At 45.7% G+C, this 71,257-nt stretch overlaps 1 protein-coding gene and 1 long non-coding RNA gene across 2 annotated transcripts; one reads left to right on the top strand and one right to left on the bottom strand.

Moving 5' to 3' along the window:
- Positions 1–21,366: 21,366 nt before the first annotated feature.
- LOC100515857 (C-C motif chemokine 3) lies at positions 21,367–57,078 on the top strand. The gene is made up of 4 exons (NM_001445153.1): positions 21,367–21,474; positions 26,159–26,260; positions 56,107–56,218; positions 56,570–57,078. Exons 1-4 carry the CDS (start codon positions 21,399–21,401, stop codon positions 56,658–56,660), a joined length of 381 nt encoding a protein of 126 aa, NP_001432082.1. The 5' UTR covers positions 21,367–21,398; the 3' UTR covers positions 56,661–57,078.
- On the bottom strand, positions 46,175–49,847 carry LOC110256046 (uncharacterized). The gene is made up of 2 exons (XR_014821383.1): positions 46,607–49,847; positions 46,175–46,416 (listed from the first exon to the last, which is right to left on the bottom strand). It is a non-coding gene; the product is annotated as an uncharacterized LOC110256046 (long non-coding RNA).
- Positions 57,079–71,257: the final 14,179 nt, after the last annotated feature.

Here is a 71,257-nt window from a genome sequence, read left to right as displayed (position 1 = left end):
GCCAGGAGGAGGGTGGTGTGAAGCTGAGTAGCATCCACTAGGAGACTCAGACCTGCTTTTGTGTCCCCACGGAAGGGAAGGAGGAGGAGGTGGCAAGACCCCAGAAGGGGTATGACCTGGCCTCTCCTCTGGATGCCTCTCTTAACTCTGTGTGTGTGTGTGTGTGTGTGTGTGTGTGTGTGTTTTGAGGGCCGCACCTGCTGCATGTGGAAGTTCCCAGGCTAGGGATCGAATCAGAGATGTAGCTGCTGGTCTGTGCCCCAGCGATGGCAACACGGGATCCGAGCCTCCTCTCAGAGCAGCACCAGATCCTTAATCCACTGAGCCAAGCCAGGGATTGAACCTGTGTCTTCATGGATACCAGTTGGGTTTGTTACTGCTGAGTCACGATGGGAACTCCTTCTCCTATTTTTAATTTATCTTTTTCTCACACCTTTCTTCCTCCTCCCCTCAGACCCTCTCCCAGCTGGGCTCTGCCCAGAGCGGGCCACAACAGCACAGGACATCCTTCTTGCAAAGGGAATGGGTCACCACCATTTCCCACTCCCCGAGGTCTCAGGAAGATGCTGTGATGGAAGGGGAGGTTTGTCTGTATGCAGCAGAGCAGAACCTTGACCATGGAGCAGAGAAACTAGATTTGCCCTTGTTTCTGCTTCTGAAGGCTGTGTGACCCCAGACTGGACAATTACCTTTTCTGGGCCTCTGCCTTGAAACTGCATATAATACTAGATAGGGTATTGTATGGGGATATTGGGATATGGGTTTATGTCTATTGACATACCTGATTGCTAAAATTCCCAAACTTTGTGCAATACAGGCGATACTATTATTTTTGTTGTTGTTGTTGTCGGTGGTGGTGGTGTTATTGTTGTTGTTTTTACCCTGCTACAGAGGAAGAACTTTGAGACTCAGGAATGATTCACAGAAGATCACAAGCTGGTCAGCGGCAGAGCTTCTAGACTGGAAGCTCCCTGAGAGCAGGGACTGTGTGTTTCTGTCACACTGTATCCAGCAGGGTGAGAGATTGGCGACACAGAGTAGGGTCTCAAGGTACCATCAAACACATGTATCAATAAATGAATGATTGGTGTTCCCATTGTGGCTCAGCAGGTTAAGAACCTGACTAGTGGAGTTCCCACCATGGGGCAGTGGTTAACGAATCCGACTAGGAACCACGAGGTTGCGGGTTCGATCCCTGGCCTTGTTCAGTGGGTTAAGGATCCGGCGTTGCCGTGAGCTGTGGTGTAGGTTGCAGACGCGGCTCGGATCCCACACTGCTATGGCTCTGGTGTAGGCCGGCGGCTACAGCTCTGATTAGACCCCTAGCCTGGGAACCTCCATATGCCACAGGAAGTGGCCCTAGAAAAGGCAAAAAAAACAAAAATAAAAAATAAAAATTAAAAAAAAAAATTAAGAACCTGACTAGTATTCATGAGGTTATGGGTTCAATCCCTGGCCTCAGTCAGTGGGTTAAGGATCTGGCATTGCCACAAGCTGTGGTGTAGGTGGAAGATGCGGCTCAAATCCCTAGTTGCTGTGTCTGTGGCATAGATTGGCAGCTGCAGCTCTGATTTGACCCCTGGCCTTGGAACTTCTATATGCTACAGATGCAGCCCTAAAAAGTGAAAAAATAGATAAATGGGTATTTGATCAATGAATGAGCTGGGTTGGAACCTAAGTTTGTCTGACTCTCAAGCCTGTGATTGTCCTACTGTGTCTTATCTGTATGATAATAATTACCTTAGCAACAGTTACCATTTTTTAGTCCCTTAGTCTGGGCAGGGCTGGGGCTTGGAAGTGGTGAATGAGGTACTGACCTTGGGTAGAAAATTGAAGGGGGCACTGAAAAAACTCAATAATCAACAGAAGTAACATTTTAATAGAAATATTAAAAAATAAATATTAATGCTAAACCCCATGATGAATGAAATATCAAAAATTTAAATAAAGACAGGATTAGTAACAGCGCAATGCCAAGTCATATTAGAACCTGAGGCAAAAGGAAAAATCAATGTGCGCTTCCTGTAAGAACATCTGCCTGTCCATCTGTCCATCTGTCCATCTATATGCTACGTATTTACCAAGTGCCTTCAATTTGCCAGGCCTTCTGCTTGGCACCAAAAATGCCATGAAGAGCCAAAAGATCGTGTCCTTGTTGTCCTGGAGACAAACATTAAATAAATAATCACAAAAGTAGATACTTATACATTGGAATAAACAATACAATGGAAAGGAATATATTGGGGGCTCAGAGAGTACCTGTTTGAAAACATTTGATTGATGTAAGGTAGATTGAATAGCAAGGAAAACAGGAATACGGGTAAGGTATAGCTTGTGCAAAGGTCCTGAGGCAGGAAATCCTAGCACATGTCAGGAGCTGAGTGTGGCTGGAACCCGGAAAGCAGGGGAAGGGAGTTCCTGAGAAGGCTGGAGAGCAGGCAGAGGTCAGAATGCACAGGCGACACAGGCTGTATTGTGGAGATGGGGTTTATCCTGAGGATCCTTTGGTGTGTTTTAAGCATGATCAATTTTACCTTCTGGTGAGCTCACTCTGAGTAGTTTGTGAAGAATGGATTCAGGGGGCCAAGGGTGGAGAAACCAGTTCGGAGGCTGCTGCTGTCCCTCAGGTGAAAACGATCAGGCTGCACTCAGCTCTGCTCAAGGGAAGGCGGAGCAGGGTCTCAGGGATGGCGGGGATTGGCTGGTTGAACAGCCAATCTGCTAAAGCGGGAGGTGGGGTCAGGGCTGGGGACCAGGTGCCGCTCTCTGCAGTGAGGAAGCCTGCAGGAGCCGCGGGCAGGTCCACGCTGTCAGGTAGGCAAGACCCACGTCTTGGTTCCTTCGGAACTGGCCACTCACATGCTGAATGGGCACAGCTACCCAGTGTGGCTTTGTGCTAACAGGGTAGGCTCATCCTCTCGGGGTTTGTCCAATGAGACACATTATTTTCAAGACCTAGCCTTGGCGTTCCAGTCGTGGCTCAGCGGTAACGAACCCGAACCTGACTAGTATCCATGAGGATGGGGGTTGGATCTCTGGCCTCGCTCAGTGGGTTAAGGATCCGGCGTTGCCGTGAGCTATGGTGTAGGTCGCAGATGCAGCTCGGATCCCGCATTGCTGTGGCTGTGGTGTAGGCCGGCAGCTGTAGCTCTGATTCGACCCCTAGCCTGGGAACCTCCATATGCCACAGGTGCGGCCCTATTAAAAAAAAAAAAAAAGACCTGGCCTCACTGAGTCTGAATGTCCTCATCCAGAAATGGGAATCTGCCCCATAGGGTTGTGGGGGGATCAGCTGACGCCCTGTCCTTCGAGTGCCTCACACAGTAGGTGCTCCATAAATCTCAGCCCCTTTTCTCCCTGCTGTGACCGGCTGTCTCCCCTCCCTGGTGGGCCAAGTGGCAGTGGGCTGTCTGTAGGATTATGTGTCTCGGGTTTTGTTAGCTCTCCTTACTGCCTTCCTCCCTTTGGCCCTGCACCATCAGACCTTTGCCTGTGCTGGAGTGTTTCCTGCCCTTCCTTCCATCCTTCCTGGAAGGCTTGGGTGGCCCCAAAGCCCAGAAGCCACCAGATAGTCCCACCTCATGGCTGATTCTTGACTTTTAGCTTTGGCCTTTTAAGGCTTGTTAATGTTCGTGCAAGTCCGTGTGCCCAATGCACAGTGAGGCAAAACAAACCAAAACATCGGGGTTTGGAGCAGAGAAAGGTTTATTGCATAGCCATGCAAGGCGACGGGTGGTTCGTGCCCCTCAAATATTCTGAACTCTCCAAATGAAAATTGCAAAGCATTTTAAAGGCAGAGTGAGGGAGGGGAGTGGTTGATTGTTGCAAACTTCTTAGTGGAGAAATCCTTCGTTCTTGTCTTTTTTTTTTTTTTTTTTTTTTTTTTTTTAATGGCCACACCTGCGGCATATGGAAGTTCCCAGGCTAGGGGTAGAATCTAAGCTACAGCTGCTGGCCTACACCAGAGCCACAGCAATGCCAGATTCAAACGCTGCGTCTGCGACTTACAACACATCTCACGGCAATGCCGGATCCTTAACCCACTGAGGGAGGCCAGGGATGGAACTTGCATCCTTATGGATACCCGTAGGGTTCGTTACCGCTCAGCCACAAGGGGAACTCCAGAAATCCTTTGTTCTTGTAACTGTCTACAGAGGTCAGATAAGGATATTCCTGTAAACCTCCAAAAAGATACATGTTATACTTCAGAGAGGAGCTAAAGCAGGGGATATGTGGAGAAGGCTCCAATGGGTCCTGCCCTGTTTCGTTCACCTGCCTTGGTTAGTCTCTCCCACTTTAGTATGAAGAGGCTCAGAGAGCTGATTTCACAATGGCGTCTGAGTGAGAAAAAAGTTAAAGGCACGGAGCAACTCAGTATTGGGGCTGTGGAGAGAGGCCCGTTAAGGTCTAAAGGGGGAAGCTGAGGGCAGCAGAGGCAGATGGCACATTTCCTGATTGTCCTTTTAGCCGACTGGGCAACCTCCCTCTGCTCCCCGAAATATATGTTTAAAAAGAAGTAAATCCCATTCATATGGGCCTGATGTCACCTTGGCGTAGAGTCACAAAGAAGGGTTCTTTGTGATTTGTTTTTTACCCGAGTTCACATTGATGGTTGTGGGGAGGGGAGGCGAGGAGGCTGTGGCCATGCCCAGGTTTGTTTCCCTCTCTCACGGGGAAGGCTGGAGATGCTTTTCTTTGCACCTAAAGTTGGAAGGGGAATTTCAGCCACATGACTCAGCAGCTTGGAGGAGGCTGTGGGTGGCTGTCTGGGAAAGGTGTTGCATTGAGGGGCTTGTTCAGGGCCAAGAGTGCGGGAGTGTTTTCTAGGGATCTGGGTGTGAGCCTGGAGCCTGAGGAAGAGTCAGTGTGGTGTCATCCCAGGTCCTTCCCAAGGCAGCCACCTGGAAGGGAGACGAGGCCTCTGCAAAGAGGAAGAGTTAACACTAACGCTCAGGGTTGAGAAAGGAAAGCCTGCAGCCTAAACAAACGCCTCACTTGTCAAGGGAGCTGCAGGTGAGAGGCCCGAGGTGGCAAGTGGGCCGGAGGTGGGTATTTTGAGAGAGAGGCTCAGCTTGAAATACCTGCCAAGATCACTGATGCTGGATTTCCAGGACAGATCAGTGGAGAGAACTTTCTAGTTCTTACCTTTTGTTTCTGTTGAGATAAAGTTCCCACATAAAATGTAAACCGTTTAAAGTGGACAGTTGAGTGGTTTTTATACACTCACAAGGCAGTGCAACTATCAACTGCTATTTTAATATCAGGACATTTTAAGATCAGTCCTGTTGGGAGGAAAACTTTTTCCTCTCCCAACTTAGTTCCTAGTAGTCAGGGCCTGCAGATTAATTGACAGCAGATAGTTTAGCAGGAGAAAAGTTTATTATGCACGTGGGACTGTCTCTAGGGAGAGAAGTTCCCTGGAAAGCTAGGGGTAGATGTTTACATGTACTAGCTTTATGGGGTATGGGGGTTTCAAAGGATGGAAGATTCTAATGAGGCTTGGGCTTTTTTTTTTTTTTTAATGATTTTTATTTTTTCCATTTTAGTTGGTTTACAGCATGCTGTCAACTTTATATGGTACAGCAAAGTGACCCAGGCACACGTATACATTCTTTTTCTCACATTCTCCTCCATCATGCTCCATCACAAGGGACTAGACAGAGTTTCCTGTGCCACACAGCAGGCTCTCATTGCTTACCCACTCCAAATGCAACAGTTTGCATCTAACCCCAGATTCCCGGTCCATCCCGTACCACCTCCCACCCTCCCCGCCGCCCTTGGCAACCACAAGTCTGTTCTCCAAGTCCATGTCCATGGGTTTCTTTTCTGTGGAAAGATTCATTTGTGCCATACGTTAGATTCCAGATATAGGTGATATCATATGGTATTTGTCTTTCTCTTTTGGACTTATTTCACGTAATGAGAGTCTCTAGTTCCATCTGTGTTGCTGCAAATGGCATTATCAGGTTGGTTTGTTTTGGCATGTGCTAGAGGTGGGGTTAGCGGCAGCTGATGGTGGTAAAGCTCAGCTTTCCTCTCTAAGGGGAATTCATATAAGGTTTCTTTCTTCATGTGTTGGAGCTCAGATGTTTTCACTTTGAAGTAATCTTTATACCGTTCTTTTATCCCCTAAAGAGATCCTAGCTTCCTCCCCCAGCCCCTGGCAACCTCTAAAGCCATATTCCTGCCCCGTGGAGGAGGTTCCTGCCTATTCTGGAGGTTCCACATAAACAGACTCATGCAAGGCCTCCTTGTTGCTGTCTTCCAACTTTCCAACCATGAAACGAGCTTAGAAATGCAAGGCCCTGTGAGGCACAGGCTCTCCACCTGTCAAAGGCCCCAGAGGAGGGAGCGATGGAGTGGGGGAGGGAAAGCTTGTCCTTGAGGCAAAATTAAAGTCAGACTTTCACATCAGTTTCTAAGTTGGATTGTAAATTTCCTTTCTTTATTTGTATTGATACTGTGTTTTGGGACTTAAGTGATGGACACAACCATGGGTATTACTGGAGAGCATCTAGGAAAATTGCGGACACTGCCTTGAGTTGTATCCAGAGGTGGAGGAAAAACTAGCCCTCAGAACTGAAGACCCGTCAGGAAATGGAAACTAAAGCTGCTCTATAAATTGATCCCAAATCTGTCCCCAGTGTCCCCGTTCATGGGCCTCTGGTGTCTGTCACCACAGGTCACCTGTCTCTCCTCCTGGGAGTGAGACCCATGCTGAATGTTTAACAGTGTCCTCAGGTGGCCTCCTCAAGGCCTGGGCAGGTACTGGACAGAAAAGCCCCTTCAAGGTCCCTGAGACCTGCTTTTTTTTTTTTTTTTTTTTTTTTTTTTTTGTCTTTTTAGGGCGGCATCCACGGCATATGGAGGTTCCCAAGCTAGGGGTCTGATTGGAGCTACAGCCGCCAGCCTACCCCGCAACCGTGGTAACTTGGGATCCGAGCCACGTCTGCGACCTAAACCACAGCTCACGGTGATGCCAGATCCTTAACCCACTGAGTGAGGCCAGGGATTGAACCCGTGTCCTTTTGGATACTAGTCAGGTTCGTTAACTACTGAACCACAACGGGAACTCCTGAGACACCCCCCCCCCCCTTTTCTTTGCCTAAAAAAGCATGGCAGCCCTTTTTTTTTTTTTTTTTTTTTTTTTTTGCCTGAAACAGCCCCAAGCAGACCTGTCAACTTCCTACCAACCTTTTCTTCCCTGCACTCCCTGCCCGAATATTTGCGAAACGCTTCCTGTCTTTGGGCCTCTGGAGGTTCAAAGAGGAACAGAGCAGAGTCCCTGACTCATCCAGCCGCATCCCTGCCCAGGATTTGGCCTTCTCTGACCCTTTAATAATCGAGTCTTTCCCGTTGAAAGGAACAAACCACTCTTAAGACGATGCATGCCTAGGGAGTTCTCTGATGGCCTGGCAGGATGAGGCTCCTGTGTTCTCACCCCTGTGGCTTTGGTTGCTGCTGTGTGCCATAGGTTTGATCCCTGGCCCAGGAATTCCTATATATTGCCTGCGTGGCAAAAAAGGAAAAAAAAAAAAAAAGAAAAAAGAAGCTGAAATAAACCTTGCAATGCTCATTTCAAAAAAAAGAAGTTCCTCGGAGTTCCCATCGTGGCGCAGTGGTTAATGAATCCGACTAGGAACTATGAGGTTGCGGGTTCGATCCCTGGCCTTGCTCAGTGGGTTGGGGACCTGGCGTTGCCATGAGCTGTGGTGTAGGTTGCAGACGCGGCTCGGATCCCGAGTTGCTGTGGCCCTGGCGTAGGTTGGTGGCTATAGCTCCGATTCGACCCCTAGCCTGGGAACCTCCATATGCCGCAGAAGCGGCCCTAGAAAAGGCAAAAAGACAAAAAAAAAAAAAAAAGAATCTCTAATATCCACTTTAAACCTAATAAAGGTGAAGTTTAAAAAAAAAAAAAAAAAAAAAAAAAAAGAAGTTCCTGTCATAGCACAGCAGAAATGAATCCGACTAGTATCCATGAAGATGTGGGTTTGATCCCTGGCCTTGCTCAGTGGGTTGGGGATCCCATGTTGCTGTGAGCTGTGGTATAGGTCACAGAGTTGGCTCGGATCCTGCATTGCTGTGGCTGTGATGTAGGCTGGCAGCTGCAGCTCCGACTCGACCCCTGGCCTGGGAACCTCCATGTGCCTTGGGTGTGGCCCTAAAAAGCAAAAGCAAAAAAAAAAAAAAAAAAAAAAGGAAAATGTGTGTTTAGATGTTTGCTGCTGCTTTGTGCAAAGCTTTTCAGTCAAGCCAAGCCTCAGCAGCTGGAGGGGGAAGAACGAGGTTGCGTTTTATGATCTGGGCCTTTTCCGTGGGCAGCCAGGGAGGATTTGGGTGGGGAGAACCCTGCTATAGAACAGGCACCCCACTCCTGAGAGCTGGAAAGAATATGGTGGGTGCCTAGGCACTCGGCCAGGAGCACTGCCCTGGTGCTCGCTTGCCTCTGGATGGGGCTGGAATTGACAACATGCCCTTGAGTCTCTGTCTGTCAGGCGGAGAGGGACGGATGGCAAGCGAGGGGCACCCCTCCAGGTTGTTGACTCCAAAGCTCAAGACTTAGCCGCTCCACTAACATTCCTAAGTCATTTGCCTGGAAGTGTCCCTTAACCTCTCGACGTGGGTTTCCTTGCCTGCAAAAAAGAGGGATGATTTCCCGCTGGTGGGGTAGTTGTGAGGTGTGGAAATAAATTTCTAGGTCCAAGTTGGGCCTGCTCCTGCCTGGGATGTCTCACCAGTAAACCCAACTTTGATGTTTCTGTAAATGCTTGGCCTGACCGGAAACACAGTGTATCCATCCAGCCAGTCCCTAAATGCCAAGCCCACTCTGGGCTCTATTCTTATTTCCTTCTTCCTTGATTTTTTTTTTTTTTTTGGTCTTTTTGCCTTTTCTAGGGCTGCTTCCTGTGGCATATGGCGGTTCCCAGGCTAGGGGTTGAAGTGGAGCTGTGGCTTCTGGCCTACACCACAGCCACAGCAATCCGAGCCTCATCTGTGACCTACACCACAGCTCATGGCAACACCGTGCTCCTTCACCCACTGAGCGAGGCCAGGGATTGAACCCTCAATCTCATGGTTCCTAGTCAGATTCATTAACCACTGCGCCACGATGTTTTTTTCTAAATTAAGTCCGATGTGCAGTTCCCACCAATCATGCCCTGTTTCTGTGTTGCCGCTTCTAACATCCTATAAAACTCACTCCCCCTAGGAAGAGGGCTCCGTTGCCTGGGAGGCATGGTACCCGACTGCCACCCCACCCCAGAAACCCAGGGACATCAAGCTCACTGCTAAATTGTTTTATTTTTGTCATTTGGCAGATAGTTAAAATAATGAATGTGTTTTTGCTGAGTTGCAAAACTACTTCAGAGCTGACGGTGTAATCTGAAACTGGCTCTGTATTCAGAGGGCAGGGAGAGACTGAAGAAAGAGGCAGCTGCTGTGCATTGGTCGGTGGCTGATTTAAAAAGCAAGGGAATTGTGGAGTTCCCATTGTGGCTCAGTGGTTAACGAACCCGACTAGGAACCATGAGGTTGTGGGTTCGATCCCTGGCCTCGCTCAGTGGGTGAAGGATCTGGCGTTGCCGTGAGCTGTGGTGTAGGTCACAGACGCAGCTCCCATCCTTTGTTGCTGTGGCTGTAGCGTAGACTTGCAGCCACAGCTCCCAATTAGACCCCTAGCCTGGGAACCTCCATATGCCACGGGTGTGGTCCTAGAAAAGACAAAAGACAATATAAAATAAAATGAAAAGCCAGGGAATTGTTTCTTTTTTGTAGATAGATCTTTGGGCCATATTTGAGACTCTGTATATAAGTGATATTATATGGTGTCTGTCTTTTTCTTTCTGACTTACTTCACTCAGTATGAGAGTCTATAGTTCCAAACATGTTGCTGCAAATGGCATTATTTTGTTCTTTTTTATGGCTGAGTAGTATTCCACTGTGTATATGTACCACATCTTAATCCATTTGTTTGTTGATGGGCATTTAGGTTGTTTTCATGTCTTGGTTATTGCGAATAGTACTGCAATGAACATATGGGTGCATGCATCTTTTTTCTTTTTTTTTTTTTAGAATTTTTTATTATAGTCAATTTACAGTGTTCTGTCAATTTCTGCTGTACAGCAAAGTGACCTAGTCTTTTTCTCACATTATCCTCCATCTTGTTCCATCACAAGTGAGCATGTATCAGTGAAGGTTTTGTCTGGATATATGCCTAGGAGTGGGATTGCTGGGTCATATGGTAGTTCTATAGTTTTCTGAGGTATTTCCAGGCACTGGTGTTTGCCAGCGGGGAGAGGGAAGGAGTGGGATGGATTGGGAGTCTGGGGTTAGTAGGTGCAAACTGTTGCCTTTGGAGTGAATGGGCCATGGGATCCTGCTGTATAGCATAGGGAACTGTATCCAATCACTTGTGATGGATCAGGATGGAGGATAACGTGAGAAAAAGAATGTGTATATATGTATAATTGGGTCACTTTGCTGTATAGCGGAAATTGGCAGGACCTTGTAAAAAAAACTATAATAAATTTTTTAAAAAGCAAGGGAATTTACACGGGAGGCTTGCTTTGGGTGATGCAAGACGCTAGATTTCTGTACCTGCCCTGCCCGCCAGGATCTTAAAAGTTTATGTAGAGGCCTTAACTAGGCTCAGTCACCATCCAGGTGGTCTCAGTACCATCTTACTCTCTCAAGGCTGTGTCTTTGGACAGCTTTTTGGAGTGAGGAAGGCCAACAAATGCCCATTCTAAGGACAGAGGAAGGAGTGAGCCACCTCTGAGTACCCAGGTCCAGTTTGCAGGTCAAACCCAAGGCCACGTCCTCTCAATGACCTGCCACCAACACTCCTGCTGTCGTGAGAGTGACTGGCTCTGACAATCTCACATACTCTCCCCCCTTCCCCAATAGGGTGGGTTTCTTTTTTTCTTTTTAAAATAAGTGTTATTGAAGTATAGTTAATTTACAAGGCTGTGATAATTTCTGCTCTACAGCAAAGTGACCCAGTCATACACATACACATATCCATTCTTTCTCAGATTCTTTTCTCACATAAATGACCACAGAATAGTGGGTAGAGTCCTCTGTGCTCTATAGCAGGTCCTCACTGGCCAATCATTCTGTATGCCTCAGTGGGCATATGCCAGTCCCAGGCCCCCAGGAATGGATTTCAATTGTATGGAAATGGCTCAGTTTGGGCGGCTATCTGGGCTACATTGGAAGCAGATGCCATGGCAACAGTACAGCCACATGCAAGAAAAAGCACAGGTTAAGACATTTACTCTCCAAATCAGTGGGAGCTTTTTCTGCCAAGAGCCCCCTGATCAGAACCACTGATGCACACCCCCTAGGCTGGGGGTTGGACACTCAGGACATGCACTTCTGTCCGCTGTGATTTAATAAAGACAACATGTTCGGAGACAGAAGACCCACCAGGCATGAACTCACCACAGTCTGTCTGGCTACCGGCACAGGTGCCTTCCGGCGAGGCAGTGATGGAGTCCAAGGCCATCCTGTGTCGGAGAACAGCTTTTCTGCGCAGAGACGGGTCGGTGTTCAGCAAGGACAGGCTTTGGGGGCCCCCATTCAAGGCTTGCTGGGTGAACTTGAGGAGGGCCAGCAAGTGTCTGCCAGGCCGAGAGAGGGGACAAAGACAGTGGCCAAATGATGGTACCGGGGGGAACCGGAATGTGTCCCGTGGCCTCGAGGAGCAAGGAGGCTGCCGCTTTAGGCACCTGACCTGGCTGTGCTCCCCATACATCTGGGCGAGGCAGCACTATCGGGTGTGAGGAGATGGACTGGGGGCAGGATGGGCCCGGCCAGGACCCCACCTTCTCCCCTCAAGGGTGCATGTTCATTCCTGTTAGAGTGTGTTTCCACAGGCCCAGCTCGCAGGGGACACAGGGGCCCAGTGGAGGCTGAGTAGTTCCCTCCCCCAGGGGTGCCAAGTAAGCACCCGTCCGGGTGGGACATCCCATTGCAAATCCCGTAGGGGATGCTCTTCCAGGAGGGATGGGGCTCGATGTTTCTCTGCAGCACAGCACATTGATCCATGGTGTAATCCGGGAAATTGCTTCCCACCATCTCCATACCTTTACGGGATCAGGTGCCTCGGCAGGGATCTCCCATCTGGCATATGGGGCAGCAGGCCCTACTGGTTGATCATTCCAATGTATTAAGACCTGTGACAGTCCTTTAGTCCATGGGGCCAAGCTGGTTTTACCTGTTAGTCACTTAATCTGCTGCTTTTTAACGTCCCATTTTTCCTTCCTACCTGATCTCAGGGAGACAGCAGTGAGTGATGGCTTGAAGTGAGATCTTCACTCTGTGCTCAGGAATTGAATCTGGGCAGCCTGGGTGAAAACCAGGAATCCTAGCCACTAGACCAGCTAGAGGTTAAAAGCAGAATTTGCCCTGATTCCTGCCCCCCCCTCCCCCCGGCCCTGTGGAAAACAAGAATGTTGCAAAGGAGGCAAAGACTGTGAAAGCAGGTATAATGTTTGTTGTTAGAAACAGGACAATGTGTGGGAGAGCACACAGCTGTTAATCTAAGGCAGAAGCAGAGCAGTAATACACACCCAAGGGAGTGTGGCTGTGGGTGTTCCCCTCCACGACCAGCATGTCAGCGAGGTGATTTGCTTATTTGTTTATTTCATCTTTTTAGAGCCGCACCCATGGTACATGGAAGTTCCCAGGCTAGGGGTTGAATTGGAGCTGCAGCCACAGCCATGCCAGATCCGAGCCACGTCTGAGACCTACATACACCACAGCTCACAGCAACGCCAGAACCTTAACCCACGGAGCAAGGTCAGGGATCGAATCCACATCCTCACGGATACTAGTTGGGTTCATTACCGCTGAGCCACGATGCTGAGCCCAGCAAGACAATTTAAATCACTTATATGGAAGAGTTCTTCTGGGTCTTTGTTTTCCTTTGGCCGATTATCTTGTTTCATGTCTCACACCTGACTGGACCCAGGGCCCTTTCCAATATGTGCACATATCTTTTGGCCAAGATGGATTTCAGGGCACAGGGTTATGGGCTGGTATCAGGACTTATTATGGCCTGGTGCCCCCTCCTTTTCTTACCCTGAGGGATCTTTCTGTGCATGTGTAGTTGGCATCTCCCTGACCCCGAGGCTGGGAAGTATGTGACCTCTTGGTCTTTTTCCCGAGCAGGGCTTAGCCCCCCTCTGCCCCTTACCATTACTTAGCAGGTCCACAGAAGACAAGTACCAGTTATTTGCTTGTGCCTGTTGTTATTTCTGTCTTGAAGTATACATAGGTGGCTGGTTGTCAATGTCTATCTGGAGCCCAGCTATCTCCTGCCTCACACTGATCCTGCTCTTTGCAGGTTATAGGCGAGAAGGAACCTCCATTCACTGTCAGGTTCTTTTGCCCAGTCTTGCATGTCAAGACCTTTGAAATGTGACCCCTCATCACTGTCTAGTCCACAACACTATCCATACTTGGTACTCACCTGCCTAAGCCCCCAGTGGTAGCAGCCTGGTTTGCACACCCACAGGGGAAACTGAAGATAAGTCAGACACAGTGTCCACACAAACCAGAGCATGTTTAGAGCTCTCCCTCGCAGGGAAGGGGCCAGTATCCCCATTTGCCAATCTCTCACCCGTTGGGGACTCTAGTCGATCCCCTCGCTCTGCCCCCCCACCAGTCCTTCGGCAGTTGCCTTGGACATGTTTAGAGCACATGGGACCCGCTGTTGCTACATTAACCAAGTCACTGTATTTCAAAGGCAATCTGGCATCCTTGGCAACGCACCATCCCCCTGAGCACCATGGTGTCCCCTCTCCCCAGGCACCCCATGTCTACTGAGGGTCCGTTGCCGGGGCTCCTAGGGAGCTAGGGCATCAGCTCCCTGATGGCCAGGAGGAGGCTGTGCCTTGTGAGCCAGGGTATGGAAACAGGATCAGGCTCACAGGTGAACCCAAATTCCTTTCCATCGATCCTGACCCCACAAGGGCTTGTTCATGGCCATCCATCCCTCGGTTTACCATTGTCCAAGCCTTAGGGTTAATCTCTTTATAACAGCCTGTCTGTGCAGAGGGTTAACAGCCAGGGCTTGTGCATGGTCACCAGCCAAACCTCTCTGAGGGCAGCCCACGGGCTGCTGTGGTTCATTTCTTCCTGAGATGCTTGGCCTGGAGGAGTGCTGTGTCCACCATTAGGAGCTGTTGCTCTGTGGGGATATTGGCTAACCCCCCCCCAACACATACATACTGAGCTGGTTGCTATGTGTATCAGTAGTTTGTTTCTTCTCTTTACTTTTCTTTTCTTTTTTTTTAAAAGAAGAAAGCTTGTCTTTTTTTTCCCCCAGGCCTCACCTGTGGCATATGGAAGTTCCCAGGCTAGGGGTCGAATCAGAGCTACAGCCTCTGGCCTACACCACAACCACAGCAACTCGGGATCCGAGCCATGTCTGCGACCTACACCACAGCTCATGGCAATGCCGGTTCCTTAACCCATTGAGTGAGGCCAGGGATCGAACCCACGTCCTCATGGGTCCCAGTTGGGTTTGTAACCACTGAGCCATGAAGGGAACTCCAGCAGTTTTTTTCTTTTACGGCTGAGTAACAGTCGTGGTGCGGATGTCCGGGTCTATCTGAGCGTTCACCCACTGAAGGACATTTGGACTGTTTCCGGTTTGGGGCTATTACTCGAATATTTGTGCAGTTTTTAAGACCGATTTGAGCTTCGTCAATAGCCCTTTCTCTCCCTATATAAATAACTTGGCCTAAAATTTCCCACCGAGAAAAAAGAACCCCCAAATATCAGGAGAACCAAACTTCTCCACCCGTAATCCATTTAAAGATGTCAAATCCAAAATCTTCGAGAAAAGTATACAAGCTCTGGATCTTTTCTTATGAGTTAGATGCTAAACTTCCATGAGGCAACATTTAGGGTGAAACCCGAACTGAAGACCTCCTTCCTTCTTTTTCTCTTAAAATCGTGGCTCACAAAGGAGGTTGACAGCCAGGTGCTGGGATAGCCTTTGTTGTCTGTTGCTGTATTTGTGGATTGATCGACTGGCTGATTAGCAGTTACTGGGATCCTACGAAAGCCCAGGGCAAGACAGTTGGAATAATGGTGAGCACCATGGAGACAGTTTCTTGTGGTGCCTGGATGGTGAGGAAATATCCACACAGGTAGATCTCAAATGACACGACGTGGTAAGTGACCTAAAGGAGAAGCCCAGGATGCTCTGTAAGAGGACAACAGCAAGTCCTAAATTGGTTTGGGGATCAAGGAAGACCTCTCCTAGGTATTGCCATCTATGCTACCATCTGCAGAGTAGGAATGAGCTGGGGGCAGAGTCAGAGGAAAGCTCTCCAAGAAGAATATTGAGAAAAACTGAAGAACTTTGAAATGAGCTGCCTTCCACCCACCCACCCCCCAAAAAGTTTGCTGGGTATTTCTCTAGGGTACTCTTCGGGATGATCTGATTCTGAAGGGCTTGTACCTTTCATTGTCTTTGAATTATCTTAGGACCTAGTAAATTGTAGAAAATTTATTGCCATGCAAGTAATCCTTAGAGGACTGCAAGTGAATTTTGCCTAGTGGAATACAATCGACTGTTGCCCGGTGGATATTGACCAAATTTGCATCTGTTTGTGCATTTATTTCAGCTCCTTTCTGCACCATTATGTTGTGTGTTATTTGCATTCTCCATGGAGTTACTTTTTGTGGCTGGTATAAGGAAAAGGCCAGCTTCATTCCTTTGCCTATGGGTATCCAGTTGTTCCAAACTATCTGTTGAAGAGAGTATTCTTTGTTTATTGGGTTGATCTGGCACAGTTGCTTTAATTAAATAAGGAGGCCATTAGACTGAGGTAGGTCTAATACCTTAGCTGCCTATGTAAGGAAAGCAAAGCCAAGACTGTAAGTGCCTCAGGATTGAGAAATTGGGACTTAGGGACAACCAATCACAAATAGCCATCCCGGCCTTTCCAAATAAGGCAAAGGCTTAAGCTTTAGTCAATCAATTTCCTTGTTCTGCTTCTGCCTTTTCTCTATGAAAGTCTTTCCCCTAGATTTTCTTAGTGGAGAGCTCCTAACCACTTCTGGTTTGGTGTTGCCCAATTCTAATTGACTTTTGCTCAGATAATTCCTAAAATGTTTAAAATGTCTCAGTTTATCTTTTAACAGCATCTTTGTCAACAATCGACAACCATAAATGTAAGGCTTTATTTCTAGTTTCTCAATTCCATTTTATTTATCTATAGGTTCACCCTAATGCCAGTATCATATTGTTTTGATTAGCTTTGGAGAAAGTTTTGAAGTCAGGAATTGTGAGTGGTCCAACTTTTTTTTTTTTTTTCTATTCTTGGTCTCTTGTATTTCCACATGAATTTTATGATAAGCTTGTTATTTTCTGGAAAAAACCTAGCTAGAATTTTGGCAGCAATTCCAATGATTCTTTAGATCAGTTTGGGGAGAATTACCAACTAACAAAATTAAACCTTCCAGTTCATGAACATGGGCTATCTTTCTATTTATTCAGCTTTTTTCCCCTAATTTCTCTTGGTGATGTTTTCTAATTTCTCTACACTGATGTCTCTTAGTGTAGTCTTCAGATAAAAGGCTTGCATTTCGTTTGATAATTTATAGGTTTTTTTTTTTTAGTATATATGTATTTTTTGTCTTTTTAGGGCTGTGCCCACAGCATATGGACGTTCCCAGGCTAGCGGTCGAATTGGAGATACAGCTGTCCAGCCTACACCACAGCCATCAGCAACCCCGGATCCTTAACCCACCAAGCAAGGCCAGGGATCAAACCTGCATGCTCACTGATGCTAGTCAGATTCATTTCTGCTGAGCCGTGACAGGAATTCCCTATCCCTACGTATTTTATTCTTTTGGAGGCTATCGTAAATGAATTGTGTTCTTCATTTCACTTGTGGATTGTTCATTGCTAGTGTGTAGAAATACAGTTGATTTTTCCATATTGATCTTATCTCCTGAAACCTTGCTGAATTCAATTGTTAGTTCCAGTAATTTTTTTGTGGGATCCTTTGCATTTTCTAGATATTGAGATCGTACCTGAGTTCTCCTCTGAACAAGAATAGTTGTACTATTTTACTGTTTGCCTTGCTAATGAGTGAGTGTCTTTGGGCTGCTGTAACAGAATGCCACAGACGGGTAACTTAAAAACAACAGGAATTTATTTTTTATGGTTCTGGAGGCTGGAAGTCAGAGATTAGTCGCCGGCATGGTTGGGTGAAGGCCTTCTTTTGAGTTGCAGACTTCTTCTATGGTGGAAAGGACCAGGATCTCTCCAGAGCCTCTTTCATTAATGACATTAATCCCATACATGAGGGTAGTGAGTTTTGACTTACACCCTCATAATTTAAACACCTTAGAGCCCCCATCTTCTAACAGCATCCCCTTTAGGGGCTTGAATTCATTAATTAACTAATTTTGCTTTTTAGGGCTGCACTTTGCGGCATATGGAAGCTCCCAGGCTAGGGGTCGAATCAGAGATGCAGCGGCTGGCCTATGCCACAGTTCACAGCAACACCAAATCCTTAACTCACTGACCGTGGCCAGGGAGCGAACCTGTATCCTCATGGATCCTGGTTGAGTTTGTTTCCGCTGAGCCATGATGGAAACTCCTGGGGGCTCGAATTTAAAGGTAGGAATTTTGGGGAACATGAACATCCAGACCATAGCAATGAGTTAAATAAAATCTTTGACATATTTTAAAATAGTCATAGGAAAATGATGATTTTTACCTTTTAAAAACAATTAGGTTTTCGTGGAAATGGGGTCCAAGACAAGAAGAAGTCTAGTGACTCTTAGGCAAACAGGTGGGCTGGAGAGTGGGCAGAAGGGTAAGCATGCTGCAGAAGGGGTTGGGGAGAAAGGCTGGGGCCACCCTGGGCCGACCATTCTAGAAGAGATGAAGGGATTCGCATTTCCATGGTAAGTGTAATGGCAGGCAGGTGTTTGAGCCAGGGCCTGAAGTGTAGAGACAGGACCACGAGGATGCAGTCAGGAAGCTTTGGCCGTGTGCCAAGTGATGGTGGCCTGGGCCATACTGGAGACAAGGGCATAGAACACATGGATGCATTTGAATATGTATTGTGTTTTGGAGAAACAAGGAACTTGGGGGATTGCCTACACGTTGAGGATGAAGGACAGAGAGGTCGACTCCCAGGTCCCTTCACAAGGGTCAGTGTGGAGGGAGATGCCTAGAAATGTGTAAAAGAGTTATACACAGTGTAATAGCGTCCGTCGGAGTTCCCATCGTTGCTCAGTGGTTAGCGAATCCGACTAGGAACCATGAGGTTTTGGGTTCGATCCCTGGCCTCGCTCAGTGGGTTAAGGATCTGGCTTTGCCGTAAGCTGTGGTGTAGGTTGCAGACGCGGCTCGGATCCCGCGTTGCTGTGGCTCTGGCGTAGGCCGGTGGCTACAGCTCCGATTCGACCCCTAGCCTGGGAACCTCCATATTTCACAGGAGCAGCCCTAGAAAAGACAAAAAAAAAAAAAAAAAAAAAGTATAGCGCCTGGGCTATGAAAAATATCACAACACTGAGGCCTTTACTGCCTTCTTCTTACTAAAGAAGGATGCACACTTCCAACAAGAACCTTTTACTTGTTCAGTTAAACACACTTCACTGCATGAAGGATAAGTGAAACAATGATTTTTGTGTTCCATGGGATTTAAAATTTTTATTATTGTTTTTTCTTCTTTCTTTTTACAGCCACATGTGCAGCATATGGAAGTTCCCAGCTGGGGGTTGAATTAGTCCGGCAGCTGCAGGCTTGCACCACAGCTGCAGCAATGCCAGGCCTATGCCACAGCCAGAACGATGCAGGGTCCGAGCTGCATCTGTGACCTATGCTGCAGCTTGTAGCAAGCTGGATCCTTAACTCACTGAGCGAGGCCAGAGATCAAACCTGCATCCTCATGGATTCTAGTTGGGTTCTTAACCTGTTGAGCCACAACGGGAACTCTTGTTCTATACACATCATCTTACTTGAACCACAGAGCAGTTTGGAAATGTTGTGAAGGTGGAATCTGAAGGTTAATGAGGACACGTAGCTTGTTCTGGATTACCTGGTGTCTGGGGCAGACCTCATGTTTGAAACCAAATATCTGACAGCTCACACTTCGAATGTTCTTGTTAAAATGACTAATTTTGTGGAGTTCTCATCGCAGCTCAGTGGAAAGGAATCTGACTAGTATCCATGAGGACACAGGTTCGATCCCTGGCCTCAATCAGTGGGTTAAGAATCTGTTGTTGCGGTGAGCTGTAGTGTAGGTTGCAGATTCGGCTCGGATCGGGTTTGCTCTGGCTGTAGTGTAGGCCGGCAGGTGAAGCTCTGATTCAACCCCTAGCCTGGGAACATCTATGTGTTGCCGGTGCGGCCTTAAAAGACAAAAAAGGGTAAAATTACTAATTTTGTGACCTTGGGCAGATCTGTTTACCTTTCTTAGTCTTGCTCTTCACACCTATTGGGTAGGCCAAATAATTCCTACCTTATGGAGTGTTTTGGTGGATAGAGTAAATTTGTAAAGGATCAATAAGAATTTCTTCCATGTTTGGCTTTCTAGAAGGTTAGAATAGACTATTGGCAAGCTGCCTTTTTTTTTTTTTCCCTTCTGTCATAGGCACTTCTAATGGCTCATGCTTTTTTCCTCTTTTGTATCTTCCCATACTTCCTTTACATGAAGGAGAAATATGAGCACTCTTTTGTGGGTTAGGTGTTTTACAGACATCTTGACAACCTAGTTAGGTATTATTGTCACATTTTTAGAAAAGAAGATTGAAATTTGGGGAGATCAACTTGTGCCTGATCAAAAAAGGGGAAAAAAGAAAGTAAATGGGATAGTTAAAATGAGAAGCCAAGAAGTTCCCATTGCAGAGCAGCAGAAACGAATCTGACTGGTGTTCATGAGGATGCAGGTTTGATCCCTGGCCTCATTCAGTGGGTTGGGGATCTGGCATTGCCATGAGCTGTGGTGTAGGTCACAGATATGGCTGAGATCCTGTGTATGCTGCAAGTGCAGCCCCAGAAAACCAAAAAAAAAAAAAAAAAAAAAAAAAAAGAGAGAGAGAGAAGCCCAGATGTCTGGTTCTTTAGCCTAATTTTTGAACTTCTCTATTAACCTTTCTAGCTGGGTGGTATTGGACAAATCACTTAACCTCTCTGAATCTCAGTTTCCATGCTTTGTTCATCTTAAATTGTACAAATAATACATGAATGACTTCTCTTTACTTTAGTCTCATTTCAGTTGAGATTAAAGACCTCTTGGTTACCTAAAGCCTCCAACTCATGGTATTATCCCTAAGAGCTAGTGAGTGCTGTCATTATTTGAGAAGTTTGAAGTTTTTTTTTTTGGTCTTTTTGTCTTTTCTAGGGCCACTTGCGTGGCATATGGAGGTTCCCAGGCTAGGGGTCGAATTGGAGCTGTAGCCAACGGCCTACACCAGAGCCACAGCAACGAAGGATCCAAGCCACGTCTGCAACCTACACCACAGCTCAGGGCAACGCCGGATCCTCAACCCACTGAGCAAGGCCAGGGATCGGACCCGCAACCTCATGGTTCCTAGTCAGAGTCATTAACCACTGCGCCACAACGGGAACTCCTATTTGAGAGGTTTTTGTTCCAGAATTTTTCTGCATTTCGTGTCTGTTTATCTATGTACATATACATCTATATGCATATAAATGCCCAACTATTTAGCAGTGCCTCAGGGAAGAGGGAGAACAGATATGTCTCTTAACAGTATCACACAATGCAATATAATACTTAGACCTAGGTCCTGATACAGTGGCAAAGTGTTGTAGAAGCCATGAAGATTCTGCTGTATAGCCCAGAGAACTGTATCTCGTCACTTGTGATGGAACATGATGGAGGATAATGTGAAAAAAAGAATGTGTATATATATATATATGTGTATAACTGGGTTACTTTGCTGTACAGCAGAAATTGACAGAACATTGTAAATCAACTATAATAAAAAAATTAAAGATAAGCAAAAAAAGAAGTCATGAGGTAAGAAGCCCAGAATATCTGTTTGAACCCTATTAGGCAGCTCTGTAACTTCAAGCCAGCTGTTTAAGCTTGTAAATCAGTTTTGATATTTAACACGTAAAGCGTCTTGCATATAGATGCTCTTAACTAAGGAGATATTCCCCTTGTCTCAGAGAACTTGTTTAGAAAACAACAAACATTGCTCAGCACAACACATGATTTGTGGGGGTTTTTTTCTCTTTTTTTCAGCAAAGTCAACTTAGCAGAGCCTAAGGTTCAAGGTTCCTGCACGCCAATGGTGGCCTTTGAACTCTGGCCTGGCTCACTGTCCAGGAGAGTATAAATGTCAGCTGCTCTAGTCTTGGCTGCGTTACCACCGACCAGTCCTCAGCCGGCAACATGAAGCTGGGTGGCCTCTGCCTCCTGCTCCTCCTCGCCGTCCTTCTCACCCTCAATGCAGAGTTCCAAGCAGTTGGTAAGTCCAGGCATTGGCAGGTCCCACCTCTCAGAAGGAGAGTCAGAACGTGGGATGCCTGGGGCTGGGCAGGTGCAGCGTGGCAGAGGGGATGGAGGGGAGGCTGGGTACATAGGGGAACCGTCCACATGGGAGACCCGGGGGCACATTTTAACTGCCCCCTCCACCCCCATCAGGATGCCAGCATCCCTCTGTGTCTGCCCACCTCCTCTCTCCTCTCTGTGCCAAGGCCAGTCCCTCCATTTGCGCGTTCCAGTCCTTGCCTCCTGCTCTGCCTTGGCTGCCTTGGCTCCTGGGTCTCTCCCAGGCATCTTTAACCCTTTTCTCTCCTTTTGTTTCTACCTGCAAACAGAAATCTCCCTACCATTGAGAAAACATTTCTCTGAACCCTGCTTTTGTCGTCTCGTCTCTGCCTCTTTCTCCCCAACCACTGAGTCCCTTCCAGTATAGCTCCAGCCACTACCACCACCACCACCACCACCTTCACAATCACTGCCAATACGCACCCCCCCGCCCCCCGCTCTCCAATGGCACCAATAACTCCTGGTTGGCAATCTAATAGTTTTCCTCGGTTGTCAATCTCCTTGAGATCTCTGCAGAACCTGACACTGTTCTGAATCCTTACTCTGAGATCCTCTCCAGAGGTTACTCTAACTCTTTGTCAGCCCTTCCTTTTCTGTGCCTTTTGCTTTCTCTCTTTCTGTTTCCTCAAACTTATGGGCCGACAGTCAAAGGTGACTTCTCTGTTTGCCTTGCTCCCCCACTGCCTCCGTGTAGTCGACACAAGACTTTGGTTGATCTTCTCTCAAAATGTTCTTTCCAAGCTCACTGCCCCCATTCTAATTACATGCCTGGTTCATTGCAATGCTTATGAACCCTCTTTCCTCTAAAATATGCATTGCGGCAAAAGCCAAAAAAATGTCTTTTCAGGTCTTGCAAATAAAGATTTTTAATTCAGTAGCTCTGGGATACATCCCTACAAGCAACTGGGTTATTCCTGAATTCTTTTCCAACTCCCTTATTTACAAAATGATGTCAAAATGTCTTTTCTTTTTCACTACTTCTCTTTAGAACTGGGCTATCCAATATGGCAGCTCCTGGCAGCATGTGTTTATTAAGCTCTTAAATGTGGCTTGTTTGAACTGAGATATAAAATCAATGGGAAAAATACACATTAGATTATAAAGACAGTACAAAAAATAATGAAAATACTAATATAATTTTGTTGATTACATTTTGAAATAAGTTTAGCTCTATTACTTTAAATAAAATATATTATTGAAAAATAAAATATGCACTGTGGGAATTCCCATCGGGGCTCAGTGGTAACGAACCCGACTAGTATCCATGTGGATGTGGGTTTGATCCCTGGCGTTGCTTAATGGGTTAAGGATCTGGCATTGCTGTGAGCTGCAGTGTAGGTTGCAGATGCAGCTTAGATTCCATGTTGCTGTGTCTGTGGTGTAGGCCGGCAGCTGCAGCTCTGATGTGACTCCTAACCTGGGAACTTCCATATGCCATGGGTATAGCCCCCCCCCCAAAAAAAAAGGAAAAAAGGAATTTAGGAAGTTTAATTACTTATTTAATTGCTATTAAGACAGTTTATAATGCTTACACTACATGTTCAAAAGAATACTGACAATAAATAGAGCTAAAAACAGAAAAAAAAAGTGGACGATGCCTGGAAATCCCCACCCCTTCCTGGAAATAGTTGGAACAGTCCTTCCACTCATCAGCCTATGAAACTACCTAAAAACTAACCACCCCCTACTTTGGAGCTGCTCTCAAACCTTTTCAGATGGGCTGCGGAGGGCATTCTCTCTACAGAAAGTACATCTTCCAGGTCGCTCTCATCTTCTGAGATGACCCACACTCTCTCTCTCTCAATAAATCTGCTTCTTACCTGTCTTTGCCTCTCACTGAATTCCTTCTGCCCTGAGACACAAAGGCCCTGAACTTCAGTTGAGTCCTGAGACCAGGTGTGCGATTTTAATGAAAAGACAGTGGGCTCCAGTCCCAATCTGGGTTTGGGCTGGTTTGAGTCCCAGCCTATGGGCTCCAGTCCCATCTGAGTTGTATGGTTTCAGCACTGGTCTTTCAAAAAAGCTTCTCAGGTGGTTCTAACATGTTGGCAGAGCCTCTTCCTACCCAAGATGTGGTCTGTGGACCAGCAGCAGCAGCAGCAGCATCACCTGGACGCTTGTTAGTGCAGGATCTCCAGCCCCCAGCCCTGAATCACAACCAGCGTTTTAACAGGATCTTCTTGTCATATTAACGCTTGAGAAATCCTGTTCTAGCTAGAACGACTGTGTACGTTGATTATGTTTGTGGTAGAAATAGCCAGAGGTGGGGGGGTTGTCAGATGAGAGAATACATTGCATTTTGAGGAAATCAGAATGAGAGCTGCACTTTGGGAAGAACAGTTTCACCTTAATGCATAGAACTGGCTGGAATTTAATAAACGATGCATATTTCATTTTTTCCTTCTTTCTTTTTTTTTAGGGCCGTAAGCAAGGCATATGGACGTTCCCAGGCTAGGGGTCAAATCAGAGCTGCAGCTCCCAGCCTACGCCACAACCACAGCAACACCAGATCGGAGCCACATCTGCAACCTATGCTGTAGCTTGTGACAATGCTGGGTCCTTAACCCATCTGAAGGAGGCCGGGGATCAAACCTGCATCCTCATGGATGCTAGTTGGGTTCGTAACTCATTGAACCACATCTACTTTTTGGACTTTTATGGTCAGGCTCAGAAACTTCATGGCACCTGTGGGCCTGTCATTGGCTAATTTATTACAATGAGCATATAATGAGGCTCAAGGTCTGTTGGAAGTTGAGCCTCCCGCCATCTGGGACCTACTTGGTTTTAATCAGTTTATGTCTTATCCTCAATGGCTATGTCATTCCTTTAAAGGTTGTGCCCTGCCCCCTTCCCTCCAGTTTCACTGCCAGGACCTTCTGCTGGACCAATTAAATCAGGCTTTCTGGAGGTTTCTGGTTCTGTGTGTGTGTAAAAGTCACCATTTTAAGGGGTACGATTAGGTGGTTTTTAGTATATTCACAGTGTTGTGCAACCATCACCATTATCTTAACTACAAGACATTTCCATCACCCCAGAAAGAAACCTCATACCCATTAGCAAACTCTCTGTTTCCTCCTTGCCTCCCCCCTACCCCCCACCTCCCTTGCAACATCTAATCTACTTTCCATCTCTAAGCATTTTTCTATTCTGGAAATTTCATATAAATGAAATCATACAATAATGCAGTCTTTTGTGTCTGGCTTCTTTCAACAATTTCAAGGTTCATCTAAGTTGTATCTGTAACTATTTTTGTGGCTGGATTATTTAGCTGTACACGGGATTATTTATACATTCATCAGTTGATGGACATGTGAGTTATTTCCCACTTAGTGACTATTATGCACTCATGCTGCTATGAACATTCATGTGCAAAGTTTTGTGTGAACATGTTATTCAGTTCTCTTGGATATATACCTAAGAGCAGGATTGCTGAGTCATGTGGAAACTTCATGTCTAATTTTTTGAGGAACTGCCAAACTCTTTTCCACACAGCTTGTAACAACTTACATTCCCACTAGCAACGTATGAAAGTTCCAATTGCTACAAGTCCTTGCCAACACTTGTGTTGACACCTGACTTTTTGTGATAGCTGTCACAGTGAGGGTAAAGTGGCATCTCACTGGGTTTTTACTTGCATTTCCCTAATAACTAATGATGTGGAACACTTTTTCATGTTCTTAATAGTCATTTATGTCTTCTTTGGAGAAATGCCTATCCAAGTCCTTCTCCCTTTCAAAACTGGAGTGTTGGTCCTTTTGTTGTTGGGCTGTAGGAATTCTTTATAGAGTCTGGATATTAACCCTTGTCAGATACACAATTTGCAAAGATTTTCTCCCACTCTGTGTATTGCCTTTCCACTTTCTTGATGGTGTTCTTTGATGTACAAAAGCCTTAAATTTTATGAAGCAAATATAGGTACCTCTTTTGTTGCTAGAGAGTTTGGTGTCACATTTCAGAAACCAGTGCCCAACCCAAGTCACAAAGATTTACACCCATGTTCCCTTCTAAGAGTTTTCTACTTTGAGCACATACATTTAGGTCTTTGACCCATTTTGAGTGAATTTTTTTTAATGTGTATTTGTATATGTACATGGCTTGAAGTAGTGGTTCAATTTATTCTTTTGCATGTGAATGTCCATTTTCCCCAGCACCATTTGTTGAAAGAGATTTGTATAGGTCTCAGATGTGGCTCAGATTTGGCATTGCTGTGGCTGTGGTGTAGGTTTGCAGCTGTGGCTCTGATTGAACCCCTAGCCTGGGAACTTCCATATGCTGCAAAAAAAAAAAAAAAAAAAAAAAAAAAAAAAGGAAAGAAAAAACAAAACATATAGGTTAAAGCCCATTTGGGTCACCATTAATCTACTTTCTTTGCAGCTTTCTTTCCTACAGATATTTCCATCCCAAGGAAGTGCTGCAGATACTTCTGCAAATACTTCAGATCTTATTTGTTAGACGGGTCTGGTGAAATTCTATGTGAGATCGTGTTGAAACCGCAGAGTACTAGATCAAAATGCAAACTGCTCTTATTGGGTCAGGGTCATTTATAAGATAAGTGTTGGTTTAATTTCAGCATCTCAACCCAGTCTTTTCTCATACTGAAGGTATTTGTGTGATGGAGTGCTACGTAGACCAGGACTGCAAGGAGGGAGAAGAATGCCTCAGTGATGGGTGTGGCCGTGGCTGCTACCCAGTCCTGCACACAGGTAAGGCTGAGAGCCCTGTGGGAACATGTGTTTGGTCATGCCCAACTTCTCCAAACTTGTTCAATAGTAATGGTTTTGAGAGTTTTCATCATGAAATGTAAAATAAATGGGATTCCTTGGACTTCTCCATCTCAATCTGATTCCCTTCAGTCATACTCAAATTTTTCAACGTGGGAACTTCTTTTTTAAGAATAACTCGTGGGGAGTTCCTGCTGTGGCATGGTGGGTTAAGGATCTGACATGGTCTCTGCTGTGGCTCAGGCTGCAGCTGCAGCTCCAGTTTGATCCCTGGTCTAGGAACTTCCACATGCCATGAGCACAGCCAAAACCAAGAATAACTCTTACTTTTTTATCCCCCACAAATATATATTTATGGTTGAAAAACAAGACCCTACAGCCAAAACTATTTAAAAAAAATAAACGGCACCCACAATTTTATCACCCAGAGGAACATTTGTTGGTGATCTTTCAGGGTATATCTTTCCACACTTACTGTGTCTGTGTGTAAACATGTTAGTGATTTAATATAAAATTAATGTGAGAAGTTCCTGTCATGGCTCAGTGGTTAACAAATCCGACTAGGATCCATGAGGTTGCAGGTTCGATCCCTGGCCTCGCTCAGTGGGTTGAGGATCCAGCGCTGCCATGAGCTGTGGTGTAGGTTGCACACGAGGCTCGGATCCCACGTTGCTATGGCTCTGGTGTAGGCTGGCAGCTACAGCTCTAATTAGACCCCTAGCCTGGGAATCTCCATATGCTGTGGGAGTGGCCCAAGAAATGGCAAAAAGACAAAAAAAAAAAAAAAAAAAAAAGAGAGATGGTAATATCTCATTTTCATCTTATTTTAATATCTTCTTGTAATGTGTAATTTTCACGTTCAGGTATTTTGACCATCCCTCAACATATTTTATTTTTAACTTTTTATTATGGGAAATTCTAAGCACATATGAAGCAGACAGAATAGCATAATGATAGACCATGTACCCATCACCCAGCTTCAACCATTGTTAGTACGTAGTCATTCTTCTTTCATCTCTAATCCCACCTACTTCTCCTCATCTCCTGTTACTTCAAAGCAAATTCTAGACATTATTTCATTACAGGTATTTCTGTATGTATTTTGTGAAGAGAAGATCTCCTTTATTGTGTGCTTTAGCCTACATTTTATTATTTTATTTACTACTGTAGCTATCTTCTTTAGAGAGGTAGTCTTTATTAAATAATATGTTTGATTTGTGTAATCTCCTCTCTCTTCCCTTTTCTCTCTTCCTCACAACATGTTTTGCATTTAGAAAGCTTTATGTTTTTTTTGTTCTTATCATTACCTTATACTAAGGCCTTTTAGTGCTCCCCAAGATTCCCTCTTTTTTTTTTTATTGTTGTCTACAGGTTTCCTACTATGAGTAATAGTCCTGATAAAATTACCTAATTTCCTCCTTTCCTTCCTCCCCACTGCCCTGCCCCCAGCAGCTGGTCTTGAGTAATGTCCTTGCATTCCCACTTAACCATTTTCAGATACTTATCAAACTTACTTTCCTTTTCATATGCTCTTTCCATCCCCTTCCCCAGTGTTTGATAGGTACATTGTGTTTACATTGTCAGAGCATGTAGCTATTCCATAGACTCTCTCCATAGACTGTAAATGAGTCTCAGTTCTACTGTGAATACATATTTAATGGCCTCACTAGGCCCCATGTTGATGTCTCTCCAATCAGGTTTGTTGGGCTGAAGATCAGGCTCTAGTGGATTCCTCAGGACGTTGTCCTGGGAACAAGGTCCCAGGTCTTCTCCATCCGTCACCTCACTGCCCCCCGCAGACTCTGCACAGAGCAGACCCTCGCTGGTCTGGTGGAGGATGGTGCTTTGTCCCCTTCCCTCCACTCAGATTTTGGAGTTTGGGTTTGTTGTCTATGTGTTTTGAATTTAGCTATTTTAAATGCTCTCTGAGTATTTATGGGGAGATGTTAGAAAATTCCAAAATTATGTCAACCAGCACAATTAAAACCACCTTCCCAGAATCTGACATCATGTTAAATAACTTCCAGCTTTCTCTTTTGTCAAGTGTCTGTTTGATTTTCCTGCCCATTTTTTCTATGAGTAATGAACCCGACTAATACCCATGAGGATGTGGGTTCGAGCCCACATATGTGTGTGTGTGTATATATATATAATAAACATTTTCTCTCAATGTACCTTTTCCTTTCACTCTCTTAATGGTTTCATTCAATGAAGAAAATTTCCTAGTTTTAATGAGATCCCATTTCTCTACCCGTTGTAATGTTCAGTAATATCAATATTTCTGCAATATTTATGTTTTTTTTTTGTCTTTTGGGGGCCGCACCTGAGGCCATTGGAGATTCCCAGGCTAGGGGTCAAATCTGAGCTATAGCCACCAGCCTACACCACAGCCACAGCAGTGCCACATCCAAGCCGCGTCTGCAACCTACACCACAGCTCACAGTAATGCCGGATCCTTAACCCACTGAGCAAGGCCAGGGATCCACCCTGGGTCCTCATGGATACTGGTCATGTTCGTTAACTGCTGAGCCACAACGGGAACTCCTCTGCAATATTTATGAAACATTTGCCTATCCCAAGATCATGAAACTATTTACTATAGTATCTTCTAGAAGCTTTATGGCTTTCCCTTCCCTTAGATCCATGACCCATTTGAAACAGACTTTGCTGTGTGGTGTGTGGTAGGAGACAAGGATTCTTTTTTTCATGTGGACAGTCTGGTTGATGCAACCACATATTTCGGAAAAAATCATTCTGTTCCCTTTGGTGTTGCAGTGGGTCCTTGGTCATCAACTATATTGTGTGTGTATCTGTCCATTGGTCTCCTTGCTTATTTTGTATCAATACCATATTATCTCGTTTTCTGCCACATTATAATTAGTCTTTTTTTTTTTTTGCTTTTTAGGGATGTGCCTGCAGCACATGGAATTTCCCAGGCTAGGGCTCAAATCGGAGGTGTCGCTGCCAGCCTACACCACAGCCGTAGCACCGCCAGATCTGAGCTGCATCTGTGACCTACACCACAGCTCACAGCAATGCTGGATCCTTAACCCACTGAGCGAGGCCAGGGCTCGAACCCACGTCCTCATGGGTATTAGTCGGGTTCATTACTGCTGAGCCAGGATGGGAACTCCTATAATAAGTCTTGATAAATGGTAGCTTAAGTCCTTCCATTACAACTTGGGGAAAACTGATACCTTTATAACACTGAATCTTTTTATGCATGAACATGGCATATCTCTCCATTAAGACATTAAAAGTTTTTTTCTTAGTAATATCATGTAGTTTTCTACACAGAACATATTAGATTTATTTCTAGGTAACTAATGGCTTTTGAATGATATTGTAAGGCAACTAAAATATTTTCTATTTGTAAGACTTCAAAGCTTTTAACAGTCTTTCTTCTTGTCAGACACCTGTGAGCATCAGCACGTTTCCAATGGCTTGAGCTTTCCTCCCCCCTTTCCTATCTTTCCACATTCCCATTTTATCTTCAGGCTGCAGCTGACAGCACTAGGGCCTTCCCAACGGTGACAGCTTCCCCCACTTGCAACCTGAGTCTCTCTGACCTTCTGGAGCCCTGGAAGCTTCTTATCCAGGCATTGTCAAGGAGCTGTTTTGTACCAGCTGATCCGATGCAATAAATAGCTGCTCCTTCTACCATTGCTGTTGTAGATAACTATGTAGCCTCTTTGACTTCTTTGCCATTCATATTTGCTCATGGGCCTTGCAAAAATAGGTGGTAGCCAGATTTGGGCCCCATGTCATAGTCGCTGGCCCCTGAATTAGGAAGTCCTGAGGTAAGACTGGTGAGAGGTCTTGTACCAGCAATTGGAGGGGTGAGATGCTTTGCACCTCGGTGGGGAAGACAGAGCAGGGGTCTAATCACAGAGCCATGGACACAGAGGAACCCAGGGCCTGAAGCATCCGTTGAACGCACATGACTGAGGAATAAAGACACTCAATCTTCATTCCACTCATTTCCCCCCCCCAGGTCCCCCTACTTATTATAATTGCTTCCTTTGCTTGAAGGAGAAATATGAGTACTCTGTTGTGGGTTAGGTGTTTTACAGACATCATGACAACCAAGTTAGGTATTATTGTCACATTTTTAGAGAAGATTGAAATTTGGGGAGGTTAACTTGCTCCTGATCCAAAAAAGAAAAAAAAAAAAAAAGTAAGTGGAATAGTTAAAAAGAGAAGCCAAGATGCCTGGTTCCTTAGCCTAATTTTTGAACTTCTCAATTAACCTTCCTAGCTGGGTGGTATTGGACAAGTCACTTAGCCTCTCTGAACCTCAGTTTCCATGCTTATACATGGGGTGATAATTCCTGTTTTGGTGGCTTGTTGAAATGACTAAAGTAAAGCAGATTTCACAGTGCCTGAATATATGGGAGTTGTTCACGAGAGGTCATTGCTTTCTTTTTTTTTTTTTTTTTAATTTTCCCACTGTACAGCAAGGAGGTCAGGTTATCCTTACATGTATACATTACAATTACATTTTTCCCCTCAGGCTTTCTTCTGTTGCAACATGAGTATCTAGACAAAGTTCTCAATGCTATTCAGCAGGATCTCCTTGTAAATCTATTCTAAGTTGTGCCTGATAAGCCCAAGCTCCCAATCCCTCCCACTCCCTCCCCCATCATTGCTTTCTTAATACCACCCCCCCCGAAGCCCCCCTGCCCCCCTGACCTAGGCACCTTCTCCTAAGGAACCCACTGCTTGGTTTCCAGCAGAGAAAGAGCAACCCAATATCATGCCCTCTTTTTCTTGCCCTTGCTTCTCCCCAGCCCTTCTCTTGCTCATTCTTTTTCTCCTTGAGCCGCAGGACACCCTCCTCCGTTCCCTATTTATCATCTAGCTGCAGGTGACAGCCCCAAACATTCCTGGCCAAGTCACCTTTCTCTGCCCCTCTGCAGCCCTGGACTTCCTCCCCTAGGAGGGGCATGAAGACATGTATCCAAGGAGTTTGCTCCTTAGAATTTATTAGACACAAACAAATAGGTGCTCTCCAGCCACCAATGGTCTTGGAGATGTCAGAGCAGTTGGGTCAGAACAGTGACAAGAGAAGCAGACACGGAATTAAAATTTCTCCCTCCCTTCCTCCTTCTCTCCCTCCCTTCTTCTTTTTCTCCTCACACTCTTAAATGTCAGAAGCTAAGCTCAAGTTAGTCCCACCCATCAGTCCATGACCCCTCACCATGATGTTGGTGCCAAGTCGTTATTGAATATTATTATTGTTTTCATCCTTTACCCTCCAAGTCTAAACACCCTCTCCTTTCCCTGTGGGTACATGCTCTGTTGTGTTTAATGTGTGCCTTCTTTTATTTAGACGTGTATTCTTGAATACTAAATAAGTCTTTGCACTTGGAATCTAAATGTACATAGATGATGAAGGGTAATACATCTCAACTGTTCTGTTCCTTTTTTTTTTTTTTTGTATTTTTTTTTGGTCTTTTTGCTATTTCTTGGGCCGCTCCCGTGGCATATGGAGGTTCCCAGGCTAGGGGTCAAATCAGAGCTGTAGCCTCTGGCCTACGCCAGAGCCACAGCAATGCGGGATCCGAGCCGCTAGCCGCCTCTGCAACCTACACCACAGCTCATGGCAACGCCGGATCGTTAACCCACTGAGCAAGGGCAGGGACCGAACCCGCAACCTCATGGTTCCTAGTCGGATTCGTTAACCACTGCGCCACGACGGGAACGCCCTCTGTTCCTTTTTATTAAACAACTCACCAGTGCATAGAAAGAAAAACCAGCTCATTGATTTTTCTTGCTGCCCTGTTTCCATCAGATGCATACAATTTTCCATTCTTCTGGGTTGTTTCCGATTCCTTACCGTCCCAAGGAATTTGCTCCTTAGAAGTTATTAGAATGGCACTTGGTGACCATTCTGGTACCAGCATCCTCTGGGGCCTTTGGAAGAGCTTCTCAGGGATGTAGATGCAGGAACAGCCTTCTGGGCCATCTTGAGTCCAGTCGTCATCAATATCACTTCCAAAGTTGCCTATGGTTCACGTTGATAGTTTGTTTCAAAGTTTCTCTATAGATCAATAAACTTCCAATAAAAATTAGAGAAAAACCAACTCCCCTTTCCTACTCAAGGAAAATAAGCCCAGCATTGCTTTATCCATGTCATTCAGATTGATTCATTTCTATAAGGCCAACGTTAGGGTCAAGCCCAAATGGAAATCCCACTGGTTGGAGATTGTCCCTGGTGATGACGAGGCAGCGTATTTGTCATCCCCTGATTGATTTGTTGAATCACTGATTCATTTCTCCCAGCCATTCCGCAGGTATTTACCGAGAACCTGCAATGAAGGCTCCTGATACAGTGCCGAGGAATGTGGGCTGGGGGGTTGGAGGTATTACACAATGGTGTCTACACTTATGGATTATAATAGCCAAGGAGACAGGCATTGTATGTATAATCACAGTATTTTATTGCAAATTCTTTTATAGGCTACGAAAGAAAAGTATGCAGTTCAAGCAGGGCTGGCTTCCTGGGTCTGCAACCTGTATAGTCTACAATCTGTTCTCAGAAGGGCCCTGCTCTTGATTTGATCTTAGCAGTTGGCTTCTTGGAATTCCTCATAATTTTTGAACAAGGAATCCTGCATTTTCCTTTTCCACTGGGCTCCACAAATTATGCAGCTGGTCCCAGCTGTTAGAGGGCAAGAAAGGAAACTTTAATGGACCTGGGGAATCAGCGAAGGTACCCTGATGAGACCCTTCCGATGATTCCGGGTCAGCCAGGTGCACAGAGGAGGGGAGGCAGAGTTAGTGGAGAAATAGCTTCTGTGAAGACTCTGAGTCAGGAAAGAACTTGGTGCATTTGAGGAACCCAAAAAAGGGTCCTTTGGCTGAACCATGGAGAGCAAAGGCTAGAGGGGCTGCTCTAGCTGGCTGGTAAGGAAGATGGGGGCTGGAATACACAGGCTCTTGGGGGCCAGGTCAAGGTGTGTCTGCTCCTATGTCTGGGCCTCTCTTCTTTTGTTCATATTTAAGAAGGGGAGGTGGGGTAGCGTGGCATGGGCTTGCATCTGCTTGCCTAATAGGGTAGGTAGATCTGTTCTCCTAATAGGGCTCTTCTCCAAATGGGAGACCAGCTGAGTGGGGAGTGAACCTAGGTGGTCCTATCAGCTGGTGGGTGGGGGAAGGATGGGGCCCTTCCCACACTACAGTGAATGGGGGCTTTACAAAGCCATCAGCCCCGCTGGAAGCCCCAGATCTCCTTTCAACACTATTTAGTACAGTTCTTAGGGATCAACTCTGGGCTGTGACCAAGATGGCCTTCGTGTTTCCACCAGCTTTACCGAATCGTAGACAGGCTTCTTTCCACCCCTGGTTCACTGGCCTCCCCTTCTTAGAGCACTTACTTTAGAAAGCTTGTAATTATAAATTCTTTCTCCACCCCTTTGAAATACATATATATCTTTCCAGACTCTGACCAGTTTTCCCACCCAGGAACATCTTTCTCAAGGACTTGGGAGGCATCCTTTTGAAACGAAGTCATTAGGGAAGACAATACCACTATCTCCCAGTCTCTGTGGGACAGTGGGAGCCTAACTTCATTGGGTGCCGAGCAGCAAACTCAGATGCCTTAATCACAGAGAAAAACATTTGCAAACTCAGGAATAACTCAGCGTGCTGGGCACATCCCATTAGTCAGCCCCCCCCCCCAACAGTACTTTTCCACTAGTTCATCCGAGTACTTAAACATCCTCCTGTCTTCTGTTTCAGTGGCTTTGAATTCATTCTCTCTCCCTTCTTGCAGTAGTCTTGAATAAAGTCTTGCTTGCCTGTTCAGCTTTGTCAGGTGCAATAGTTTTCTATGACACTTCAAGTCCCAATGGTGGGAATGGGTGGGTTTAGGGCATCTACTTACAGCAGCTTGTGGCCTGATCTTCACAACCCCTGCCCACTTCTCATTCCTACTTTCTCCACCTGCATTCAGAGCCCAGAGCCTTGAACCTCCACTGCTGCTGCTGCTTTTTTTTTTTTTCTTCTCCTTTTTACAGTCACAGCAGTAACCATAGCCGCAGCAGTGACAACACCACATCCTTAACCTGCTGGGCCGCCAGGGAATTCCTGCTGCTGCTTCCTGTGTGTGTCCTGGGTTCTGGCCTTTTCTATTACATTTGATCTGTTTATAGTCCTCTGTTCATTTTCCATCTTCCAGAAATTTAATGAAAACTCTATAGACTATTGATTTTCCCTCCTGTCCTGCCCTCCTTGTCTTTGGTTTCTTCAAAATGATGACTTCAATAGGATTTGGACAGGAGGACTTCTGAATGTGAGAGTTCTATCTGCCATCTTGAACTGAGCACACCCCTAATTTCCAACCTGGCACCAAGTGTCCTTTTTCTTTGTAAAGAGATCTTTGAACCCAAATTCCTGGCCAGTTGATAAGAACCTATCAAAATATCAGGAAAAGCAAACAATTACCTACTTCTACCAGTAGTGAATAAACTAGTAGCAAAAGAAAATAATCATGGCTAATTCAGCATGTACTGCTTTTCCCAAATAATGCAGGCTTATTAACTTCCGGAAAGCCACAAGTAGCCCCAAAACCCTCAAGGCAATTGTAATTTGTCCCCATTTGAAGATTTGCTGGTGAAGTGCTAGAGCCACCCGCAGGCCATTTATCCACTTAATCATTTCTTCATTATTTGTTGTTGAGTAAGAGGGTGGAGAGTCACATGGCCAGCCACACGTGGCAGGCACAGAGCTAGGCTTCTGGAGGGAAAGCTGCAGTTCTCAGAGCTGCTCTCTCCTAGGGAGAGGCGTTATTGGGCCAGGCACCACTAGGGGCACTATGGGGTGCCTTCCAGAGACATACCCTGCACTGAGCTGCTGCACAAATTTTTAGGGATGTTAGAAGCAGGGCAGGGAGAACCAACAGGTCATGTCATGATGGGAGCTTTCTGGACTGGTCTCTCTGGGGAGAGAGACAGATGGAGCTTAGAGGCTGGTGGCTGAGGGAGGTTTGGCTACCAGAATAGTCATTACCTTGTCCTAGAAGGTAACTATTTTAAGCTCTGTGGGCCACACAAAGTCTTTGTCACACCTGCCTGGCTCTGTACTTGTAGAGCAAAAGCAGCCATGGGCAACGTGAAAACCAACAGGTGTGGCTGAGTTCTAACACAACTTTATTTACAAAAACCAGGAGCAGCTGGATCTGGCTCCCAGGCTGTACGTTGCAGACATTTAACCTAGAAGGCTGGTGGTAGGATCCTATGGACCCAGCTCATTTTTATTTTTTATTTTTATTTTATTTTATATTTTTTTGTATCTTTTTGCATTTTGTCCTTTTTAGGGCTGCACCTGTGGCATATGCAAGTTCCCAGGCTAGGGGTTGAATCGGAGCTATAGCTGCTGGCCTACACCAGAGCCACAGCAATGCCAGATCCGAGCCTTGTCTGTGACCTACACCACAGCTCATGGCAATGCCGGATCCTTAGCCCACTGAGCGAGGCCAGGGATTGAACCTGAAACCTCATGGTTCCTAGTCCAACTTGTTAACCACTGCGCCATGACAGAAACTCCCAGATTTCGTTTTTAGAGTAAAGGTCGGGGTGGGGAGATGCTGTCTGGGCCATCAGCAAAAAATTTGCCTCTCCTAATCCAGTGCTACTTGGTCTCATGGGGTTGACTGTATTGTGAGGGAAGAAAAACATGAAAGAAGGAGTTCCCATCATGGCTCAGTGGTAATAAACCTGACTAGAATCCATGAGGATGCAGATTCTATCCCTGGCCTCATTCATTTGGGTTAAGGATCTGGCATTGCTGTGGCTGTGGGGCAGGCTGGCAGCTGCAGCTCTGATTCGACCCCTAGCCTGGAAACCTCCATATGCTGCAGGTGTGGCCCTCAAAAGACCAAAAAAAAAAAAAAAAAAAAAAAAAGGAAGAAATAATCATGTATAATAAATACCTAATTACAAAGTGGGATAAGAGCTGTGATAGATTAGTTACAAGATTTTATGAAACAGTTTGGAGACCAGACTTGTATTAGGGGTTCATGGAAGGCTACTCCAAGAAAGATCATTTAACTGAGACCTGAGGGACAGGAGGGAGTTGGCCATCCCTAGGAGAATAGATTTGAATAGAAGCCCTAGGAGAGGGAATAGCATGTGCAAAGGCCCTGAGGCAGAAAAAAAAATGAGGCTCATGCATTTGGGGGTGACGAAAGAAGGGCCGTGTGGCTGGAGCCTCAGGATGAGGGAACAGGATGAGCCTCAGGAGACAGGAAGGGGCCCAGGTATGGAGCATCAGGCAGGACACGCTAGGAGAATTTGGGATTTTATTCTAGGTGAAATGGGAAGCTCTTGCACAATTTTCAGGGGGCTGCAGTGGCGAATGGAGGTGAAGGGGAAAAAGGGAAGCAGCGAGACCAAGAGGAGCATCAGGGTGAGAGATGAGGATGAACTTTATTGGTGGGAGTTTTTTCATGTCTGCAGATAAAGTTTGTGTGTGGGAAGCTATTTGCAGTTACTCTGATTTTGAAATTAATGGTAGTTTGGTAGAGCAACAAATTAAAAATTTAATTTTCCACAAGTCTTTTGCTTCACCCCTCTTCTCCTATTTATAAAGCCAGCTAAATTTAAGAGGTTTTTGTTTTTGTTTTTTTCTGTCTTTTTAGGGCCACACCTGCAGCATATGGAGGTTCCCAGGCTAGGGGTCAAATTCGAGCTGTAGCTGCCAGCCGACACCACAGCCACAGTAATACCAGATCTGAGCCGAGTCTGCAATTTTATACCACAGCTCATGGCAATGCTGGATCCTTAACCTACTGATCGAGGCCAGGGATTGAACCCATGTCCTCATGGATACTAGTTAGGTTCGTTAACCACTGAGCTACAATGCAAACTCCAAGAGGTCTTTGATTAATGTTTAATCAAATAGAATAGATGGGCCTTACACAACCAGTTCTGTTTAAAACTTTATTGATTTTGTATGTTTCAAGCTGCTTTAATTAATTTAATATGTTGACTTTTTTTTTTTTTCTGTCTTTTGACTTTTGTCTTTTTAGGGATGCACCTGTGGCATATGAGGTTCCCAGGCTACGGGTCTAATCAGAGCTGTTGCTGCCGACCTACACCAGAGCCACAGCAATGCCAGACCTGAGCCGTGTCTGCAACCTACACCAGAGCTCACGGCAATACTAGATCCTTAACCCACTGAGAGAGGCCAGGGAATGAACATGCAACGTCATGTTGCTAGTCAGATTCATTTCCGATGCTCCCAGACAGGAACTACTGCATTGACTTTTAAAAAGTACTCTCCTTGCCCAGTCTAACACTCAAAATCTTCCAAAGTACTTCACTCCCGTATTTTAACAAATTATGAACATAGAAAAATCAAGTTGTGTTAAACATTCCAGTACTCTCTATTAGCAAAATTCTCTTATCATCCAGTTCAAAACCACAAGTACAAAATAAATTATTTAATCACACATTCTATATTAGAATCACGAGAATCATCTATTACATACCCTAGTAGGCCATTTAAAAATATACTATAAATGGAGTTCCCATCGTGGCACAGTGGGAACGAATCCGACTAGGAACCATGAGGTTGCGGGTTCGATCCCTGGCCTCACTCAGCGGGTTAAGGATCCAGCATTGCCATGAGCTGTGGTGTAGGTTGCAGATGTGGCTCAGATCTGGCGTTGCCGTGGCTGTGGCGTAGACCGGCCGCTGTAGTTCCAGTTAGACTGCGAGCCTGGGAGCCTCCATATGCTGCAGGTGAGGCTCTAAAGAAAGACAAAAGACCAAAAAAAAAAAAAAAGTATATATATAAATGCTCTAAATTCCAAACTATGTAGATGATTCCAGCCATTATAAACTTTTAACTAATCTCTGCATGTGAATATTAATATTCTGGGCCTGATTTACATCTTTCTATGTTTAGTTGTAAGCTTTTTGAGGCTTTCCCACTAGAGCTCAGTGTTATTATTATCTTAAGCAATTTGAGATCACTGGGCCAATTCTGTATGGTTTCCACCAGACCACCATCCCAGCACTGGGGGCTGCTTATTGGCCGATAGGGACTGAGACCCAGGCTTGTGCGTGTCAAGTGTGATCCTGTCCATTACGACTGGGTACATGGAGCTCTATTTTTATAGTCAAAATGACAACAGGAGGCTTTGGAATTCTTATCTTTTAAAAAGGGTTGGTGTTGTCTAGGTTCTTATTAGACCCTTCAGTGCTGCTTCTGCTTGACATGTGTAGACAGAAGCCAGCACCCTCATGGAGGCTGTAGCAGCCATTCCTCGGCTAGTCTAGATTTTTTTCCCTGTCTTTAGTTATTTCCGGACACTTATTACCTTCCTCTCTGCCACTGAAGACCCGTTAATGCCAGTCCACCAGTCCTTTAGCGCTTTCTGTGATTCTTCTCTCTGATCTGTGTGGGTGGAGTTTTGCATCTCCTACTAAGGTGACAGCTGACTTTCTTCAGTAATTTCTTCCCCCATAATTGAATCGTGAATTTCATGGTCTTCCTGACTGTTTGGGCACCATTCCCCATGTCTGATTGGATCCTGTGTACCTGCCAAACCTTTGTCCATTTCCAAGGCACATCACAATGTCATACAGGTGACAGCTTGGACTGGAGTGGGGCTCTTCCCCAGCTGGGAAGAAGTGCGCTTCAAAACAAATTTGTTACAGTTAATCTCTCCTGGCTGCCCTCTTCTCTTTAGGCTTGTTTCTGAACCCATGAGACCCCATCCATCGATCCTTCCCTCCATCCACCCCTCCCTCCCTCCCTCCCTCCATCCCTCTATCCCTCCATCCAATAGTTTCTAGTACCTACTCTGTTCCCAGATACTTCTTTAAGCACTGAAGGTGAAGCAGTGAATAAATATCAAAAACTCTCTACCCTCGTGTAGCGTACACTCTAATTGCAAGGAGACAGGTAAACATAAACAAGTAAATATATAGGACAAGTTGATAAACGCCATGGAGTTAAAAGAGAAAAGGGAAGATCAGGAATTGTGGGGAGAGGGAGGGGCTAAATAATAGAGGATGTTTAAAGGAAGCCTTTCCTGATAAGGTGGCATTTGAGCAGAGGAAGCTGTAGGAAGCTGACTAGATCTGGGGGAAGAATATACCAGCAGAGGAAACGGACATAAGACCCTGTGGCTGGATCCTACCTGTTGTGTTTGGGGAACAATAGGGAAGGCAGTGAACTTGAATGGAGGAAGCTAGGGAGAAAATAGGAGATAAGGTCAGTTGGAATTGGAGGCCGGTGGGCAGATCATGTAAAATGTTGTGGGCATCGTGAGGACTTTTTCTTTCTTTCTTTCTTTTTTTAGGGCTGTACCTGTAGCATGTGGAAGTTCCCCAGCTAGGGGTCAAGGTGGAGCTACAGCAATGCCAGATCTGAGCCTCATCTGCAACCTATAGCACAGCTTAACCAGGTACTTAACCCACTGAGCAGGGCCAGGGATCAAACCTGCATCCTCATGAATACTAGTCGGGTTCTTTACCACTGACCCATGGTGGGAACTCCTCTTTTTTTTTTTTTATTGAAGTATATTTGATTTATGATGTTGTTAGTTTCCAGTATACAGCAAAGTGATTCAGTTATATGTATGTTTTGGTTATATGTATGTTTGCCACCTTATCAGGAAGAAGCAAGGCTCTCTGCTCAGCCAAGACTGCCTCCAGGAGTGGGGCTGAGGGATAGGCTTCTTCTGGGCTGAGCTGGGGAGCCAGAAGCTGGGCAGTGGATTCCATAGAAGCCAGTTGTAGCTTGTCACCCTCAAGTTGGTGCTGCAGGGTTCCTGCACAGGACGCCGCAATGGTTTCGTGACTGAGAAGTCGGATGAGTCACCATCCTGAGACTAAGGGGGTTCCTGGGATGTGTGACTTTTGGTGCTAACGCAGGGGTGAGTGGGTCACCCTGCTGGCATGTCAGGCAGAGGGGACGTCTCCCACCTCTGTTCCCACCAAGTTCAGAGTGGGCACCCGAGTGTTTCTTCAATTTCTTTTCATTGGGGTAAAATGCATAGAACATTTGCCACCGTAGACATTGCCAAGGGTGCAGTTCAGTGGTGTCAAGTCCATTCCCACACTGTGAAACCATCGCCACCATCCATCCGCAGAACTGATGGATCCTGCGGAACTGAAACACCATCCCATTAAACAATAGCTCCCTCTCCTCCCCCCAGCCATTGGCAGTCTCCGCCATTGGCTTTCTGTCTTTATGAATTTGACTCCTCTGGGTATCTCGGGTGTCGGTGGAATCATACAGTTTCTTTTGGTGACTGGCTGATTTCACTTCACTTCAAGGTTCATCCATTTTGATAGCATACATCACAATTTCCTTCCTTTTTTAAAGCTGAACATTCCATTGTATGGATATACAACATTTTGCTTACTTGTCCATCTGTTCATGGACCCCTGGGCTGCTCTTGCATTTTAGCTATTGTAAATAAGTATTGCAAATACCTCTGTAAGACCCTGTTTTCAAAGTCTGCATATGTACCCAGACAAGGGATTGCTGAGTCATAGGGTAAATCCTTTTTTAATTTTTGTAGGAACTGCCACATTGTTTCCCACAGCCATTGTACCATTTTATATTCCCATCACAGTGCACAAGTGTTCCAATATCTCCACAGCCTCACCACCATTTGCTATTTTCTGTAACTTGTAGAGTAGCTCTATTTACGGTACAAGGTAATACCTCATTGTGGTTTTAAGCACCTGTGGATTTTTTTTAAAAAATTAGTTTTCTGGAGTTCCCGTCGTGGCGCAGTGGTTAACGAATCTGACTAGGAACCATGAGGTTGCGGGTTCGATCCCTGCCCTTGCTCAGTGGGTTAACGATCCGGCGTTGCCGTGAGCTGTGGTGTAGGTTGCAGACTCGGCTCGGATCCCGCGTTGCTGTGGCTCTGGCGTAGTCCGGTGGCTACAGCTCCGATTGGACCCCTAGCCTGGGAACCTCCATATGCCGCGGGAGCGGCCCAAGAAATAGCAACAACAGCAACAACAACATCAACAACAACAACAGACAAAAAGACAAAAAAAAAAAAAAATTAGTTTTCTATAATGGGGTTCCAGTTTGTCTGTCAAGAAAATGTTCTCCTTGGAGTTCCCATTGTGGCTCAGTGGGTTAAGAACTTGACCTAGTGTCTGTAAGGAGGCAGGTTCAATCCCTGGCATTGCTCAGTGGATTAAGGATCCTGTGTTGCCTCTAGCTGCAGTGTAGGTTGCAGACATGGCTTGGATCTGGCATTTCTGTGCCTGTGGCCTAGGCCAGCAGCTACAGCTCTGATTTGACCCCTAGCCTGGGAACTTCCATATGCTGCAGGTGCGGCCCTCAAAAAGAAAAAAAGTTCTCCTACTAAAAAGAAAAATGTAACCCCCTGTTCTCATGGAAAGAGCAGGAACTTTTGATATAGTCAGAGACATTGTTTTTAGTCGTAGAGTCCACTACTTAACAAGCTATGGGAACTTCGGAGTCATTTCATTAAGCTTTTAGAGCTTCGCATGGTTCCTGAAAGGAGTATGTGACATAAACAATCTGAGTGAAATCTTCCTTGTTGTGTTCTCATGGAGACCTTCCTTAGAGCTGCTGTTCGTGCATTCAGTAGATGGATGCCAGGCACCTGCTAGGCCCTGGGGATACAGAGGCAGACAAGAAAAGCAAGGCTTCTGCTGTTTAGGTGCTCAAATCGTAGGGGGGAAGGCAGACAACCAAGGTTAGTAGGAGGTAGAATTACAAGCTAGGAAGAAAATCAACCTTGGTGACATGGCAGAGCCTGACAGTTGAGTGGAGTTGGCTTAATCATTATGCCAGTCAGGGGGGCCTCTTCAGAGGGGCTCTTCTTGCAGCCGGGACCAGCTTATTGAGGAGGAGCCAGGCTTGCAAAGATCAGGGGAGGTGTGTCCTGGGAGAGGGAACAACAAGGACAAAGGCTGGAGGTGGAATGATGTAGGCGTGTTTGAGGAATAGGTGGAAGAGCATGTGACCGGAGAGAAGGGAGGTCAGGTTCATGGTCCCAGTCCTATGGGGCTGGTCCCCCAATAGCTTTCATCCCCTTTCATCCATGTGGGCCCTGCAGGCAGTGACAAAGCTGGCCTGCGTGGCTTATCCTCTGGGGCCCTGGCTAGCTGTATCCTGGCAAGGAGGTGGGTGAGTGGAACGGGGCACTTGTCCGCTGCTTTAAGGGGAAGCAAGGAAGGGAAGACCATGGATTCCTCCCCTGACACTTCAGTCTCCCTCCTGCAGGTGGATGGAGAGGGTCTGAGCTACCTGATTTCTCCCGACAAATAAGAGCCTAGGTGGGGAGCGGTGCCTTGCATCAGTTTTGTAAGTTCCGGAGCTGGAGAGGCACGGTAGTGAGTACTTCTGATGGCTGCCTTTCTCCTGCTGACCGGGGGTTACTGGGTGTGCACAGGACCAGACAGGTGGCAGACAATGGCTTTTGCTCCTTGGTTAGCAGAATATCGGATGTGGGGAACACACAGCGGCAGCAGGATGGAAGAAGCTGAGTCATACCACCGTTTGGGTCCCTATGCTCATTCCTGGCCTCCTCGAATCTAAGTTCATGGTGACACTGAGTCATCTGCCTTCCAGGCTTTCTAAGCAACATGCACCCTTCTCTCAAAGCTTTATTCTTGCCTCACTGACTCTACCTCCCTATTCAAAAAAGAAAGGGCTATGAAACAAAACAAAACAAAAAAAACCAAAAAAGAAAGGACTGGGGTTGGGGTTGGGGGTAATTGGGAAAGATCAAGGCTCCAAGGGATTTTTTTTTTTTTTTTTTGGTTAAATTGTTTTTGTTTTTGCATTGGCGCGTATGACAATGTGCTGGCCCACAGTAGACTGTACATTAGTTTCCTGAATTTTACCGTTTTCCCAGCTGATTCCAGAGTACTTGGATTAAATACTGGAGGTCAGAACCTTTGTCTACAGCTCTTTCCAGCCCACCATTCCTCAGATGTCCGAGGAATCTGCCAGAGAAGGAAGTGGAGTTGACCAAGCCTCACTCCCCGTAGCCGCACCCATGCTGACTTGCAGTGGACACTTCCTTTTGAAAATGCCAACAAAGGGTTTCTTAGCAAGAATTGCATAGGTAGGACATTTCCCTGTGGTACAGGGGGTTAAGGACCTGGCATTGCCACAGCTGTGGTGCAAGTCGCAGCTGTGGCACGGGGTTCAATCCCTGGCCCAGGAACTTCCACATGCTGCAGGTGCAACCTAAATAAATAAATACAAAGGATTGCGTAGGTGTAGACTCCTGTCCATGCTAGAGGGGACTAACCTCTCTCAAGTTCACGGCACCTGTCTTCTTTCCTATTCCTTTTTAACAAATAATTTATTATTATTTTTTTTTAAATGAAAGAATGGTTGCTTTCAGGGTTGTGCCAATTTCTGCTGTACAGCAAGTGACATTCTTTTTCTCATATCACCTTCCGTCATGTTCTGTCCCAAGAGTTTGGATATAGTTTCCTCTGCTCTACAGTAGGATCTCATTGCTTCTCTAGTCTAGCCTTTTTGTTTTGTTTTGTTTTGTTTTTTGAAAGCTGATTACTTTGGGGAACACCTGACATGAATCTAGACTTACCTGACCTAATGGGAAATTCATCGACCCAGACTAAGCCTCTTGCCGTGTATTCATGAATGTGGCCTCAATTATCCATGCTCTTTTTCTCTGAACCATTTAGCCTGGACCTTTCTGAAAGAGAGACCTCTTTCTTGGCTTCAAGCCATTACCATTTCTCTTCATAGAGAGCCCATGGCATTAGAAGATAGAAAGCGGGGGTGGCTGGGAGGGAACATTTTAATCATAGTGTTGGTGTTATGCCATGAGTTGGGTAACCCCGGTTGTTCACACCCTTTGGTTAACAGAGGGGTTTGGGGTATCTGTAAGAACAGCTCAATTTCTCCATTGGTTGGCGACACTTCTGATGAAATTATTCTTTGAGGTCCTTCTGAAGAAATGATTTCACTGGATTGTGGGCAGCCAGGAGCTGGGTCTTGCAACAGGCCTGCTAGCAAGGACAGATGTGTGTACGCCCTGTAGGCTCTTTCTCTCCCAGAGAGCAGAAGATGCTGATGCTTTTTCACAACTGACCCGACCACACAGATGTGATATGAATGATGATGTGATAAAATTAGCAGTCCAGTTCAAAAACAACCCTCGCTACCTGGGCTGGAAAATGCACCAAGATGGCTTCCTTGGTCCCATGTCTGAGGCCTCGGTTGGGACTGTCAGCTGGAGCTGTGTGCATGTGCCCCTTCCAGAGGGCGGTCTGAGGGCACAAAGATGAGTATTTCCGGTGAATAAGGTGGGAGCTGCATGACTTGTGATGACCTAACCTCAGAAGTCCCCTCACATCTCTTTCACAATAATCTATTGCTCAGAGCAGTCACAGCCTCTCCAGATTCAAGGAGAGGGGACCTAGACCCCACCTCTTCACGAGAGGACTGTCAGAAGATTATGGCCATGTTTTAAAACCACCACAGTTTTTTTTTTTCTTTTCCTATAAATATTTGTATTAGCTTCTTATTGCTGCTGTAACGAATTACCCCGAACGCAGTGGCTTATTTTAACATACGTCTAGGAGTTCCCGTTGTGGCTCAGTGGGTTACGAATCTGACTAGTATCCATGAGGATGTGGGTTCCATCCATGGTCTTGCTCAGTGGGTTAAGGATCTGGTGTTGCTGTGAGCTGTCATATGGGTTGCAGATGTGGCTTGGATCTAGCATTGCTGTGCCTGTGGCATAGGCCGGCAGCTGCAGCTCCAATTTGACCCCTAGCCTGAGAACCTCCATATGCCAAGGGTATGGTCCTAAACAGAAAAAAAAAAAAAAAAAAAACTCCAAGAAAACAAAAAAATAAACTCAACGTACATTTATTCTCTCACAGTTCTGGAGACTGGCTATCTGAAATGAGTCTCACTGGGTTAAAATCAAGGTATCTGCAGGGCTGCCTATTCCTTTTTGGAGGCTTTAAGGGAAAATCCATTTTCTTGTCCTTTTTTTGGCTTCTAGAGGCTGCTGGCATTCCTTGTCTTTAGCCAGGGATGGCTGGTCCCCTCTTTCTCACATGGTGTCACCCAGACACTGACACTCCTGTCTCCCTTATAAGGACCCTTGTGATTATCTTGGGCCCACACAGATAATCTAGGATAATCTCCCCATCTTGGAGTCAGTTGACAGCAGTCTTGATTTCTCTTTGTTGTGTAATGTAACCTATTCATAGGTTCCAGATATTAGGATGTGGGCCTCTTTGGGGGTGAGGGTGGGGTGGGGGTCATTATTCTGCCTACTGCACTATTTCAGTCTATGTACTTAAAAATAAGGATTTAACAAAATCACAATCACAATTCTGCACCATTTCCATAGTCCACAGGTATGGCCGTAAAAAGAAAAAGGGAAGGAGTGTGGGTCTTGCTTTGTTCTGCAGATTTGACCACAGCATTACTAGCTGTGTGACCCTGGACAAGCTTACTGAAACTGTTTTCTCTTATGTCAAAGAGAGAGACTCAGAGCATATACAACGTAGGATATTTTGAAGACTAGACAATGCATGTAAATCCCTGAGCACAGGCTGTGGTTCATAGTACATCCTTAGACACTGTTAGTCTTTATTCTTAGGAAAAGCTGAATTTATGAAAAGCCACAAACATGCATGATTGGAGGCTTTGCTTTGGTGTGTTTCCCTGGTGCATATAAATTTGCATTTTTTTTTTTTTGGTACTTTGCTTCTTTTGAAGCCTATGAAGAATAGTTCCTCCACGATAAAGTCTGATATGGTTAAAATGACCTCTTTCTCTTGCCCTCTCTTCCTGCTCACATGTCTCCAACCCTTCCCTCTTATTCCTTTCAACCGATGAAACTGATTTGTTGGGGGAAATAAAAGAAAAACCAAATGTCCAAGATTTACTTAAAAAACAACAAGAATCTTTATTATTCTGACATTTTTAGCAGAGTAAAGGGCTCTTCAAAACTCAGTAAGCATCTGTGGATAGATTTGGTCCAGTGTCTACCCAGAGACAGGAGTACCATCATTTGCCATCATCCTAACCATGAGTCACCCCTTATATGGTCAACTGGGAAAGGGCTTGGGAGTAAGGGTATGTCAGGTGATTTCTTGGAGATAGCATCAAACGAATAACATGACCTACAGTATTTAAACAGCTTAACTAAAGAAAGTTTTCCACACTTGGTTAGTGGAAGGGAGAGGGAACTTCTGGGGTTGCAGGGACGGTCCCCTGGTTCAGGTCCCTGCTGCCTGGTGTACCCACAGCTTTGACAGCTTCCTTCTGGACCACTCAAGGGTTCTTCTCCAGGTCCCTGAGTAAATCAGGGACCTGGAGAAGATGTGGGTGGGATTGGCACAGACATGCAGGCCCTTTCTGCTGAGTAAGCTGTGGAGAGGGCAGAGGATTGTATAGAGATTAAGTAAGGACGTTCTTAACCTCCTGTGGCCTCTTGACCTTCGTTGTTACGGGGTTGATGGAGGTAACCTCAGGCCGCTGCCTCTCTGCTGTCTCTTGTTCTCCTCGCTCCCCTCTGCTTCTGGCCATGTCCTCCCTGGCCCCTTGAAAGCCCCATTCCAAATCAGGAAACAGCCCAGTGACCTCCCTCTGTGTCCTGCACCCGCAACCCCCCACCCCCACCCCGAGGGCTGGGCACCTTCCCAGGACAGCTCCTTATCCACAAGCCAGTGCACTGGTGGTCTGCTCCCTGTGCTCTGCCCTGACTCCTGTGGACACATCCCAGCCTCCACATCCTGGGGGGTCCCCAGGCCTGAGCAGAAGGACTGACACACTTACATGATAGCTGGTGTGGGGCACTGGCCGCTGGTCTTAAAAAAGGCGACCGCATATCGGTAGGGGATCTTCCGGGAGGTGTAGGTGAAGCAGCAGTTTGGGGAGTGCATGAATCTTTTCTGTGGGGGAACGAGGATGGCTGTTACTCAGGTGCATGGTCAAGCCCCAGAGGGTCAGGGAGAAGTGAAGAGAGACAGCATGGCTCAGAGTTGAGGCTTAGGGGAAAGGAAACTGGACATAATTCGATTCTTTCATTTGTTTATTCTCATTAGTTTCCCCAGTCTCGTCTTTGGTCTGGTCCTTCTGTATTGGTCTCTCTCTGACTCTACAGGGAACTAAACTCCAGACTCTACTTCCTTCCCCTAACTCTCTTGGAGGAAATTTTTTCTGATCAGTTAAATCACAAGAGATCGACGTGAAAGCAGGGATGAGTTTCACACTGCTTGGGAGTTGCTGGAGTGATTCTGAAACTTACCACCACCAATAGGATCTACATGGACCTAGCTCCTACCCCAAACTGAAAAGCAAATACATTAGACTTCAATATTCTCCTCTAGAAAGTAGCTTAAAACCTACTGCTAATTCCATCCTGCAGCCCCAATCAATAGATTCCCTTTGTACTTTCTTGAAGAAACCAACTGTGTGGTTTTGGAAACTCCATTCAAGGTTCTTTCATGTCACATGAGGGTTCTGAAGCCATAGCACTTGGACCAGACTTTGGACCAGGGTGTGGGCAGCAACTGTTAAAGGAGGGTGGACAACAGACTCACCTTGGGCAGAGGAGCAGAGGGCTGTGGTGCAGAGGAGGCAGAGACGTAGCTACGAGGACCTTCCTGATGCTCGACAGGCAGGCAGAAGGGCGTGGGCAGAGCTGCGGTGGGGCTTGGGAACTGACTCCTGCCAGCCTCCTTCTGGCATCTGAGCTATCTATCTTCACTCCTTTTTATAGACGGCCCTGGGCTGCAGGAACATGAAAACCGGAGGTGGCTAAGGGAGGAATTTTAAGTGCAGTGCTGTCATATGAGTTCTACAACCCAGGGTTGCGTAGGGTTATCACAGAGGCTCCGCGCGCACAGAGCAATGCCAATGCACAGAGCAATTCAATTGCCAATTTACTTGGGTGCTTACGAGGAAGTTGTTTCTCCAGATGGGGGACCAGGGATAGTGCTTAGCTTTTTCTGCTCCACATGACAGATGTGTCCCTGAAGTGAGTGGGCACAGCTTTTTTCTGTAGAGCAGAATGCTCTGAGGGACGCCCACAATGGCCCCAAGTGTATCAATGTGACATGTGTAAAAACACCACAAAGTCTTAACCACACCCTAGATGGAAAGTATGGAATTGGAAAGCTTGGAGGTATAAGAATGGTGAAAGTAAGGATTAGATTTCAGGTCATTGGTCAATTTGTCAAATACCCATCATAGACCTACAGTGAAGTCTGGATTTAATGCTGGATGAGGGTCCGTAACCTTAAAAATGACCATACACTTTGAACTAGTAATTCTGCTTCTCAGATTCTACCCCATGGAAATGAACTCAAAAATGGGGAAGATGTTAAGGATGGTGTTGTTTGGTGCAGCTTATCTGTGAGTGAATAATTAACACCACACTACATACTTTACAGGGTTGAAATGATAAAGTCAGTCCACCAATGGACATAATGGCTAATGTTTAAGAGCTTATGGCCATCTTCTTAAACAAGAGGATGCATGAAAACCCTTCATTTTTAATATTAAATATTAACAAGGAAGATGCAAAAAGGAATCCCAAGAAGAGGAAAAACATAAAAAATAAACTGACTACCTGTGCCTATCTGCTCCTCGCCCCATGTTCCCTGGATTGTCGCTTCTCCTCGAGCCCCACCTGTCTCTAAGAAAGAGGGAGTGATACTGACATTACATCAGAGTGGCACCACTGCCTGTGCATCTCACCATGATCACCAGCAAATCTGTGCCGGATCTGGAGAGAAAGAAGAGAAGCAGTGGGCAGTGAGGTATCTGCCTTCACCATGAGGAAGTGACAATCCAGGACCCAAGAAACGCTATGTCAATCTTTTTCACCCTGGGAAGGGGCCAGCAAGAAATTGATGGAGCTGTCAGTGCTCCGGACTACAGGGTAGGGCACAAGACAACCAAGGGAACGAGCGTTTCTTCTGTACCTGGAATTTGTGTTTTGAATTTCTGCCTCTGTCATGTTCTCAGTCCCTAGCTCCATCTTAAGGAAATGTAGCTATTGGAAGAGTGACCCTTTGGTGCCTCTCTTTTCGGGGAACTTGCTCTGGTCCACAGAGACATTTCCCAGCAAGACACCACCTTCTGGACAGCACCCAAAGGGTGGGGCTCCTTGGGAGAACTGAGGGCATCTGCCATTGGCTCAACCTAGGAGCCATCTGGACCTGACATGTGCATCTTGCTAATGATTGCATTAGATCTCAATTTACCTAACTGAAAATAGGTCCTAGTCCTCTTCTGCCTCAGAGATCCTGACACTAGGATAGATAGAATGTCTTGGGAAATAGCTCAGAGCATTGTGAGGAGTTCCTGTTGTGGCTCAGTAGGTTAAGAACCGGCATAGTGTCTGTGAGGATGTGGGTTCGATCCTGGCCTCGCTCAATGGGTTAAGGATCTGGCATTGTCGAAAGCTGTGGCGTAGGTTGCAGGTACAGCTCAGATCCTGCATTGTTGTGGCTGTGGCTGCAGCTGCAATTCAATTCCTAGTCCCAGGAGCTTCCATATGCTCCAGGTGCGGCCCTATAAAGAAAAGAATAATAATATATAAAAATTGCACACACAAAAAGAACGTTTTGAAACCATCTGTGAAGTTTTTTGCTTCCATGTAGGCAATCTCAACCACAGGGCTATATGATATGGCTTACACGTCCGTCCAGAACATTGGGAAACAATGCTGAAAGGAGAAAAGGATGAGGGTTGAGAGTCTTGCAATAAGACAAGACTTGTGGGCTGAGGGCTGTGGTGGGAAGATGGTCAACAGGGGCAGCCACGGGGAACTCATCAGAGATGGACAAGCAGAGGGGAAAGGCTAGATAAGACTAGGTGCTTGCTGCTGCCTACATCCTTCTGGGGTCCCAACCACATCCTTGTCCATTTCAGGGCCCCTCTGGAGCATGAAGAGCTGGAAGCCAGGAATGGCCAGAAAGGATGTTGTTGCATGGTGTCACAGTATGAGCACCTGCTGGGGTCCATGTGGTCACTCACGTTCAGGGCATCCACGAAGAGCTCAATTGCTCACTTGTTGGGGCTGATTTGGGTGGAAACGTTTTGACAGGAGGCGAGATGATGTTAGTGTCAGAACTCTAGGTCCATGGAAAGATCTACAGATTGACAGCTCCTCCCACAGAGCAGATCTGATGCTCGGCTACAGCTCTTCTGACCAAGTAGCGTGACATCTGTGGGTGAAGCCACAGCACCCTGAGCACACCAGTCACACTGAAAACCCAACCCTGGGTGAAAAGCACCATGACATCATGTTGCTTCTAAGGAAATGATTAACCCCAAAGCAGAGAATCCAGGAGTTGTTGTCACCAGGGGATCAAGCTCAGCTGGTTCTTTCTATCAAGAACAGATCTATCTCTGGACTGTTCCCCTTCCTCAGAGGAGACATTTCTAATGTTCTTGACAGGTGTTTTGACCGTGACATATCTAATGATGTCACAGAGCCTTGAATAGCCTGAGCCATGTTTGATCCAGACCCAGATGGACAGAATGGAACTGGGAAAGCCTGGGCTACAGACATGGCCAGATAGAGGAGGCTAGCTTTTCAATCACCGTTTCAACCATCAAACATTCACAAGTCCCTACAATATGTCATCGTTCTTTGTAACAATAGGGTAGAGAAATGAACATGCATTAGAATAGGGTGTCTAGATAGATCAGGAGCCTGAAATATCCTTACTTTTTAACCCAGAAAGTCCTCAGCTAAGGAAAAAAAACTCCTATGGAAAAACCTCATTTATGGAGAAAGTTTGGTGCAGTATGTTTATAACAATTAAAAATTGAAACCATTAGTGCATGATAATATTAATGCATTAGGCTCACGGCTGAGTGAATTAAGCAGCTCTTAAAGGGGGAGTTCTCACTGTGGCTCGGCGGTTAACGAACCTGACTAGTATGCATGAGGATGCGGGTTTGATCCCTGGCCTTGCTCAGTGGGTTAAGGATCCGGTGTTGCTGTGAGATGTAGTGTAGGTTGCAGACAAGGCTCGGATCCCACGTTGCTGTGGCTGTGGTATAGGCCAGCAGCTGTAGCTCTGATTAGACCCCTAGCCTGGGAACTTCCATATGCCACAGGTGTGGCCCTAACTAGCAAAAAAAAAAAAAAGAACCTGACATAGTGTCTATGAGGATGCAGATTCCATCCCTGGCCTCCCTCAGTGGGTTAAGGATCTAGAGTTGCTGTAAGTTGTTGGTGTAGCTCACAGATGCAGCTCAGATCTGATGTGGCTGTGGCATGGGCTGACAGCTGTAGCTCCACTTTGACCCCTAGCCTGGGACCTTCCATATGCTGCCGGTGTGGGCCTACAAAGAAGAAAATAAAAATTTAAAAATAAAAGAGGGAGTTCCTGTCGTGGCGCAGTGGTTAACGAATCTGACTAGGAACCATGAGGTTGCGGGTTTGATCCCTGCCCTTGCTCAGTGTTGACGATCCAGCGTTGCCATGAGCTGTGGTGTAGGTTGCAGACGCGGCTCAGATCCTGCGTTGCTGTGGCTCTGGTGTAAGCTGGCAGCTACAGCTCCGATTCGACCCCTAGCCTGGGAACCTCCATGTGCCACAGGTGTGGCCCTAGAAAAGGCAAAAAGACAAAAAAAGGAGTTCCCGTCGTGGCGCAGTGGTTAACAAATCCGACTGGGAACCATGAGGTTGCAGGTTCGGTCCCTGCCCTTGCTCAGTGGGTTAACGATCCGGCGTTGCCATGAGCTGTGGTGTAGGTTGCAGACGCGGCTCAGATCCTGCATTGCTGTGGCTCTGGCATAGGCCAGGGGCTACAGCTCCAATTCGACCCCTAGCCTGGGAACCTCCATGCGCTGTGGGAGCGGCCTAAAGAAATAGCAAAAAGACAAAAAAAATAAATAAATAAAAATAAAGAAATAAATAAAAATAAAAGAGATACTGGAATGATTTGGAAAAGTCTTCTAATGTTAAGTATAAATAAGAAAAATACAAAATCACATCCATATCGTGACTACAACAATGCCCCTTCTCCTCTCAGACACTTAGTAAAAAGAGGTAAGAAAGCAAGTAAGCAAACAGAACTCTCACAGGCCTAGGAAAAAATGCACAAGAAGCCAAAATGTTCATAGTGGTTAGGTCTGGGTTATAGACTTTTTCCTACCTTTAAGGAGAGAAATTTTATCTGTTTGTTCCTCAGAATCCAGAATTCAGAATTCATGAATCCACAATAAGACAGGAAGAAGGTGGACGAATACCTCCCACTCAGACTTGCCATGCTGCCTACCCAGCTTTCAGAAATGAAATGTTTTCTTTTTTTTTTGTATTTTATACGCATATTTAAAATTAGCTTTTACTGCTTTTGAGGGTCATCTACAGTTAATGCTACAAATTACGTCAATAAATTAATTTGAGGAGTTCCTGTCATGGCTCAGTAGAAATGAATCTGACTAGCATCCACAAGGACGTAGGTTTGATCCCTGGCCTTGTTCAGTGGGTTAAGGATCCGGCATTGCTGTGGTATAGGCTGATGGCTACTGCTCCAATTCAACCCCTAGACTGGGAACCTCCATATGCCATGGGTGCAGCCCCAAAAAGACCAAAAAAAGGAGTTCCTGTTGTGGCACAACAGAAACGAATCCGACTAGGAACCCCGAGGTTGCGGGTTCTATCCCTGGCCTTGCTCAGTGGGTTAAGGATCTGGTGTTGCCGAGAGGTGTGGTGTAGGTTGCAGATGTGGCTCAGATCTGGCATTGCTGTGGCTGTGATGTAGGCTAGAGGCTACAGCTGCGATTCGACCCTTAGCCTGGGAACCTCCACATGCCTCAGGTGCAACCCTAAAAGACAAAAAGACAAAAAAAAAAAAAAAAAAAAAAAAAAGACCGAAAAAAAATTTTGAATTAAAAACAGTGGATTTCCCATTGTGGCTCACTGGGTTAAGAACCCCACTAGTATCCATGAGGATATGGGTTCAATCCCTGGCCTCGCTCAGTTGGTTAAAGGATTCGGCGTTGCCACAAGCTGCAGTGTAGGTTGTGGATGTGGCTGGGATCTGGCCTTGATGTAGCCATGGCATACGCTGGCAGATATCGCTCTGATTTGACCCCTAGTCTGGGAACCTTCATATGCCATGGATGTAGCCCTAAAAAAAAAAAAAAGATGAAAACAGTAGCAACATTGCTTTTTCTTTATCCCTATGAGAGTCTTTCCTATGCCTATGGATAAGACCTTTCATGAAGATGTGATGCCTGAGCAGCAGCAGCCACTTCATAACCATGAGGTAACAAGCCCAAAGAAGAAAGGCCAACAAAATGATGAGAGAAGGGAAGGCATTTTAAGAAGAGAATCCTTGGTGACATCTTTGAGCTGCCAGAAAAAACCTGGAAATGCCACCTTAACTTTATAATAAGGAAACAGCAAATGGTTTAGAGTTTTTGAGAAACAAGGGCTTTCTTTTAAAATTTCTTTACTTTCTCAGTTTCCAAGGGCTAATTATTATTCCAGGAATATACCATTGTGTACTTAATTGTAGGTCATCTTCGAATTGTTACAAATAAGCTGCCCCGAACACTGTTACACGTGCGACTTCACCTTTGTCTTTATATCCATAGGGTAGATCCCTTTCAGAGAGCTTTGCTGTTCAAAGAGTAACAGAATTTTAAGGCTCATCATTCCTATCCAGCTAGCCCAGGTGACCCAGGGGCCAGTTATTTTGTGTCAGTATCAGCCTGTGATAGGGATGCTATTGGCTAGGAATGCCTGGGGGCCTCACCCGGGCCAGACTCCTTGTGGGCGCCCCATAGACATTTCCCTGCCTGAACCAGTGTTGTGGCTGCATCGGCCCTATGGTTCAAACTGTGACTGCAAGAGGCACCTCAGCAACAACCATGGGGAACTTAGAAAAGTCAGTTTGTTACTCATAGGTTCTGGAGGGTAGATAGCAAACCTGGGGACGCACAACAAGGTTGCACACATACACAGAGAGAGAGAGAGCACTCAGACCCGGGGTTCTGCTTTTATTGGAGGGTGGGGTGCCCAGGGTTTTGTGGGTTTGTCTTTATTGGTGAATTTAAAACATAAGAGCAGGAATTATAGCATGGAAGGGAAAAGTGGGGTCACCCAAGGGGTCAGGTAGCCGTAGGTCAGCCAGGACTTTCTAAAATGGGAACTTTGAGAGTTGCCATGGTGGCTCAGTGGGTTAAGAACCCGACTAGTATCCACGAGGATGCAGGTTTGATTCCTGGCCTCACTCAGTGGGTTAAGGATCTGGAAGCTACAGTGTAGGTCCCAGATGTGGCTCAGATCAGGTGTTGCTGTGGCTGTGGCATAGGCCGGTAGCTGCAGGTCCAATTTTACCCTGAGCCTGGGGACTTCCATATGCCTGTGTGCAGCCCTAAAAAGAAAATAAATAAGTAAATAAAAGGGGAACTTCATGGGTGGTGTGGCCTGGCCCTTTATCTAGTTGTGTAGCTGGCCATGTGTTTATTGAGATAGATATCTTTGCAACAGATGCCTTAGCTATCAAAAGTTTAATGTCAGGTAGGCCCTTACATTGCAATAAAAAAAAATGCTGGTTGTCAGGTGCTTGCATGGTCCTGGTATAAGGTAGAATGTTTGATGCATGAACCAAAGTCCGAAAGGCCAGCCTCAGTCTGGACTCTTCTCTAACGGAGCTCCCTCAGTTCTGCTGTCTCCATCCAAGGTGTGGTTTTAGCTTGGAGTTTGCTTCTCAAGACTCCGCAGCGTTACCTACTATATCACACCCATGCTGCCAGCAACAGCTGGGGTGGGTGCTGCGAGGTTCAGCTCCATGGGAGGGGTGCTCGGCCTACAGATCCACTCATGTGAGAAGGCACCACCTAACGTGGTCACAGGGTCACACCAGCATCTCACCTCCTCTCACTGTGGAAACCGTTTCCCCATCAAGTAAGCAACATGGCCATTCTTGCAAATGGCCTGAACGTTTGTGGCCACCCAAAGCTTTCCTGGCTTCTGCAACTCACAACACGATACCAACACTGCGATAAAAAAATGTCCCCACATATCCATCTTCTAATGCCCTCAAGGCTGCCTGTACAGAGAGAGGACATGGTTTAGACCCAGGAGGCTGCAGCTTCTTTGAGTCCCCAAGTCCTAAATCTACTTGGCCACCACTCAGGCCCTCACCCTGCTGCCCAGCATCCTGGAGGTCCCGGGGCCGCCCTGGCTGTCCTGCTCCCCACCGAGGCCCTCTCCTCCCACATCTCCCTTTGGCCCTGTCCCCCACTCTCTGGCCATGGCTTGGGCCATGATGTCAGGGGCCTGAGCCTGAGCCCTCTAAGTAGAGCACCTCAGAGAGATTGCAGACCCCGTCTCCCGAGGAGACGCCCCCGGGCTTTTAGCAGGTCTACTTTCTGACTCTGGGAGAGACTTGGGCGGGGGTGGGGTGGGGTGGTGGTGGTGGGGAGTCCTCTCTTAGGGATTCCCGGGAAAACGGAGGCCCCGATGGGATTTGGATAAGAGGCGGCATCTGTGCAGTTGGCTTCCGGGGCGGTGGCCTTCACTGTCTTCAGGAGCACAGACGAAACTCCCCGGTGAGAGAAGAGAAAAGCAGGAGTTTGTTGAAAAAACTAAATTCTCCATGGAGAAACCTAGAGACCCCAAGCCAAGACAGCCTGAGAAACACCGAGAGATACAGAAAGACAATGTCAAGGGAGAAAAGAAATGCCAGCTTCTTCTGTACCTGCCTTCCCCCCACCCCCCAAGCAGCTCTTTCTCCTTCAGGTCCACCCAGGGTAGGGGAGGCGGGGTGGGCAGCTGACTTGCTGCTTCTTCTGAGCAAGGACTTAGGATCCGTCTGTCCTGTTGCTTGCAGTTGTCAGCATCCCGCCCGATTGCTGTCTCGCCTATACTACCCGGCGGATCCCGCGCAAACTCGTGCAGGACTATTATAAGACCAGCAGCTACTGCTCCAAGCCTGGCATCATGTAAGGACCAGACCTGGGGGAGGAGACTGGGGCCTGGGGTGAGGCACCTCCTGGGGTGCGGCACCTCCTCAGAGCTCAGGACACCAGGAGAGGCCCCTGCCCTATTTTCTGACCTGGGCTGGAGCCTGCAGAGGGAGGGGAGGTGGGGAGTGACAGCAGGAAGTGGCTTTCCAAGGGGACCCCCATAGGAGACATGAGAAAAGTCTCTGAAGTCCAAGGTTAAGGGGACAGGACATGAGCATGGGGCCGGGCCCTGAGGTGTCTGGGGCAGAGGAGGGTGGCGGGGCCACGGTGGGCCCAGGACCCCCTGCTGGATTCCTCAGTGTGTGATCCTTCTGTCCTTCTCCACAGCTTCCAAACCAAAAAAGGCCGGCAGATCTGTGCCAACCCCGAGGAGGCCTGGGTCCAGGAATACATCATTGACTTGAAGCTGAGTGCCTGAGCGGCCCGGGAGCTGCGGAGGGGAGGGTGGGTGTCACACCTCTGGGCAGAGAGGGGGGCAGGACAATGACATCGGGACTCTGGAAGGCTCCTCTTCTGTGGGTCACCCCTGGCCCTCCGCCTGCTGCACTGTGGGGCCCTCTTTCACCTCAGTGTATCTTTTGCCATGTATTTCCACTGTTGACGTGTGTGGGGTAGCACCATCTGCTCTGACACCCCATGCCACCTGCCTCACCTGCCCTCCTCCCTCCTCTCCCTCCCGCCTCACTCTCACTCTGTGGCTCAATCGGTGTGATGAGCGTTCTCTTGGTGGACACTGTGTCACATGAATCAAACAACAAAGACTGATTGCATGGTGTCGCCCAGTGCTATGACTCAGCATATCCAAGGCTCCTCATAAAAGGTAAACCAGCCTCTTCCTTGTGACTCAATTGATTTTCTTTTCGCAGGTTGAGAGGGATATGGTGGGGGGTGGGGGGGGGGAGAGGAAGGGAATATGAAAAGGGGCAGAAACCACGAGAAAGGGATAAAAGTACTAGTACAGGGACACCAACATTTCCCTGGAAATACTTGGCTGGAAGGTTGAAACTGACACGTGACTTTATATAACCAAATCAAAATTGATATGATCTAGGAAATTGTCCTGCTTAAATGACTACCCAGGTGATGTGTGTTTGTGAACACAAGTTCATTTTATTATTAATTTATCGTCCTTTTAGGTCCGCGCGCCTGTGGCATATGGATGTTCCGAATAGGTTAGGGGTTGAATCAGAGCTGCAGCCGCCAGCCTACGCCACAGCCACAGCAATGCAGGATCCGAGCCAAGTCTGCGCCCTACACCACAGCTCATGGCAATGCTGGATCCTCAACCCGCTGAGCGAGGCCAGGGATCGAACCTGCATCCTCATGGATACTAGTTGGGTTCGTTACCACTGAGCCACAATGGGAACTCCCACAAGTTCATTTTTATAAGTGAAGATTTCCTCGGAATGATGGCTAACACTTGTGGAGGGCTTACCGAGTGCTGGGTTCTATGCTAAGTGTTTACATTAGTGCTGTGCTAAGTGCTTACATCAGAGACAGTCCAGCCAAACCTGCCTGCAGTTGAGCAAGGATGCCCTACCTGCCAGTTGACTGAAAGCATCGGTCACCTTCTCTGTTCTGCACTCTGCTTTCTGGGGAATGTTCAGGGTTAGACATAGGCTGTTGGGGGCTGGTCTTGGGGTTTCAGAGGCAGTACAGCTCCCTTCCAATTTTTCAAGGCATCTGATCTGTTTTGGGTCAATTCCACGGGATGGTTCATTAGCAGAAAGTCAGCTACTGCTACTTTTAGAACCAGGTTTTGGGACTCCTCTCTCACAGCGGGCCTGGGAGCTCCCATCATCTTTTTGCACTGGCTTCTGTCTCCACGCTGCCCTCTGCTGATGAAGCAGCGCCACAGCCTGGGGGTCGCCGTAATTAGGTCCCTGCCTCTGACTGCACCCTGGCTGTGTGCATCTTCACACAGAACATGATAGTTCATTTTGTGCACAAGATAAATATTTAAAGGAGGGGTCTGAGAAGGGGGCAAATCAGGCTGTTCGCAGACCCCAACTTTTTGTCCCTCCTAGTCTCCCATCTTCCCATTTCTGCTCACACTAACATTAGCTTAGAGTGGAGGATTCTGCTTTTCTAGATGACTGGTTCTCAGTCAGCTTGGTTTTCAGGCAGCAAGTAGAAAGGGCTTGTCTTAAGCAAACTATGTTTTTTTTTTTTTCTTTTCCTTCTCTGCTACCAGAGAAGCCAATTTCAAAGTGAACTCATCTCTTTCTTAGTGGGCTTTATTGATTTATGCGAAAAGAAATCAGTCTCCAACATCTTGAATTTTCCTTTTTGATGTAACCTTGGCAGGCAGATAGTCTTGGTGAGACTACATAAAGCCATGGGGATGACCAGCTATTGTGCTAGCTAGAGGTGTCCTCCCTGCCTTTTTTTTTTTTTTTTTTTTTTTTTTATCTTTTTGTCTTTTCAGGGCCGTATGCACCATAAATGGAGGGTCCCAGGCTAGGGGTCTAATCAGAGCTGTAGCCATTGTCCTATGCCAGAGCCACAGCAACGCAGGATCCAAGCCGCATCTTCGACCTACACCACAGCTTATGGCAACGCTGGATCCCTAACCCACTGAGCGACGCCAAGGATCGAACCCGCAACCTCATGGTTCCTAGTTGGATTTGTTTCTGCTGTGCCACAACGGGAACTCCCTCCCTGACTTTAACCTCAGTTCTTGCCCTTAGCCAATTCCACTTTTAGGGTTTGCCGCTTGCAGAACTTCGGTCTGTGTGGTCTGTGGGGATGTTTACTATATCAGAAAAGCTGACTCAATCGGGTTTAACCTATAAAGGGAACTTGTTAGTTCATGGAACTGGAGCTTCACAAAGTAGATGACCTTCAGGCAGAGCTTGAGCCAATGGTCCTGAAGGTATCACCATAAACCTTGTTTCTCTCTGAATTTCTGACCTCTCTTCACTTGGAGAGCTTTCATCCTAGGCCATCAGCTGTAAAGCAAGACATTTTGCTTGCAGGTACTTCCAGATTTTAGGGGCTCCCCCCCCCGCCCTCCTTGAGACCCCTTCTTTGGCTTTCAGAAGTCATGACCTCTCCTCACAAACGTGCAACCCAATAGGCGGGCCATTCTCTTATTCCTATAGATATAGAATGAACTTGTCAATTTCCTGAGTCACACTGAGCAGGAGAGGAAACAACGAGAGGAGGCAGAGCAGAGGACGGAGAGTTGGGGCAGCTGTGCTCCCAAGACATGCAGTGAGTTTCCTGTTAGTCAGGCGACCCTATGGAAGGTTCCTGAGCTACAGCCTTCTTCTTGGTGACACCACACGGATGGGGGAATCATGTATCCCACCTCGTCTGGGGAAGACCCCATTTATACCGGTTGTGCCAGCCTCCTTACTAAGAGTATCCTCTTTGACTCTCAAAAAGAAAGGTCCTCCTACCACCAGGGGAACCACTGCTTAAAGGTTCTCTGATGGCTGGAGCTGGTAGGATGGTCCCAGGGACCACAGAGGTAGGTAAAGGGTGCTGAAGCCTAGTCAGCACTTCACCTGTAAAGTCTTACACCCAACACAGAGCCAGGGGTGCTCCAAGAGCGAGGCTTGTCTTAATGTGCCCAGGTTGGCGAAGGCCCAGGTGTGCCGCCAGTGGTGTGAGCTGAAGGGAGAGGTGAAGGATGCCTGGCAGGAGTGGGATGTGGACATCAGGGAACCATGCAGAGGGAGGGCCTCAGAACCCGCCTCCTTACAAAAACGCATGTGCTGCTCAAGAGAGCACTAGTGGCCTGTCCGTATTAAAAAGAGAAGCAGCGATAATAAGCAGAAGGGGACAGGGACTCCCTCTGGGTGCAGTTCAGAGAAGTTGTCTCTTTCCTCCATTATCACCCCGCGTAGACCATGGCCAACCCCCTTCCGTACCAGAGGAAGCAGGCCTTTAAAGGAGAGAAGGGGAAGGGATCCAGAACCAAATGAAAGCCTTACACACTCCAACTGCAGTGTGGAGGGGGGAAAAGTAGAGATGACATCAAATTTGAGACTGACGTTTCAAGCAGAACTTTAATTAGTGAATGTGACCAGGAAGTTATGGGATCTGCCTAAAATGTTGTTCAAGTAGAGCCAATGGTGGGAGAAAAGTTCAGCATTTTATGTTTATTTTGTCTAAGAGTCAGGGTGGGACAGGCTGCAGCTCAGGAACAAATACCCTGCCCCTTCCCCCCATGGATTAGCAAAATAAAAGTTTCTCACTGGCACAAAATCTGATGGAAGTTAGGTCGTGGGTTCTCAAAATTTAGTGTGCACCACATCACCTAGAGAGCTAGTCTAAGCACTGATTCTTGGATCGAAACCACAGGACTCTGATTCTTTATCTGAAATGTGGCTCAGCTTTGCTTTTTTTTTTTTTTTTTTTTCCCCCTTTTCTTTTTGGCCTCCCTGCAGCCTGGGAATAGAACCAACATCCCAGCTCTCCCAAGATGCTGCTGATCCTGTCTGCGCTACAGCAGGCACTGAAGCTCTGCTTTTCTAGGGAGCTTTCGGGTGATGCTGCTGCTCCTGGTCCATGAACTATACTTTGAGTATGACTGATCCCAGAGCAGCTGGCCTCTGAGCGGTGACTCGGGAGTCCAGGCTGCTTCCATCGTGTAGCTCTAGACTCTGGAATGAAAAAGGAGGAGACAGAAAAAGCACACTGGTTTTAACAGTCTTGAAATGAAGTATCCACATCTCTTCTGCATACAGTTCATTGACCAGAAGTCATCACAAGAGCCCAACCCAGCTGCCATGCAGGGAAACCTGTGGCCTATCTAGTGAGCACCAACTTCTCTAACCAATGAGGTTAACCAATGAAAGGGGTCCAACCAATGCGAACTTGCAGTCTTTGATGAGAGTCTTCTGCTTTCTTTTTCCCTTCCCCCCCCCACCCCCGAGCGCTGGAAGACGAATGTCAGTGTAGTGTGTTCCCAACAGGTACTTATGCCATATTCATGCTGTCAAGATGTGGACTAAACCCTAGCTCAGTTGAAAACATTTCAATTTTCATGGGCCAATTGTGTAAGTCATCAGATGCTGAGTGTTTACAGAAGCAAGGAGGAGCATATGGCTTTGCCAAAGGCAGAGGTTTCTTCTGTCATCCTTCCTAATAATGCCCCCACCCTTGTCATGGGTTATTTGCTGCTGTTCTGGGCAGAAGGGACAATAACTCAACATGGGAAGGGATTATAGAATGTTGCATGGGAGAAACTGTATGTGCATGAGTTATGTGTGCATATGCACGTGTGTATGTGTGTGTGTGTTTGTGTATGAGAGAGACAGAATCCTGAGTCAAAATGTATCCCTTGGAGCTAGACAGGGCATAGCCTGGTACCTTGTTCTCCTGGTACAGTGGATAACAGGACATTAACAAGCACTCCAACATTCTCTGAGCCAGATTGAAATCTAAAAGGCTTATCCTTTCAACGATGGATCTAGATCTTGAGCAAAGTGTTCAGACATCTAGAACACCACATATAGTTGGGAGTGGGTTATGGGAAGAGGAGAGGAAAACAAAGAGAGCTAAGAAGGGGCAAGTTTTTGAAGTAAGCATTCAACTTAAAAATCTTGTCTGTTTTTTATTTTTAAAAGATTTTTATTTTTTCTGTTATGGTTGACTTATAGTGTTCTGTCATTTTCTACTGTATAGCAAAGTCACCCAGTCATTCATATATATTTATATATCCTCCATCACATTATCCTCCACCATGTAAAATCTTGGTTTTTTTTGGGTTTTGCTTTCTTTTTAGGTCCATACCTGTGGCATATGGAGGTTCCCAGCCTAGGAGTCCAATTGGAGCTACAGCTGCTGATCTACGCCACAGCCACAGCAACACCAGGTCCAAGCCCAGTCTGCGACGTACACCACAGCTCACGGTAATGCCGATCCTTCACCCACTGAGCAAGGCCAGGAATCGAGTCCACATCCTCATGGGTACTAGTTGGGTTCGTTAACTGATGAGGCACGACAGGAACTCCCTTGTTTTTTAAATTAAAAATTTCATATGCTCATATGTATGAAAAAATCAAAGGATGAAAAAGAGAAAATGAAAAGTGAAGCTATTTCTTAAAAATCATATTTGGTAACAAATGCTGGAGAGGGTGTGGAGAAAAGGGAATCCTCCTACACTGCTGGTGGGAATGTAAGTTGGTGCAACCACTGTGGAAAACAGTATGGGGGTTCCTCAGAAAACTAAATACAGGACTACCACATGATCCAGAAATCCCACTCCTGGGCGTATATCCAGACAAAACTACAACTGAAAAAGACACACACACCTGTATGTTCATAGCAGCACTATTCACAATAGCCAAGACGTGGAAACAACCTAAATGTCTATCAACAGATGAATGGGTTAAGAAGATGTGGTACATGTGCACAATGGAATACTCCTCAGCCATAAAAAAGAACAAAATAATGCCATTTGCAGCAACACGGATGCAACAAGACATTCTTCTCATACTAAGTGCAGTAAGTCAGGAAGAGACAAATACTGTACGATATCACTTATAAGTGGAATCTAAAATGGCACAAATGAAGCTGTCTATAGAACAGAAAGAGACTTACAGACATGGAGAACAGACTCGTGGTTGCCAAGGGGGAGGGGGCGGAATGGGATGGACGGGAAGTTTGGGGTTAGTAGATGCAAACTATTACATTTAGAATGGATAAGCCATGAGGTCCTGATGTATAGCACAGGGAACTCTATCCAATCTCTTGTGATAGCACATGATGGGAAATAATATGAGAAGAAGAACGTGTATATATGTGTGACTGGGTCACTTTGCTGTACAGCAGAAATTGGCACAACATTGTAAATCACCTATAATAAAAAAAGATTCTACTTTTTGATACTAAAAAGCAGAGAGTTTAAAACAAGACAAAGTACGTAGGGCTTAACAACTAATTAATATACTTTTGTGCTTCTCATAAGCATATTGAATTTCTCCCTCTTGAATTTTATGACAGAGACCCTGGCGTGGTCTAACTTTCTCATTCTTAAAAACATAATCTAGGTCAGGAGTCAGAAAACGTTTTCCGTAAAAGTTCAGAATTTAATGGATGTTGTAGGCTTTGTAGGCATGCAGTCTCAATGGCAATTACTCGACTCTGCCGTAGTAGTGAGAAAGCAGCCACGGGCTGTATGTAATAGAATGGGTGTGGCTGTGTTCCCCTATTTTGTAAAACTGATACAACATTTTGTGGTGCCAAAATTTTAGAAAAATAGGCATCATCCTGGATTTGTTCTGAGGACTGTAGTTTGCTAACTGTAATCTGGATATTTTATCTAATAATTTGGCCTTCACAATAGAAGTCGTGTTGCATATATTGGCTGATTATCTTTTTCTTCTCTACTGTTGGCCACTGATTTTGTGAAGCCGTGGATTCTAGGAAAATAATATCCAGGTAACATGCCAATTGTCACATGCATCTTATTAAGAAGAGTTCCCGTTGCAGCATATTGGAAACAAATCCGACTAGTACCGTGAGGTTGCAGGTTCGATCCCTGGCCTCGTTCAGTGGGTTAAAGATCTGTCATTGCTGTGAGCTGTGGTGTCGGTCACAGGCGCAGCTTGGATCCTGTGTGGCTGTGGCTGTGGTGTAGGCCGGCAGCTCTAGCTCGGATTCATCCCCTAGCCTGGGAACCTCCATATGCTGTAGGTGCAGCCCTAAAAAGCAAAAAAAAAAAAAAAAAAAAAAAAAAAAAGAAGAGTGGCAGGTCTTTATTGACTAATTCGTGGTTTTTGGTCTTTGATCTTCGTGTAAATCACTTGGGGCTCTGGAACAAATCTAGATCCCCAGACCCAAATCCAAGAAATTCTGTTGTGAGGGTTTTAAACCACATGGTTCTGGAAGGCTCTGAGAAATGCTGATATGGGCTTGCATTTTAGTTACTTATTAACTGCATGACTGTGAGCAGGTTGTTTTAATTCTCTGAGCCAACATTTTTACTTCTATCAAATGGAGATTTTAATACTACTTAGCCCTTGGTGACATCATTAGGCTTTGAAGAATAATACATAATTCTTAAGAGAACATGATATAAGAAAAATAGACCTAAATATATGAATGTATATCAAGAACGAATTTATGTGAAGCATATAGATTATACACTAGGTGCATAATATTTTATAAAATAATCATTGTTTTGAGAAATTGGCTTTTTTTTTCTTTGCTGCCCCCTGGCATGTGGAGTTCTTGGGCCAGGGATCAGATCTGAGCAGCATTTTTAACCTAAGCCAGAGCTGTGGCAACGCCGGATCCCTAACGCACTGTGCTGGGCTGGGGATTGAACCTGTGTCCCAGCGCTCCCAAGAGCCCACAAATTCCTTTGCCCAACAGCGGGAACTCCAAATCAGGTTTCATTTTTTTTTTTTTTTTGTCTTTTCTATGGCCGCACCTGAGGCATATGAATGTTCCCAGGCTAGGAGTCTAATTGGAGCTGTAGCTGCTGGCCTGCGCCAGAGCCACAGCAACATGGGATCCGAGCTGCGTCTTCACCCACACCACAGCTCACGGCAACGCCGGATCCTTAACCTACTGAGCAAGGCCAGGGATGGAACCCGCAACCTCACGGTTCCTAGTCGGAATCATTAACCACTGAGCCACGACAGGAACTCCCAGGTTTGATTTTTAACCTTTGGGAATATGTAGCCTCTAGTTGTGGGCCAAACCAGATCCCTAGTCCTCCGTCCAAAGCACCAGGATAAGCAAACAGGCCTCTTTGATAGAGAGGCGGATGTGCCCTGAAGCTGGAAGCCTGTTTTCCCTGATTGTTACAGGGAGCTGGAAATGCAAACCCCCATGGCCCCTAGAGTCAGATGTTCAAAGGGCCTCCCCTGGCAGCAGCCACAAACTCTGGACACCAGTTGTAAAAATCTGGGCACCAGGCACATGTAAAAAGCCCCACTTGGGGAGATACCAGTGCCATGAAACCTGGCTGAAGGAAAGGATGAAGATGGTGTCTGCTGGTTAGAAGGTAACATGCTACCTGCTGGATTTAAAAAAAAAAAAAAAAAGAAAAAGAAACAAAGGAAAGAAAAAACAGTGACAACTGCTGGCTTTAGTAGAGCACATAGCGCAAAAATAGCCTTCCCTGCCTCCATCCTGGGGAGCATCCCAACAGCCAGCCCCTCAGGCTAGTGCCTTAACTTTAGCAAATGATGTCTTTTTGGCATAAAGTCTGGTGCTTTTCAAACAGCTGATTGATTCTGTGCTGCGCTCTGGGGTCCGTGAGTCTGCAGCAGGACCGCCTTAAGAGGCATTTCTTTCTTTCTGTCTTTTTAGGGCCGCACCTGCAGCATATGGAAGTTTCCAGGACAGGGGTCTAATCGGAGCTGCAGTTGTCAGCCTATGCCACAGTGACAGCAATGCCAGATCCGCGAGCCATATATGTGACCTACACTCAAGCTCTTGGCAGCACTGGATCCTTAACCCGCTGAGCAAGGCCAGGGATCCAACCTGTGTCCTCATGGATACTAGTCAGATTCATTTCCACTGAGCCACAGCAGGAACTCCCAAGAGGCATGTTTATACAAACAACTCATACAACTCAACAACAACAAAACAAACAACCCAATCAAAAAAGGTAGAAGACCTAAATAGATATTTCTCCAAAGAAGACATACAGATGGCCAGCAGGCACATGAAGAAACCCTCAATGTCAGTAATTATTAGAGAAATGCAAATCATAATGACAATGAAGTAATACCTCACATGGGGCAGAATGGCCATCATTAATAAATCTCCAAACAGCAAATGCTGGAGAGAGTGTGGAGAAAAGGAAGCCCTCCTACACTATTGGTGGGAATGTAAGTTGGTGCAACCACTGTGGAAAACAGTATGGAGGGTTCTCAGAAAACTAAATACAGGACTACCACATGATCCAGAAATCCCACTCCTGGGCGTATATCCAGACAAAACTACAACTGAAAAAGACACACACACCTGTATGTTCATAGCAGCACTATTCGCAATAGCCAAGACGTGGAAACAACCTAAATGTCTATCAACAGATGAATGGGTTAAGAAGATGTGGTACATGTGCACAATGGAATACTCCTCAGCCATAAAAAAGAACAAAATAATGCCATTTGCAGCAACATGGATGCAACAAGACATTCTCACAGTAAGTGAAGTGAGTCAGAAAGAGAAAGACAAATACCATATGATATCACTTATGTGTGGAATCTAAAATGGCACAAATGAAGCTGTCTATAGAACAGAAACAGACTTACAAACATGGAGAACAGACTCGTGGTTGCCAAGGGGGAGGGGGCGGAATGGGATGGACGGGAAGTTTGGGGTTAGTAGAGGCAAACTATTACATTTAGAATGGATAAGCCATGAGGTCCTGATGTATAGCACAGGGAACTCTATCCAATCTCTTGTGATAGCACATGATGGGAATTAATATGAGAAGAACGTGTATATATGTGTGACTGGGTCACTTTGCTATACAGCAAAAATTGACACATTGTACATCAACAATAATTTTTTTTAAGTTTGTTACAGCACTTTTGGTCTTGTGGACACATATCCTATTAGTTCTCAATGCCAGATGTTTGGGGGGTAGGTCTTAGAAGTTGGGGTACCTGGGAGTTCTCTTGCAGTGCAGTTGGTTAAGGACCCAGTGTTGTCACTGCAGTGGCTTGGGCTGCTGCTGTGGTGTGGTTTTGATCCCTTCTTTAGGGACTTCCACATGACTTGGGTGTGGCCAAAAAAAGATGGGGTGCCTGAAAAGTTATTGGGCTACAAACCCTGTAGGCCCAGGTTGAAGCTCCAGTTCTGTGATTTTCCTTCTTATTGCGGGTGGTCACTCTGGAAATGGGTTAATGGCCAGACCACATTTGAAACTCTCCTACCCTACTCTGATGAGGCTCTTTTTTTTTTTTTTTTTTTTTTTTGAGGTATAGTTGATTTACAATATTAGTTTCAGAGGCGTAATATAGCACACAAAATTATTATAGATTACACTCTAGTTATCATAGTTATTATAAAATACTGGCCATATTCCTTATGGTGTGCAATATACCTTGTTGTTTACTTGTTTTGTATATCTAGTGGTTTGTACCTCTTAATCCCCTACCCCATCTTGCCCCTCGCTCCTTCCCTCTCTGCACTGGTGTAGTTGTACTCTGTATCTGTGAGTGTGTTTTCTTTCAGTTATATTCACTAATTTATTTTTTAGATTCCACATGTAAGTGATAACATTGCAGTATTTGTCTTTGCCTGACTTAGTTCACTTAGCATAATACCCTCCAAGTCTATCCATCTTGTTACAAATGGTGAAATATCATTCTTTTTTCTTTTTTGCTTTTTAGGGCCACACCAGTGGCATGTGGAGGTTCCCAGCCTAGGAGTCCAATCAGAGCTACAGCTGCTGGCCTATGCCACAGCCACAGCAATGCCAGATCCGAGCCGTGTCTGCCACCTATACCACAGCTCACTGCAACGCTGGATCCTTAACCCACTGAGTGAGGCCAGGGATCAAACCCGAAACCTCATAGTTCCTAGTTGGATTCGTTTCCTCTGTGCCATGATGGGAACTCCAATATCATTCTTTTTAAATGGCTGATTAATATTCCATAGTGTATATACAAAATCTATATATATGTAAACTCTCCACATCTTCTTATCCATTCATCTGTTGATGGACACTTAAGTTGCCTCCATACCTTGGCTATTGTAAGTAATGCTGCTGTGAACACTGAGATGCATGTATCTTTTCAGATTAGTGTTTTCTTTTTTCCTTATATATACCAAGGAGTGGAATTATTTGATCAAATGATAGTTCTAGTTTTAGTTTTTGGAAGAAATGTCATACTATTTTCCACAGTGTCTGCATCAATTTATGTTCCCACGAACAGTGTCGAAAGGTTTCTTTTTCTCCACATCTTTGCTAACTTTTGTTATTTGTGGTCGTTTTGATGATAGACGTTCTGACAAGTGTGAAGTGATAACTCATTGTGGTTTTGATTTATGTTTCCCTCATGATTCTCAATGTTGAACATCTTTTCATGTGCCTGTGGCCATCTGTATGTCTTCTTTGGAAAAATTTCTATTCAGGTCTTCTGCCCATGTTTTAATCAGGTTCCTTAGTTCTTTTTGATGTTGAGTTGTGTGAACTGCTGATATATTTTGGATATTAACTCCTAATCTGTCATATTATTTGCAAATATGTTCTCCTATTCTGTAGATTGTCTTTTTGTTCTGTTGATGATATCCTTTGCTGTACAAAGCTTTTTTTAAAAATAATTTTTATTACTCAATGAATTTATTACATTTATAGTTGTACAATGGTCATCACAATCCAATTTTATAGGATTTCCATCCCACAACCCCAGCACACCTCCCCACCCCCCGAACTGTCTCCTTTGAAAACCATAAGTTTTTCAAAGTATGTGAGTCAGTATCTGTTCTGCAAAGTTTATTCTGTTCTTTGTTCTGATTCCACATGTCAGTGAAAGCATTTGATGTTGGTGTCTCATTGTCTGACTGACTTCACTCAGCATGATAATTTCTAGGTCCATCCATGTTGCTAAAAATGCTGGTATTTTGTTCCTTTTCATGGCCGAGTAATATTCCATTGTGTATGTGTACCACATCTTCTTGATCCACTCTTCTGTCGATGGACATTTAGGTTGTTTCCATGTCTTGGCTATTGAAAATAGTGCTGCGATGAACATTGGAGTACATGTGTCTTTTTGAGTCATGGTTTTCTCTGGATAGATGCCCAGGAGTGGGATTGCTGGATTAAATGGTAGTGCTATTTTTAGTTTTCTGAGGAATCTCCATACTGTTTTCCACAGTGGTTGCACCAATTTACAATCCCACCAACAGTGTAATAGGGTTCCTTTTTCTCCACCCCCTCTCCAGCACTTATTGTTTGTGGACTTTTTGATGATGGCCATTCTGACTGGTGTAAGGTGGTACCTCATAGTGGTTTTGATTTGCACTTCTCTAATAATGAGTGATGTTGAACATTTTTTCATGTGTTTTTTGGCCATCCGTATGTCTTCTTTGGAGAACTGTTTGTTTAGATCTTCTGCCCGTTTTTTGATGGGGTTGTTAGTTTTTTGGTATTGAACTGCAGAAGGTGTTTATAAATTTTGGAGATTAATCCCTTGTCAGTCACTTCATTTGCCAATATTTTCTCCCATTCTGTGGGTTTTCTTTTCATTTTGTTTAGGGTTTCCTTTGCTGTGCAGAAACTTAAGTTTAATTAAGTTCCATTTGTTTATTTTTGTTTTTACTGTCATTATTCTAAGAGGTGAATCTGAGAAGATGTTGCTGTCATTTATGTCAGAGAGTGTTTGGCCTTTGTTTTCCTTTAAGAGTTTTAGAGTATCTGGTCTTACATCTAGGTCTTTAATCCATTTTGAGTTTAGTTTTTGTGTATGGTGTTAGGGAGTGTTCTAATTTCATTCTGTTACATGTGGCTGTCCAGTTTTCCCAGCACCACTTATTGAACAAGCTCTCTCTTCTCCATTGTATCTTCTTGCCTTCTTTGTCCTAGATCAGTTGGCCGTAGGTGTGTGGGTTGAATTCTGGGCTTTCTATCCTGTTCCATTGATCTATATATCTGTCTTTGTGCCAGTACCATATGGTTTTGATGACTGTTGATTTGTAGTATAGTCTGAAGTCCAGGAGCCTGATTCCTCCAGCTCCATTTTTCTTTTTCAGGATGTCTTTGGCTATTCTGGGTCTTGTGTGCTTCCAAACAAACTTTAAAATATTTTGTTCAAGTTCTGTGAAAGATGTCCTTGGTAATTTGATAGGGATTGCATTGAATCTGTAGATTGCCTTGGGGAGTATAGTCATTTTGATAATATTGACTCTTCCAATCCAAGAGCATGGTATGTCTTTCCATCTATTTGTGTCATCTTTGATTTCTTTCATCATTGTCTTATAGTTTTCAGAGTACAGGTCTTTTGTCTCTTTAGGTAGGTTTACTCCTAGGTATTTTATTCTTTTGGATGCGATGGTAAACAGGATTGCTTCCCTCATTTCTCTTTCTGATCTTTCATTGATAGTATATAGAAATGCCATCGATTTCTGTGTGTTAATTTTGTATCCTGCGATTTTGCCAAATTCATGGATGAGCTCGAACAGTTTTCTGGTAGAGTCTTTAGGATTCTCTAGGTATAGTATCATGTCATCTGCAAATAGTGATAGTTTTACTTCTTCCTTTCCAATTTGGATTCCTTTTATCTCTTTTACTTCTCTGATTGCTGTGACTAGGAATTCCAAAACTCTGTCAAATAGTAGTGGCAAGAGCAGACATCCTTGTCTTGTTCCTGATCTCAGCGGGGGGCTTTTCACCATTGAGAATGATGTTAGCTGTGGGTTTGTCCTATATGGCCTTTATTATGTTGAGGTAGGTTCCCTCTATGCCCACTTTCTAAGGGTTTTTATCAGAAATGGGTGTTGGATTTTGACAAAGGCTTTTTCCGTGTCTATTGAGAGGATCATATGGTTTCTATTCTTCAGTTTGTTAATGTGGTATATCACACTGATGGATTTGTGGATATTGAAGAACCCTTGCATCCCTGGGATAAATCCCACTTGATCATGATGTACAATCCTTTGAATGTATTGTTAGATTCGGTTTGCTAGTATTTTGTTGAGGATTTTTACATCTATGTTCTTCAGTGAAATTGGCCTGGCCTGTACTTTTCATTCTTTTTTTTTTTTTCTTTTTTTTTGGGTATCTTTGTCTAGTTTTGGCATTGGGGTCATGGTGGCCTCATAAAATGAGTTTGGTAGTGTCCCTTCCTCTGCGATCTTTTGGAGTAGTTTCAGAAGGAGAGGTAGCTCTTCTCTAAATGTTTGATAGAATTTGCCTGTGAAGCTGTCTGGTTCTGGACTTTTGTTTGTTGGAAATTTTTTTTGTGTGTATGTGCCTTTTTGACATTTCTTGGGCTGCTCCTGTGGCATATGGTGGTTCCCAGGCTAGGGGTCGAATTGGAGCTGTAGCCACCTGCCTATGCCAGAGCCACAGCAACACAGGATCCGAGCCGCATC

The sequence above is a fragment of the Sus scrofa genome, chromosome 12, assembly GCF_054392235.1.
Source record: "Sus scrofa isolate SSC_HxYL_T2T_F1_AM1 chromosome 12, Sscrofa_HxYL_maternal_Yorkshire_Landrace_v2.0, whole genome shotgun sequence".
Taxonomy (NCBI): Eukaryota; Metazoa; Chordata; class Mammalia; order Artiodactyla; family Suidae; genus Sus; species Sus scrofa.
This window is presented reverse-complemented; position numbering and strand designations above follow the sequence as displayed.

Excerpts from the sequence above, each read along its gene's own strand:
- LOC100515857 (NM_001445153.1), top strand. The coding sequence starts at position 21,399 with ATGAAGCTGGGTGGCCTCTGCCTCCTGCTCCTCCTCGCCGTCCTTCTC. Across the intron at positions 21,475-26,158 it reads TGCAGAGTTCCAAGCAGTTG|GTATTTGTGTGATGGAGTGC; the intron begins GTAAGTCCAGGC and ends CTCATACTGAAG. Across the intron at positions 26,261-56,106 it reads CTACCCAGTCCTGCACACAG|TTGTCAGCATCCCGCCCGAT; the intron begins GTAAGGCTGAGA and ends TGTTGCTTGCAG.